Raw genomic sequence first — 71,752 nt, 5'->3', positions numbered from 1 at the left:
ACATATATATATAGAGAGATATATATATATATATATATATATATATATATATATATATATATATATATATATATATATATATATATATATATATATATATATATATATATATATATATATATATATATATATATATATATATATATATATATATATATATATATATATATATATATATATATATATATATATATATATATATGCAGTTGTTTAGGAAAGTCACAGCATTTCCTGAATGTGTGTATGGGTTTTGTGGCCGAGTGGTTAGCGTGTCCATCTACTACTCCCACGACCCGAGTTCGAATCCTGCAGCTTCTGCGGGTTCATCCGAGTAGCTAACCCAGTCGTCCTTCCTTTCGGGATTGGTAAATGGGTAGACGACGCATGTTGGCCGGCGAGATGGCTTAGTGGTTCAAATGCTCGTTGAGTCAAACATCCCAATGAAAAGAAAAACCATTGATAACTAATACAAAGTGTTGAAAGTCAATGGTTGCCATTGTCTTAAAAATATATACATATATACATATATCTCAATCCCAAAAGCGTAATCACATACACACTATATCTATTATCGAAATATATTTTAATAAATATATCTATTATCGAAATATGTTTTAAGCAGACGGTTATAAATTTGCTCATGTTTAAATATTATCCATATTACAGGAACTTTCCATGCTCTAACATTCAAAACACATTTTGTTCAAAATGAAAATTTATGAGTTCACTTTAACAAGTGAGTAGCTTTTTAATACAAATTCATTGCTCAGAGCAACGACTTTGTTGTTTTTATTTAATCGGTTACAAAAATGGGTTCCATATTATTTTCTTAATATTTGAAACAAAACATGACACCTCAAGTATGTACAGTTCAATTGTACAAAATGAACGCTCACATTAGCACATAAAACATACGAAAACCTGCAGCTCTCTTTTTAACAAACATTAATTGAATTTAATTAAAAATCTGAAAATATCAATGTCTGTATGAATATTATCGTGAATTTAGAAAAATCACATCTGCTCTAAGGGAGTTTCTAAGATAAACTCTGCCCTGACATCTGCAATTTGTTATAATATATATAGATGTCACATTTTTAGTTTTTATTTAATACAAATATTCATTTGTTATTTAATAATTTAATACAAATATTTATTTGTTATTATTAAATTTATAAGACTAACTCAATTTTTTTTAAATTATCATGAAGAAGTTTGAAAACGTACGAAAAAATATTTGGACATTTATAGTTCTGTATTTAGTTTTTAGCTTCACGCATGAAATTTAAAACAGTTACACGGCTTCTATTTTAGCTACACTAGAAAAAAATTTCAACCTGCCAGGTTCGCTGTCCAGTATTGTCATAAACATTGAAAGTCTAGGCTGTATGTGCAGCGCCATTTTAGTATCCTATTTACTGACTCCAGGTCATCACGTTCTATTATTTGCGGTTTGCATGCTAGCAACTGCATGTTGTGGTTTCTTATATACGTTGCCGCATTTCGTTTTCAAAGACAATCTGAACAAAGATAAGATTGCGATGACGAAAGATTCAGGACAAACAAATCAACATTACGAGACAACAATGTGCAACGCATCGCTCGGCGTTGTCGAAAGTTCCGTAGATTTGTGTATGAATGATCAGGAAGAAGAGACGGACGTAGGTCCAAACTATGTGGCTCTTACGATGTTCATCGTGTCAGAATTTATGGTTGGTGCGGATGGAGCGTGTTTATGGACGGTTGGTATGTCTTTCTTGGACGACAACATGTCCATTCATGTCGTCTCCAAGTTAATAGGTTGCAAAAAATATTTTCAAAATGCATGAAATTCAAATTTTCAACGTATAACAGCAAACCTTCATACTTGCATAAGTGTGGCGTTCTCAGCCAGATTCCTCTCACCCGTCATTGCTTCTGCTCTCGCCAGTATTTTCCTAACTTTGCCGATAAACCTGACAAGTTAATATTTCAGATGTTGTTAGCTTATTGAAAATTAGTAAACATTTGTTTTTCAAAAGATCAGTTAAGATAAAATGCAATTTTTTTGTCAGAAACTTCCTTGACGCCCAACCATCCGAGATGGATACGAGCTTGGTGGCTTGGTTATCTAATTTGTTTCATCATAAACACCATTATAGCAATCCCTACATTTTCTTACCTAAAAGATTTGAAGTAGCCAACACAAATGAAATCAAGCTGGATTTCATGGACGATCGGACAAATATAAAAGAAAAATCAAAATTTAATGAAAATGTCGTCAACAATACGAAATTAAAAAGTTTACACCAATTGAATAATTTTCAAGTTTTACATTGTTGCTCTGTATAAAAAAATAAATATTTAACATTTTCATTTTAATAATAATAAAAGTAAATTTATTATTGTTTCCAGACTTTTGCCTAGCCTTCAGCAGGTTGATGAGCAATCCAATTTTTTTCCTGATGACGGTGGGAAGTTGTTTTGACACTTACTCCCTTCCTTTCTACAACTACCTGCCCAAATACGTTGAAGTTCATTTCCAGCTGACAGCTTCGATGGCGAGTATTATTGGAGGTCAGAAACTTTTTTCTCTTAAAGCACTAATGAATTAAAAAAATTTCGTCAATTTTTCAGTGATGATTCTTTCGGTCGCTGGTGGAATATTTTCATACGTTGGTGGAGTTATAAGTGGTAGGTTCAAACCATCTGTAGACAACGGAGTAGCCAAAAACATGACTTTTGTGTGTGTGGCGTCTCTAGCAAATTTAATAGTTTTGGTAGCTCTCATGTTTCTTCAATGTCCCAACAGCAACTCCCCTTTACGGATATTCAGAACTAACAGAAAGGTTAACAATTTGAACAACTTCCTAAGCGGAGTCCAATTTTATAGTTTTACAAATTTAGCTGTAAGCTATCTCAGTCCTCAAATTATCTCAATTATTTAATATATTCGGTTCCAACAACAATAGAAGTTAATGCAGTAAACAACAAACGTTTGATGAATATTTTTTCAAAAAAATTTTTTTATTAAAAGATAAAAGATAAAATATTTATTCATATAAACAAAAATTTGAATAAAACTAATTTCTCTGAACAACAAAAAAAACCTTTTTGCAGATATCTCGGCATACAATAATCCATGTACGTAAATTTGAGCATGCTGATTTCAAATATGCAAACCGATTTTTTCTATCACGTCCCATTTTTGAAATAATTTCGTTTTAAATTTTGTATTTTAATTTATTATTATAACACATAAGGGATTTTTTTTATTCACACTAAATTTTTATTTCCAGAAAATTTTTACCCAATTTTTAAATATAAACATGAACACGGCTTTAAATACTAAAATAATAATACTTATTTAAAAAAAGATTCAATTGAAAGTTTAATTTAGGTAAAAATTTGTTAAACATGTTCATGGTGAATATTTCTTGACTGTGGAATTTTTCTTGTATTGAGGAGTTGATAAATCACGTTGAAAGGTTCAACAATAGTCTGCCAACATCGCTGCATTCCATCGACCCTGATAGCGTGACTTCATCACTGAAATATCCTGGTGGAAGTGCTCGTCGTGTTCGTCACTGACCGCACCTAGATTTTCTGGAAAGAAGTCTAGATGGGAGTCGAGTAAATGTATTTTCAGAGACATATTTCAAGCAAGATCTTTGTAGGCACTAATGCATTTTTGTACAATATCCACGAAATGCTGCATTCTATCTCTGCTGTCCCATTCGCATAGGAAGCAGCAGTATTTTGTGTATCTTGTCTGCAATCCGTCGGAATAGCTGCTACTTTTAAGTCACAGCATATACTCAAATTGTATTCACGATAACGTATTTTTGGCAGAAGTAATGACATGTTTTCGTAAGTTTCTTTCATATGGGTAGAATAGTCTACTGGTATTGATGCATACCTATTTCTGTTGTGCAACAATACTGCCTTCAAACAAGTTTTTGACGTGTCGATGAACAGTCGCCATTCTTCAACAATATGTTTAATCCCAAGACTCGACATAAGACCATCCACATCTGTACAGTAGCAAATATTATCACTCATTTCAAAATATTGAACAAGAATTTTATGCCTGTGACGAAAATTCGCTGTTGCTGTATAAGGTGCAAGTAAGTTAAATTCATTCAAACGTGAACCAAGCAGCTCTGCTTGCGCTTTTTTTGTCAGTGCTAGATCTCTTACAAGATCACAAAGTTCAGCATAATTAATCAAATGATGTTCTTCTGTGGCAACATTGTAGTCAGAGTCATTTGCAGAGAACGAAATATCACTTTTTTCATGTCTATCTTCATCAACTGTAAATGATGCAGGCGTTTGTGGTATTGGGCAAGCTACAGGATCATTTATATATATTTATATATTAATATATTTATATAGAAAAATGTTATATAATTTATATATACATATATAGGGGTTACAGAAATACACTAATAACAATAAATAAAACTGTTAATAAATTGACCATGTATTGGTCCACAATCTTCTTCTTCACGCAAACTAAATATATAAATTTGACAATATCTCAGCAGTTTGACGTGATAGAGCAAAACGGTTTTCAAATTTGAAATCAGCGTAAAAAAGTGCTACAGAAACAGTCAATTTCATATAAGATATCTACAACTTGTTTTTTAGTGATTTGAGAAAGACCTTTAAAAGACTTGATAAACTTAAATTCATCAGCTGCGCGTTTTTATATGACAACCAAGCTAGTTATTCTTAACTGAATGGTTTATAAAAATTAACCGTGACACAAAGTGTGCTTGTCTGTAAATTTCGACACATTTTTTAATTAAAAATTTCAATTTTTGATTTTAAAAATTCTACTCAATATCTCTTTCATCTCAACTGTTTTTGTGCCATGTACTTTGCATCAATTATTAAACATCGTTCAAATTGTAATGCATCTTCATCTTTACTGCAAAGACAAACACAATTTTTTTAAACTTTTCCTTTTAATTGATGAAATATGAATTGAAGCAGTGATAATTTCTATAGCTCTTAGCAACAACATTATTTTTAAAAATTGAATGATAATACAATTGATTCTTTAGAGTTAACCGTATGTTCTTTAAACTTTTCTGCCATAAAAATCGTAAGTAGTTTTAAAAGTGGAAAATATTTTGGAACAATCAATTCACGTGAATTTGTCATGTAAACAATGCAAAAATATTAATAAAAACCCTTGTTGATGATTTTCCGTTAATAGATACTTATTTTTAACAGATAATTAAAATTTATTATTAACGGATAATTACAATTTATTTTTAACGGATAATTACAATTTTTTTTTAAACGCAGTGTTAATCTTACGCAAGCGTGCAATGAGAACTGTTCGTGTCCTCCAGGTAAGTTCGATCCAGTTTGTGGGGATGACAACGTGTGGTACTCTTCTCCGTGCCATGCTGGGTGCACCACCTACACAAAGGACAAATGATCGATGGTTCGGCATTGTTGTTTATCAAATCAAAACGTGATTATGAAATAAATTTAATTTTAAACACAAAGATATATTCCAATTGCTCATGCGTAAATAGCCCACGACAAACAGCTGAGCCTGGATATTGCGACATTTCCTGCTTTTATGTTCTCGTTCCATACACGATTGGATTGATTTTTTTCTCCATCACGGCCAACATATATCAAGTTTCTAGCACGAATGTCATCCTCAAGTAAATTATTCATTTCTTCATTCATCCATTCATTCATTCATTCATCTTTAACGTTGTTACTTTTAACTAAATTCAAAATATTCCATAGATGTGTTGGTGATGAAGACAAACTATTGGCATTAAGCGTTCAAATCATTATGATTTGCATAGCAGGTTAAAGTTAGGAATTTTACAAAATTTGAACACGTTTGAAACTGATAAATCAGTTTTTGTCAATTTCACATAAAAAGTGAAATAATTATTTATTCTGAGTGAAAAAGACAAAAATTTAACATGAGTAATGAATAAAAATTGTGCTTATTTTCAATTCCAGTGTTTCCTTACTCTCTGATATTCGGACAGATGATAGACTGGATTTGCATTTTATGGAAGACTTCCTCTTGCGGCGATGAAGTTGGCTCCTGCCTGGCGTACGATCATTCCAAGTTCGCCCTGGTCATGCATGCTGCCATGCATGACCAGGAAAAACATAAAAAAAAGTCATAAAAACTGTTTTTTTCTAGAAATGAAATGTAGGAATGATCTTAAATAGGAATAAATAATTTACAAAACTAAACGCAGATTGAAACAGAAAAAAAACATCTTCGTTGAATAAGTAAACGTTGCATGAATAACACGTGAATAACATTAAACCATGGCATTACTTAAAAAATGAAGCCACGAATTTTCAAATTTGTTGAATTTTTATGTAAACGAACGATTATTTTACCTTGATACCTGCAGATCTATATGTCGAAATGTAATTTTGTAAACAATGATAGCCCCCAAGCATAAATGCACACACACCATACTCACACAAACAACACAACAAAGTCACCAATACACACATATATTCATAAAAACCAACACGGATACACTTGTATTTACTTGCATAAATATATCCTCGAACATACATATACAAACATGGGTAGATACGTGGATGTATATATACATACATATGTAGATAGTATATACATAGATACATACATATGTAAAAGATACATACACGAATGCATGTATAATTGATAGTAAAATGCTACACACGTATGTAGAGATATACACAGATAATAAAATGGTTGCACGTATATATCAAAATATTGATTGCTTACCTTTTTAAGTTTTTAAACTGCGACTCATCATAATTGCACTCGTCAGCAACCTCGCGAGACCTGCTAGCGTTTAAAGGCGAGTTAATAATAATTAAGGTGCACCCAAATCGTCAGGTAAGTAGCAAGTTGAAGGAAGCTAACTCTTAGCTAACTCTTTTCTCAGCATTGCAGCAGTAAAAGTTTCATTTTAACTAATCATGTTGATTAATAGCTTTTATTTTTATTAACAATCGTTTCCTAAAAGTTTACTCAATATTGAAAAGTATTTGCTGCTTTTTGGTTTCTTATAACAAAATTTATTTTTTTTCAATATACTAATTTAGCGAGTTTATTTGCTGGAGTACTTGTAATTCATTCTAATATCTTTAGATTATTTTTATTTTTACTTTTGTAATTTTTAACTTGAAAGTTTAGGTAAGAGCATGGTTGAATTTTTAGAAAATTGATTGATTGATTGATTGATTGATTGATTGATTGATTGATTGATTGATTGATTGGCTGGTTGATTGAATGATTGACTGACTGACTGACTGATTGATTGACTGACTGATTGATTGATTAATTGATTGATTCGTTGATTGATTCATTGATTTATTCATTCATTCGTTCGTTTGTCTGTTCATTCGTTCATTCAATGAGTCATTCATTCATTCACTGAACATCTAAATAATTGAAAAATAATTCACTAAATTAAGAATATTCAAACTTAAACAAAATCCAAACTCACGCTCGATAAATATCTCGCCATTTAACATTTAAACCACCAGTCGATATTTTGAATCACTCTGAACGCACACCAACCACGGCAAACAGATGCACCAACGTGACATGTAAACAAACTACAACACACACACACACACCACACACACACTTTGGTTTTTTGATATTCACTTGTATTTTTGGTGTAGATGTTTTGCAGCGCGTTCATGCTGCCCTACGAAATGGTGGGCCTGCGTTTGACAGCAGATGAGGTTGACAATTATGGTCTTAAATAAATTTATTTTCAGCTGTTTCCGACCATTTCATCGGCAAATCTTCGCGATAATATAACATTTGTGTTTTAATCTCTATACAGAAAGGTGTTTTTTCGATTTCGTTCATGTATTTCAGGTTAAGTAATAATTTGATACAACTTGTTTGTAAATATTAATTCATGCTGAGTTATATTTGCAATATTTTTATAAAAAGTTTCCAGTATTCATAATATCTTGCTATAGTTGCTTTGACATCATTTATAAATAATTTGGAATTGATGAATTTTCAAATGTCCGATGAATTATTCATTTACAGAGTTGACAAAAACGATAGAAACATTTGTTAAAAGGTTGAAACGATTGTTTGGTGAGGGATTGACTTTCGCGGTGGGGCATTTTAATCATTCGTTTTATAATCAGAGTGCAATTTCGCTACTGGTCCCTTTATCCGCTGTTAGTTGTTAAAACATATAACGTGTCATTTTAAAACAAAAACTTATCTAATAATACCATACAAAAATAACTGAATGCAATCATTCAATGCTTAACCGGCTAAAAATACTAAATAAAGCTTGCTGAATACATTTTGGCTTCATTCCTGATGATTCGGTCCAAATAAGTGATTGATCCGATAAATCGGCAATCCGACTTTTAACTGTGTATGACATAGATGTAGGGTCCTTATGCTTCAAATGTGAACGTCGAATATTTGTTTCAGCAAATTTCAAAAATTGTCCCCTATATTTAGGAATTAAAATCTTTAAACGACTTAACTAAATTTATCCGTTGGTCACTTACTCTGACTTTATCATTAAGAATGGTACAGTTATATTTTATTCTGAGTCAATTTCATTTGCTTTTGAATTAGTTGAAGTTGTTTGAAAATATTTAAAAATAATTTGGATGAGTTATCCAAATTATTTGGTTTGTCATTTTGCTTTTGTTAAATTAAAGATTATTTTAACACGAGTTTGGATGCATAAGAAAGTTTACGCATTTGATTTATTCAATGAAAGTCCATAATATAAAGTCATTTTGTTTTGTATCTTTCGGATTCAGACGTTTGTTTGAAATCAAATATCGACAACACCGAGGTCAAATCTCTTCTTTGATTCAAACTGTGTCGATTATGTAAAATTCAATACAAATTTTTAAATGGTTTATTTTAGACCAAATTTTTTTAAATGCCAAAACTTAAAACAATGTTTAATATTTTAATAACAATAAAATAAATCCAATTTATTAAATAGAAAATGGAAAATTTAAAAATTGGAAGTTTAATTTATTATAAAATAATTAAAATTAGCTTAAAAAATGCATAAATTAATTTTTGTGATCATTTAAACTTACGAATACGTTTAAAAAAAATTGTTAGCATTTTTTTAATCTTTTAGAAATAATTTAAAAAAGTACATTAGTTTAAATTCTTTAAAAAAATCAAAAAACAATTTTTAGAGATGGATTATATTCGAAATAATGATGAACATCAACAAGCCACATTTTGTCAAAGAGTCACCGTAATGCTCAGAAGTTTTCGAAGAAATATATGGAGTTTTATCATCCTCTACTTAATCTTCAGTTTCACTCATGGCGTTCAAGGAAATTATATCGCTTCTGTTTTGACGACACTGGAAAATAACTATAACCTGTCTAGTTCGCTGAGCAGCATTGTAGTTACTATTGTAAATGTTGGTTACATGGGCAGCGCCATTTTGGTATCGTTTTTTATAACTCCCAACCACCACGTTCGTTTATTTGCAATTTGCATGCTGCTAACTGGATGCTGTGGTTTTCTACACACGTTACCACATTTTATTTATCAAGATAGTGCCAACAACGAGGAAATTGCTGCAATAAATAATGTTGAACAAAATGGTCAACGTTATGAAATGCATATGTGCACGGTATCATCGCTTGCAAATAAAAGTTTAGTTGGTTTCTGTTCTAGTGATAACGAAGATGTAATGGATGTCAGTCCAAACTACGTGGCTCTCGTGATGTTCATCGTGCCTGAAGTTTTGCATGGCGCAGCTGGAGCATGCTTGTGGACCGTTGGATTTTCTTTCCTCGACGACAACCTGCCTGTCCACACTGCTTCCAAAATAATAGGTTCCGTAATTTTAAACATTTGGTTCTTCTAGCTAACAAATATTTATTATTAACATCTACATCCAGGCTGCATGTTTTTGTTGAGGTTCTTGTCGCCCATCATATCGTCTGCCATAGGAAGCTATTTTCTGACTCTGCACACCAGTTTGACAAGTTAAAATATTACATTTATTGTTTTAACTTTAAATCTCACTTATAAATAAAATATAAAAATTAAACTGTTTTTAACAGACACTTCCTTGACACCAAGTCATCCAAAGTGGATCGGAGCATGGTGGCTCGGATACGTCATTTGTTTCATCATCAACATTATAATATCTATTCCGTCATTTTTTCTGCCTCAATCATTCGATAATTTCAAAGCGCAAAAAATTAATTTAGCAAACGAAAAAACGAATGTGTGTCTGAACGGCCTATCGGAATCCACTAAACCAGACGCACCAAAATATCACAAAAAAGATCTGAAGAGTTTGTTAATTTTTAAGTCATGAAAATTTTGTGCAATCAATAAAAATCGTTATCACCATTTTCTTCAGATTTTTTTATGGCTCTAAAAAGACTAGTTTGCAATCCAGTTTATGTTTTGGCAACACTGGGAATGTCTTTTGATTTGTATCTCCTAACATTTTACGCTTATTTGCCAAAATACGTTGAAGAATATTTTCATCTGACGGCGTGGATGGCAAGTCTCATTGGAGGTCCAATTAATTTTAAATTTGTAATAACTTTTTTTTTCAAATTTACTCTTTGTAAAATAATTATTATTGCAGTCATGATCCCCTCTCTTGTCTGTGGAATAGTTTCATATATCGGAGGTATCATAAGCGGCAGGTTGAAACCTTCCGTCGATTCTGGAGTTACCAAAAACTTGTCATTTGTATGTGTAGCTTCTGTTGCTAATTTGTTCATAATGCTGGCTATCATGTTGCTCCAATGTCCCAATGAAGTATTTCCACATGGCTACTCCGATTTCACAAATAGGTTACAAATTTGAAAATTTATTTGGCGTAGACTTGTTTTTTTAGAATTTGGTTCTAGCCCGAACTCATTACTTATTTATAATGTCTTCAGATACATTGGCTATTACAAGTACGTAAAGTACATTTTCTCCTAACCTCGGCCAAAGGGGCATTTTTGGGAAAACCTAACCTGTTTTTAACTTGGACGTGTTCGGTCCCTTGTGAGACTCATTAATAGCCAGGGTTAGAGTAAAAGTTTAGTGCAATTCTTATCTAATTAGATAAAGTAGCAAACTAATGTGTTTTTTTGGTAATTCAAAAAAACTTATTTTAGTCGCTAGGGAATCTGGTAAAAAAAGTGAAAAATGAAAAAGTATGAGTGAAAATAGCCTTTACCTAATTAGATAAAAATTGCACTAAGCTGTTTTTTTTAACTTGTGCTACTAATGAGTTTCACAAGGGACGAAAAGATTCTAGTCTAAAACGACTTAGGTGTTCACAAAAATATACCTTTGGTAGTGGTTGGGAGATGGTGTACTTTAGGTACTCGTACTGGCTGATGTATCTGATGACAGATCAACTATTTTCACTCATACTTCATACTCATTTTTTCAACATAATTATGTATATATTTTATATATATATATATATATATATATATATATATATATATATATATGTTGATATATATATATATATATATATATATATATGTTGGTAATAGACCATAATTTTTACAATATTCTATAAATTCTACAGAATGTTTGGCGTTAATATGTTTGTAGTTCGTTTTTTTCGATTTTTCTCACTAAAGTTTTTTGGTGAACATTTAGTTTATTAAAATTCAAAATAAACTTATTTTTCGAATTCATGCTGCAAATAAGGCCATATTTCGATTCCGAATGAATCATCATCAGTGCTCCTTGCTGTATATATAGGGAAATATTGAATTTGTCAAGATGAACTTTGACGTTTTAAAAATTAAATTTGGTGTTATAAAATTGAACTTTGATGCGAATTAGGTATCAGGTTTCTTTATTGGCTGGTCATCTTCTTTGGTCTCCTTTTCTTCATCGATAGCATCATATTCTTCTTTGAATAGTGAATAGTAAATAGTGACAAAGAAGAATATGTGTGTGTGTGTGTGTGTGTGTGTGTGTGTGTGTGTGTGTGTGTGTGTGTGTGTGTGTGTGTGTGTGTGTGTGTGTGTCGATGGTCTTTTACTTTATTCGTCAAAAGTTTTTTCTTTCCATTCCTACCTTTTGAAAATGATCGCTCTTAGTTGACATCCTGACTGATTAATAATAAAATAATTCGAGTGGTTGTTATGATGAATTTTTTAAAAAACGGAAATTGTTTCTGCTGTAAAGAAAGTGTTTATTTCCAAAGGAAAATGTTGTAACGTTGTGCTAATTGATTGAATTTTTCAGTTTTATCGCAATGCGCTCATCAAATGAAAGTCACTTTGCTGTAATAAAAAGTAATTAATATCTAAGTTCGATGAAAAATTTTCGTGATGATTTATAATAAATCTAGAGGTTTTGTTCATTGTAGTTTTAGTCTTACCGAAACATGCAATGAAAACTGTTCGTGCCCCTTGAATTCATTTGATCCCGTATGTGGCAGTGACAATGTCTGGTATATATCTCCGTGCCATGCCGGATGCACGAACCACGCAAACAACGGATCATCGGTTAGCATGTTTATCCATTTTTTTTTAATTAATATATAATTAAATGAATATAAAATATTAACTTTCTGATCAAATTTTTAATTATGAAAAAATAGATATACAGTAATTGTTCGTGCGTAAGTAATGAACCACAAACCGCTGAGACTGGATATTGTGACAACTCCTGCAATCTCATTCTCATCTTGTATACCATCGGTTTGGTTTGCTTTTTTGCGGTCAATAACATATACAGTGTTTCCGCTACAAACGCAGTTCTCAAGTAATATTTTGTCATTTAATTTATTATTTAAAATTTGTTTTATTTCAGCATATATTGCCTCCAAACCATGCTGGTTAAATTGTTATCAGGTGAAAAGACTGGCCTTGCACGAGCCTCCAAATTGTCAATACTTTGACTTTATTATTCGGGTAAATTTCCATACTCGATTTGATGGTAACATCAAGCTTTTTATTCTATTCTATCGTCGGATATTTTGTTGTTGTCTTGTTTATGTATTAAGTTATATTGAAATTTTTGTCTCCTGCCCGTTCCATTGTCTTGGAAGAAAAGCGTTTGTCTGTTTTGAAACGATTGGGATGAATATTATTTAGCTGAACTTGTTCTCAGCTTTCTTATTCTTGAGGCACCTGACTATCATCTTGATGTAGCTATGACTATATCTATTTATTACAAGTCGTGGTCAACAGTAGACTAAGTTGTTTCATTTCATTCATTGTATAACATTGAATGTCGTTCGTACTGTCTCGTTCACTAAGCAACATAATGCTGAATACAAGTCAGTTAAAAAGTATAACAAATTTGAAATAAAATATAAAATAATGCTTCCTTTGTTGTTGATGCTCGAAAGCATTTTCTAGTAAGTTAAATATATCAGTGCCAAAGGTTATACAAAAAATTCCATAAAAAATTACGAAAAGTAATCAACTGCATCTTATATAGAGACTCAAAAAATGGTCTATTAAAATTTCCCAACAAGACTGACATTTAAATTTATTTGTTTTCAAGATTGAATCATTTAAAGTATCAGTTAATCACACATAATTTGCTTTTGTGAATATACAAGTGACAATTTACGGAAAATTATAATTGAATTTTCCTCAAATTGAATTGCACAAAAAAGGTTTTATAATCCAACTTGACTTAACCATTCTTCTTCACGTATTCAGTCTATTTCAATAAAAAATAACATTCCAGGTCACGTTCAACTAATCTAATTTTAGACACTAACAACCCATCCAATAACCGTCCGATTTTAAGTTTATATTTATGTCCAAAGTCAATGAAAGAGTTGTTAGTATTTAATTACATGACGTCTTGTTTAATAATTTTTTTAAACAACGCCAGCCAGGATATAAGACATTGTCGTCTACTAGAACATTCTATGTCAATTTGTACTTCATCTGAACTTTGGAAGTGTGTAATAAAACTTTAACTTTTATTTATAACAAATAGGTTTTGGCGTACAAGAGCCATTGTTAAGATTGTTAAAGTTTATTATGTTTAGCATCAGCTTGTGAGACACAATTTTAGTTGCCACGATTTTGCTGATGATATCCAACTACTTATATTCCTAATCCATAAATTTACTTGTCCTACAAATGTTTAATAAGCAGCGCTTTTTGAAATGTTATTAAATGGGCGCCCAACAAAATTTTTTATACTGCTACTACTAATATTAAATTTTTTTTATACTATTACTACTACTACTGCTACTATTACTACTACTACTAATAATAATAATAAATAGGTGCGTGGATGAAAAAGACAAATCTTTAGCATTAGGCGTGCAACTGGTTTCAATTTCTATAGCAAGTTAGTAAATAATCTTTGGTTTCAACATTTTTTCAATTTGGTCACCATCAACATAATACTGGTATTACGGTTAAAACCTGTTAAAGCCTTAAAAAAACTACATGTTTCCAAATTAAAATTCCTTTCAAAATAACAGAATTAAATTTTAAAATAAAATTTGTTTCAGTCACTCCTTCTCCGTTGTTATATGGACAACTGATAGATTGGGCATGCATCTTGTGGCAAACATCATCGTGCAGTGATGCCGTTGGTTCCTGCCTGGCGTACGACAACTCAAAATACAGACTGGTTATGCACGGAATCACAATGCTTTGGCAAATAATTTCAGTCATATTTTATTCCGCAAGTTTATATATCTCGTGGAAAAAATTAAAAAAACTGAGAACCGAAAAAATGGTAAACGTTGCATCCCCTAGTAAAATTGAAACCTAAAGGCATATTTTATTCCTTAATGTAGTGCCTGTATGTTTATTTTAATAAGAAAATGTATGTAATGTTTGTATAAAAGTAAACTTTGAATACAACGTATTCTCATTTTCTAACCCCAGCACCTAGATGCAGGTGTTGGTCATAAAAGCTGATTCGTTGAGTAGTTACCTTTAGTTTTAGGTAAATTCTATCTATTAATTTGTTTCTAAACAGTCATTTAAATAAACATTTTTCAAAGCCATCTTAATCAGAAAATATCAGAAAAAACCTCTGGTCTTATAAATGGCGCTATACATATACTCAAATAATAATAATAATTATTATTATATAATATTATTATAATAATAATAATACATTGTTTTAATATCTGCTTGTTTTGTTTTTCAGTTTTTTATCATCATATTCATTGTTTGTCTGTTTGTTGTATTTACATTTGGGTGGTGGGATTTGGTTTTTATTATAATTCTTGGGATTTTTTTCTCTACATATAATTAACTCGAAAATTTGTGAACAAATTACAAACTTAACAAAAACGTTTAAAATTTTTTTCAATCCATTTCTTTTTTTCTTTTAAACAAATGGTTTGAAAATTGTCATGAGTCTTAATTTATACAACGTAGCGTCTAATTAGCGGTGAAAATGGTTGTTGCAAACCAGTTGGAGGTCGTACATTTTATGGTACTTGAGTAGCACGCTTGATAAGTGAAACTGCTTAAATTTGAATACTGAACAATTACGTTAATTTAATAGAAAAAAACGCATTGATAAGGCGGCTACCCATTGAAGTTCAATATTAATATTTATTTTCAGCTATATCAAATTTAGTGTTTAAGAGCAGATGAAAATCGTCGTTGTGCAATGAATTGCATTGCGTTTTATTGTATGTATGTGTGTGTGTGTGTGTGTGTGTGTGTATGTGTGTGTGTGTGTGTGTTTGTATACATACGTACGTAACAACTCCAATTAAAAATATCTCAAATGTTTAAAAGAAATAGAAACAAAAGTTCTTAAAAGAGACAGGCAAGATGTTTATAACTGTTGGTCCTGTCACATCATCATTAGAGGAACCTGTGTGCAGGCACGAAGCTGGAACCAGCAGCAAATTCACACTTTATGACCTCAAATTTGTTCCAGATGGAGGTGATTGCTTTTTAAAACTTTTGTACTGTGTGCGTATGCAAGGCCAAATTTGGAGTTGTGGAAACCCTAAGGCAAGATGGAGTGGAGGACCCTACTCACTTAATTTACAATTTTTATGACAAGATTCATATGATGAACGGTTTAAAAAATTGACACATTTTGTTTGCTTGCTCGTTCGGCATATTTTTAAAACTGCTTTATATTGAAATCATTGCCCCCCCTCTAGATCGCCACCTCAAAAATTGGCTATGTAAATTCAAAAAACGTTATGTTTGCTGTTTGTGGAGACCTCATTTTGGAGGCCATGGGGCAGTAGTCCTGCTTCTCCTGCCCTAAAGGTCACGTAAGCCGTTAGTCGAATGTCGGCATGTATGAATGTGTGTAAATATTTGATGTGAAGAAAATATTTTCGGCTGATTGAAGTTTAAAAAATTTTCAGATGAAATGATGCGAGTGATTGAATGATCATTAATTTCCAGATGAACTTAACATCTGCCAGTTGGTAAAACAAATATTTCATATTGTTTTTGAGACATCACATCTTTCCTTATTGAAACGCATCTTTAATTTCAACGCATCGGTTTAAATACATATGTTCAAAAAGTTTTCTGAAGAATTGTAAATTCTATCATTTGCATTTCACACACTTAACACACAAAGACACACACACCTCCACACACACGCACGTAAAAAGTTAAATATGCATATTTATGCCAAATATTAAAACAAACATTTCACATATTAAATATTTTTAATTCTAGAAAAAGATGACCACAAACAAAGTAAAAAATGTATCGACTAATTTATTTATGTACCTACGTGTTTAATAGCTGGCGTATTTGCAGTTTTATTTGATGATTAATGAAATTTTAACGGAGAGTGGTGTCTCTTATACATATCAATTTATTTGTATCCTCGTTCAAACGTATAACCAGCTTTAATTAGTTGAATATATCTTCACAGCTCTATTATGTTGTTTCAAATGTATATAATGGTATATTTATTTATTCATATTTTATATAAATATGTTCCTTTTACATTTGTATCTAAGTAATCTTATATTTATATATTTTTAAATAGACATTTTTCGATTGAAATAAATTATCTTCAGTGCAGATGATGTCTATGTAATTAGTTTGAATAAGGAGGAAAGTAGCTTTGTATATTGAAGTTTTTTAGTGTTTATTCTTCGTTCTCATCGATGCTCTTTGCTGGGGTTAGTAGTTATGCATCGAGTTAGAAGTGATGTTAACATCTTTTGTGATATGTTAATTGTTGGTTTCTTGATGTCAATGTTTCTGAAGACGGCTTCTACAATTTCGAGATGTGTGAAGTTGGTGTTTTAAAACATTATTTTGGGTTGCCATTGAGGATTTTACCAGTTGTCATCAATTGAGTGCGTGTGTGTTTGTTTGTGTGTGCATGTGTGCATATGTGTGTGTGTGTGCATATGTGTGTGTGTGCATATGTGTGTGTAGGGGAGATGTGTTTTGATATTTGTTTTGTCGTATGATTCGTTATGTAGAGCGTTTCAAACAAAAATAACAAAGACACCTCCCGAGTTGATACTCCACTGTTAGTCTGGCTCTGGACAGCAGGTGATGTCGACAATTACGATCATTAACATTTTTACTTCAGCTGTTTCCAATCGTTTTATTTACGCACCTGCGTGACGATGACATATGTGTTTTAACTTCTTCAGCGAAAGGTTGCGTTAATTCTATTTTGTATTTTATTCTGAACGTTTAAAAATCTATGAAAATATTTAAAAGAAAAAGGCTTTGCTCCAATTTTTTGTAATCGCTTAAAATCAATAAAGAATAAGTCTTGAAATTTTGGATGTCTTAAAAAGTACGAAAAGAGGCTATAAAAATTGTTGAAAATTTATTTGGTTTATTCAAAATTTTAAAAATCTTTGGTCGCATACTTTGATTTTTAATGTATATTAAAGATTGAACTTAAAATAAAGAATGAACAAATGTTTCAAACATTGCAGTTTTAAACATTCGATGACGAATTCTGTATCATTATCAATTTGTTAAACATATTTTAGGAATGGATAACATTCGAAATAATGTTAGACATCAACCAATGACATTTTGTCAAAGAGTCATCGTAATGCTCAAAAGTTTCCGAAAGAATATATGGAGCTTCATTATTCTCTACTTAATCTTCAGCTTCACTCATAGCTTTCAAGGAAATTATATTGCTTCTGTTTTGACGACACTGGAAAATAACTATAACCTGTCTAGCTGACTGAGCAGCATTGTAGTTACTATTGCCAGTCTTGGTTACGTGAGCAGCGCCATTTCAGTATCGTTTTTTATAACTCCCAACCACCACGTTCGTTTATTTGCAATTTGCATGCTGCTAACTGGATGCTGTGGTTTTCTATACACGTTGCCACATTTTATTTATGAAGACAGTGTTAACAACGAGGAAATTGCTGCAATAAATAATGTTGAACAAAATGATCAACGTTATGAAATGCATATGTGCACGGTATCATCGCTTGCAAATAAAAGTTTAGTTGGTTTCTGCTCTAGTGATAACGAAGATGTAATGGATGTCAGTCCAAACTACGTGGCTCTCGTGATGTTCATCGTGCCTGAAGTGTTGCATGGCGCAGCTGGAGCATGCTTGTGGACCGTTGGATTTTCTTTCCTCGACGACAACCTGCCTGTCCACACTGCTTCCAAAATAATAGGTTCCGTAATTTTAAACATTTGGTTCTTCTAGCTAACAAATATTTATTATTAACATCTACATCCAGGCTGCATGTTTTTGTTGAGGTTCTTGTCGCCCATCATATCGTCTGCCATAGGAAGCTATTTTCTGACTCTGCACACCAGTTTGACAAGTTAAAATATTACATTTATTGTTTTAACTTTAAATCTCACTTATAAATAAAATATAAAAATTAAACTGTTTTTAACAGACACTTCCTTGACACCAAGTCATCCAAAGTGGATCGGAGCATGGTGGCTCGGATACGTCATTTGTTTCATCATCAACATTATAATATCTATTCCGTCATTTTTTCTGCCTCAATCATTCGATAATTTCAAAGCGCAAAAAATTAATTTAGCAAACGAAAAAACGAATGTGTGTCTGAACGGCCTATCGGAATCCACTAAACCAGACGCACCAAAATATCACAAAAAAGATTTGAAAGGTTTTTTAATTTTTATGATTAAAATTTTTGTCAACGTCATCTTCAGATTTTTCCAAAGCGCGAAAAATTAATTTAGCAAATGAAGAAACGAATGCATGTCTGAACGACCAATCTGAATCCACCAAACAAGGCGCGCCAAAATATCACAAAAAAGACTTTAAAGGTTTGCCAATTTTAATTTATTGAAATTTTACTCTTTACGATTAAAATTGTTGTCAACATTATCTCCAGATTTGCATGCAGCACTAGGAAGACTGATTCGCAATCCAATTTATGTGCTGACCACAGTTGGAAGTTCTTTTGATTGCTACGTCGTAACATTTTACGCTTACTTGCCAAAATACGTTGAGGAATATTTTCATCTGACTGCGTTGAGGTCCAATAAAATTTTTAACTACAATAACTTTTTCACTTCAAATTTACACTTCAAATAATAATTATTGCAGTCATGATCCCCTCTCTTGCCTGTGGAATAGTTTCATATATCGGAGGTATCATAAGCGGCAGGTTGAAACCTTCCGTCGATTCTGGAGTTACCAAAAACTTGTCATTTGTATGTGTAGCTTCTGTTGCTAATTTGTTCATAATGCTGGCTATCATGTTGCTCCAATGTCCCAATGAAGTGTTTCCACATGGCTACTCCGATTTCACAAATAGGTTATAATTTTGAAAATGTATTTGGCGCGCACTCGTGCTGTCAGATATTTCTTATTAGGAGCTTATTAATTTAATATTAACACAAGCGTTTGATGTTTTTCTGTACTTGAAAAAGTAAAAAAATGAAAATTCAAAAAAATATCGATTATATTAAAAGTTATAACTTAAAACCAAACTGAAAATAACTTTTTTTATCAAAACTCCAAAAACATTTTCGTATCTATTGATGAAAATATTTACTTTCATTATTTCATTAATTTTAAAATCCATTCAATATTAATTACAACATGTTTTTAATCTTCATTACACCAATTAATACATTTTTTAATATAAGTTTCAACTCTTAATAGAGAGTGCCGGATTTAGGCTGGGGTAACATGGCCGAAAACCAGGGCCTCTTTTTAAAAGAGACTTTTAAATTTTCTACATAATTTTTAGCGCGTTTTTAAATGTGATGATATCTTATAAGCGGTTTTGTCTGGCAATTGCAAGATACACTAATGTGTGACGACAAAACCGCGCTAATCAAAGCTTTACTCAGGTAACTCATATTACAATTAAATTACAACTAAATATAACTAGTTTAAATTTTTTTAACTTTTTATATTTGTTTGATTAATTTTATAAGAAAAAATGTTACTTAAACACATCTAAAAGATAGTTTTTGATCATTTAAAAGTAACATTTGCACTAGGAAGCGTTTGAAAAGATAAAAATTATCTACGTAATTTCTATGGTTGCCCGTTAACATTACTAAACAGACGCTATTTTATCTGTTAGCAGTGCACATAAGAAGAAGGCCCATAGGGCAATAAAGAAAAAAACAATAAAGAAATTGATGTTTAAAATATTGTTGGTAAATGCCAGAAACTACATATCTTTTCAAGTTTCAACTTTTGCTGGTAATAGTGTTTTTCATCAGTGCGCTGGCAATGCTTCCACATCATCAAGTATGCTGTCATCTCAATTTCAGGTTGCCGTCAATCTCTTAGAGTTTTCTGATGCTGACAAATACCATCTCGACAACGTTTTCCACTCAGGCTTAGGTCTGTCAATCCGAAACAGATAATCAAGTTTTTGCACACAGTACTGAGTATCCTTTCGATTGGACTGTCTCCTATGAGCTACGACAACATTTTGTGCAGCGTCTACCAGTTGAAACCATTAATGATTCTAACTTTTCACTTTATCAGGGTCTGTTTAAATGTATAGTGATCATCAACGCTATTGTTCCAAAAAAATGTTTTACCGCATATTACCAAACGAGTGAGAAAAACGGGATTGGCCGAAGTACTCCAAATCTGCGGCTTCTCTTTTTTGTTATATCTATCAAATGTTTTGGAAGTGTTGAATACCAAACATTTATGCTAGCATACATAAACAGAACTCGAATGCTCGGAGCAAATGACTCACAACAACATGAAACAAATGTCAATATTGGAGGATTCCACTGTGTACTTGCACAGCTTTTTTGAGTTTGGGTTGCTAAAAAATGGCACTGTCAGTAGACATCGTGAACAATTGTGGATTAATTTGAGCGGGCGCTGCGATGGTTCCTTAGAATTTCATAATAATTTGGTATGAAGAACTTTTTAATTTCAAACAAAGAAGGCTCTAACATTTTGTGCTCATTAGATGAGTTTATAACTCTATTGAAAGTTAGTGTGGGTATCCATCATTAATGATGTTATCATGATGCATTAAAATTCTTTTTTCTCTATTTCACTGGTTTCATTTGTGCCGGCATCGTTTTTAAACAATAATCATCTTTTTTAATAAAAAAAACTAATTTTCATAAGATGTTTAAATATACATGGAGCGTAATGGCTTATTAAATAAAAAAAGTTTATCCAAATTTTGTAATGATGTATAGAAAAGCTGAACATTTGTATTTGTTGAAGCGTTAGTCTTACCGAAAAATGCAATGAAAACTGTTCGTGTCCCTTGGATTCATTTGATCCCGTATGTGGCAGTGACAATGTCTGGTATATATCTCCGTGCCATGCCGGATGCACGAACTACGCAAACAACGGATCATCGGTTAGCATGTTTATCCATTTGTTTTTAATTAATATATAAATAAATGAATACGAAATAATAATTTTCTGATCTAATTATAAATGATGAAACAATAGATATACAGTAATTGTTCGTGTGTAAGCAATGAACCACATACAGCTGAAACTGGATATTGTAACAACTCCTGCAATCTCATTCTCATCTTGTATTCTATCGGTTTGGTTTGCTTTTTTGCCGTCAATAACATATACTCTGTTACCTTCACAAACATAGTTCTCAAGTAAGTCATTAGATTTAATGTTAATCTTTTCCAATAATAAAATTTGTTATATTTGAATATTTTCTTGATCTTAACAATGTTGATTTATTAAATTTTCTCAATAAAAGTTACAAGGCTTAACCTGTAGTTTTTTTTGGATAGCACTGAAATTCTGTGGATTTTGGGAATAATTTTTAGTTAGTTTGAACCTTTTTGCAGAGACGCACGCAACAAGCGTTTTTAATGATTTATTGTCGGATAATGAGCCGATTGATTTTGGCGGCCCACAAGAAATCGTAGTTTCTACCCTTATTATTTGTTATATAGATGGCTGTTTGTGAGCACAACTCTATTTAGCATAGAATTCGCTGGTGATATCCAACTACATAATTCATATCCTTACTTCATAAACTTGTCTGTTTTTTCCATGCTAATTTCTAAATGTCATGGATTCAACAGAAGTTGAGTCAATGCAAACATAGATTTCAGCTATTGCTAACGGCTCAAAATTATTAACAGAGTTTAGTTTAAGATTGCTGTTCCGATGTTCAAACGTAACAGTATGACTCATTCATGTTTGATCAAATAGTGTAAAATGATGTACCCGCGTGGGTACATACGCTCCATGAAAAATGATTATTTATTAGTTCCCATACAAAGTTAACAGCTGGATTGAAAAATTTTCATGCAACCATTTTGAAACAGTCCACTGTCGCAACTACAAATGCCGTGTTGCTCTTTATTACGTGTGTGAAAATCGAAAATTTTATTTGTTTACGTGTACAAATGCTTCAATAGCTATTTTGTTCATGTTTGTCTCTTCTTTATAAGCAGTGTTTTTTGGACGAAGGCTATTAAAAAAGCGCCCTAGAAGTTTTTTTTAGTAACAGGTGCGTGGATGGCATTAGGAGTCCAGCTGATTTTAATTTGTTTAGCAAGTCAGTGACAGTTCATTCCTAAATCTCCTTATATTCAACTAAAATTATTAAAACATTTGTTTACTATTTTGTTCAAAATATATAATGTTGCATTTAATATTTTGGTATGACGGTTTAAACCTGTAAAACTTATAAAATCTCAACTGAGGTCATTTTAAAACACATCCATGCTTGTCCAAAACACAGAATTTAATTTTAAAATAAAATTTGTTTCAGTCACTCCTTCTCCGTTGTTAGATTCAACTGATAGATTGGGCATGCATCTTGTGGCAAACATCATCGTGCAGTGACGCCGTTGGTTCCTGCTTGGCGTACGACAACTCAAAATACAGACTGGGTATGCACGGAATCACAATGCTTTGGAGAATACTTGCAGCCATATTTTATTCCGCAAGTTTCTATATCTCGTGGAGAAAATGTGAAAGACTGAAAACTGAAAATAATGTAAAGGTTGCTTCACCAGAAAACCACATTGATTTTCCAGTTGAGACCTGAATGCATGTGTTTTTCATCTTGTAAGTGGTGTGAAATTTGAATAAGTATGTAATTTAAGTAGTGTAAAACCTGGAATAAGTATGCAATGTAAGTAGTGTAAAATTTGAATAAGTGTAATGTGAGTAACAATGTAACAAACTGACGATTCATCCGGTAAGGAAAACTTGAATAACGATGTAACAAAATCTTGAAGAATCGTTAAATCAGATAAACACATTTATATTGAAGTCATTTTACTTACCAATTAGAAAAATGTTTAAATTTGATGGTTTGAGAGTTTCCACGTAAAACAATCATCACAATTATCCGATAATGAACAAAAATTTGGCAAAATAATGTCTTTGTTTTTTTTAAGTTGTTTTATCACAACACACACCAACACACACCACGCCTTTTTTTCTCTCTCTCCTTTTCCCCCCTCTCTCTCTCTCTCACTTCCTCATATTAGCAATGTGACTCAGACAGTTCTTGTTCTTGACCAAAATTTTTTAAATATGCTGTATTTACATTTAAGCAGTGGGATTGGATTTTTCTATTATAAATTGCATTTTCATGTAACTAAATTTAATTTAACCACATATTACCAACTTTATTTTATTTAAATTACATTATATATTTCAATGGACAACGTTTACTCAATGGTTTTTCTCCTTACATTTAATTTTATTAGAACATTTTTTACTATGTTCCAATTTAACAACATCAAATAACGGTTGAAATAATATTTTCTTTTTTTCTTTTCCTTTTATCAGTTTCATTTGGTCCAACTTAATGCTCTAGTAAATTCAAAATGGGTCTTGTAGGCACCCAAAAAAAAGCTGTTAGAGGTCATTAAATTTGATTGATACTCACTTGGATGGCAGGCTTACGTAATAATTGTTCATCGTTGAGTATTTAAAAATACTACTCAATAATTTAGAAAAGAAACTAACTGAACTTTCTCAGAAGCAAACAATAGACGGCTACGATGGTTCCTTAAGTGATTACACAAAATTATTGTTAAAATTCTTGTGTCTCCTTTTCAAGTTTGACTGCAATTATAACATAAATTGCAAAAATTGTATCTTGTAGCAATTTTAAAATTAAGAAATTCAAATGTTGAGGTTCCGTGGTACGATGGCGCATGCTTGCTGTACGCGGTTGTTTCATTTTAGATTTGAAACAGATTTATCGTGTTAAAATGTTAATACGTTGTGCGTGTCTGCATTTGCATTTTATTTTTTAGGATGCACGAAACCATCACGACGTTTTCCTTATTTAAATCATTTTGTCAAACGTTGCAGTTAAATAATTTGTATTGATCAAAATTTTTAAAAGACCATGAAAGTCTGTTCCCGTTTTCAACTTGAATATTTCAAATTTTGCAATAATATAACTTTATTAACTTTAAGTCGATGTATAAAAAACAGCACACCAATAAATTTTGACTACCCTGTTTTATGACGTAATTGTTCTATTAAAACTTTGTTAAATAAAACAGTTGACACGTCAAAACAAGATCTTGTGATTGGGGTGTTGCTCGCGTGCACCTTGATACCGAAGCACAAATTTTTCTGTTTTTATTTCTTCAGACAACCCGGCAATAACAATATTGAAAACTAATAAATCATTTGACGACAAATTTTTTCTACGAAATAATAAGAGCAAACTTCAAATTTAGTTGATTTTTTGCAAAGTTAAATTTGTTAAAATGGATGGCGTTCAAAATGCTGAACATGTAGCGTCGCGGTCTGCTGGTGGAAGAATTGTCGTCATCTTAACAAGCCTCCGAAAGAATATATGGAGTTTTATAGTTTTCTACTTGATCTTCAGCTTCACTCATGGCATACATGGAAGTTATACGGCGTCCATTCTGGCGACACTGGAAAAAAATTTTAACCTGCCAAGTTCACTGAGCAGCATTGTCGTAACTATAGCCTGTCTTGGTTACATGAGCAGCGCCATTTCCGTATCGTTTTTTATAACACCCAACTATCACGTTCGTTTATTTGCAATTTGCATGCTAGTAACTGGATGCTGTGGTTTTCTATACTCACTGACTCATTTTATTTTTAAAGAAAATGTAAACTACGATGCAATTGGCATGATTCAAAATATTGAACGTAATGTTTCGATTCATAAAACCGTTCTATGCAACGTATCACTGAACCCTGATGAAGGTGTTACAAGTATTTGTGAAGTTGATAGCAAAAATAAAATGGATGTCAGTCCGAACTACGTGGCTCTCGTGATGTTCATCGTGGCTGAAGTGTTTCATGGCGCAGCTGGAGCATGCTTGTGGACCGTTGGATTTTCTTTCATCGATGACAACCTGCCTGTCAACACTGCTTCCAAGATAATGGGTTGAAATTAAATTTTATTTCTTATTTAATCAAAAGCAAATTTCAAGCAAGATGTCATTTATGTGCAGTTGTTGAATTTATTTAGGTATTATGTTCTCTGTGCGGTTCCTATCTCCTGTCATTTCTTCCGCCATAGGCAGTTTGTTTTTGTCTCTGCACACCAGTCTGACAAGTATGTATTTTATTACAGCTCACTCTGTCAGCATCTAATGTATTTTAAAAATATTGTGCTCACACATTCAACAGAAACTTCATTAACACCAAGACATCCGAGATGGATAGGAGCATGGTGGCTCGGCTACGTTGTTTCTTTCATCATAAATATTTTCATATCCATTCCTACATTTTTTTTACCAAAAAAATTTGACAACGCCAAAGTTCACGAATTTCAATTAGCGGGAGATGGAAGTGAAAATGAAAGTAAATCCAAACCCAATAACACCGCAGTCAAAATGTACCGCGACAAAAATATTAAAAGTTTGGTTTATCTAATTTTCTTACAAGAAATAGTAAATAAGTAATTAGATTTTTTTATTCAGATTTTGTCGTTGCCTTGGTTAGGTTAATTCGCAATCCGATTTTTGTATTCGCAATGGTAGGAGTTTGCTTTGACTGTTACGTTCTGGCATTTTATGCCTACCTGCCGAAGTATGTGGAGGTGTATTTTCAGATGACTGCCTGGATGGCAAGTGTTATAGGAAGTTAATAAATTTTTATATCTACCATATATTACATTTAATAAAATATTCCTTCTAAATAAAAATGTGATAAAAGTGCTGATCAAAATAAAACTATTCATAATCGCAGTGATGGTTCCTTCTGCGGCTAGCGGGTTAACGTCGTACGTTGGAGGAGTTGTAAGCGGAAAACTGAAGCCTTCCTTAGATTTCGCGGTTACCAAAAATATGATGATTACAAGTGTTGGATCTATCGTTAATATATTTGTACTGCTAGCCATCATGTTCATTCAGTGCCCTGCCAACAATTTTCCACATGGATATTCGGAATCAACAAAAAGGTTCTTCAACTATTTTATTTGGCGAAGTAGTTTTAATGGCAACATTTACTATGAAAATAATCACCAAAAAATATAAATATCTGAATTAAAAATTATTTAATTATTTCGTTTTTACACAAAAACTAATACTCTGAAATAAATTAATTAAATCTCTATCGTTAAAGTAATAAAAGTTAGCTGTGTTAGAAATTAAGAAGGCTGAGTGCTTTCGCTGGAAAACGAAGATAAAAATCCTTCGTGCTTTTACTTTTAACAAAGTTTGGCTTTGTAAAAAAATCGATAAGCAATAAAATTTAGTTCATTATGAAACTTAACGGAAAGATCGCCCATTTTTTTTAATAATCGATCAATATATTCTTTTTTGTTTTGAATTTTTATGAAAATTGAAAATAATTTAATTATTTTAAAATGTTTAGCTGTCACAAACCTGTCTGAAAAATATCGTACATGATAATTTTTCCAGTGTTAATCTCACTTCAGCCTGCAACAAAAACTGTTCGTGTTTGGTTGATTCATTTGATCCGGTTTGTGGCGTCGACAACGTGTGGTATCTCTCCCCGTGCCACGCTGGATGTTCTGCACATTTCAGTAATAGTAATGGATCAATGGTTGTTTGATATTTTTGAAAAATGTTTGTGAATTTAAAATTTGTGTTGAGTGTGAACAGAGATGAAATCGTCTGAATTCGAACAGATGTTCAGCAACTGTTCTTGTATAAACGGCGAGCAACAAACTGCAGAAGCAGGATATTGTGACAATTCTTGTACCTTTTTTCTTATTCTATATATAATTGGTTTGACGTTATTTTGTTCAGTCAGCAATTTGTACAATGTGCCCATCACCAATGTAATTCTCAAGTGAGTTTCCATTCAAATTTGTAATATTTTTTTAAGATATCAACTTTTATAACAGATGCGTGGATGAAGAAGATAAATCCTTAGCGTTAGGCATACAGCTGATTCTAATTTGCTTAGCAAGTAAGATCGCAAACTAAATCGAAAATTTTACTAACAATGTTTAATACATACATATTCACTAGTTATTACTTAACTACAAATCAATTCCCGTACTAAGTTTATCCAATGTAATAATGACATGCTTGCTTAAAGTAATTTTCATGGCTTAAAATAATTTTTATTCCAGTGCTTCCTTCTCCGTTGATATATGGACAGCTGATCGATTGGACCTGCATTTTGTGGAAGACATCTTCATGCAGTGACGCAAGGGGTTCCTGCTTGGCATACGACAACTCCATGCTCAGGCTGGTCATGCATGGAAACACTCTCTTCTGGCGCTTCATGGCAGCAGTCTTTTATACCATAAGTTTTTTACTTTCTTGGAGAAAATTTAAAAAATTGGAACTGAAAAATGTCGATAATTCTAACGACACTAAAGGAAAACATGTTAAAAATTAATATCAAGGTCATTCGTAATTATTTTTAAACATTATCGTTTTATCGATTTCATTTCTGTTATTTATGATATTTTTACATTTGTTTTAAAAATTTTAAGTTGATTTTCTACAAGATTCTGCTTAGATTTAATACATAATGCTTTTTTTTGAATACACAATTTTTTTATCCTTATTTGAAGTGTGACCAAAAAAGATAAACTCGTAGATAGCCACCCTTAACTAAAAAAAAAATCCAACTATAAATGTAACAGAAATGTCAAATAAAAACATATACTCACGCTCACACACACTTACAAATATGCACCATACTATAATTCATATCATAATACTGTTATATTTTCAAAAGGTAACAATATAGGGTAATCACAACTGAGACTGAAAATTCACTCACAAAAAACACACATAGTGTAAAATTATTAAAATTAAGTGATTTTTCTAATTAAAAATGTTTTTTATAACTTGTATTTAAATAAGTATAATGAGTTTATCGCTTTTATTTCGTTTAGCAATACAGTATTCCATACAAATACAAAAATTGATGTGAAGTAGATGTGCAATTTTTTAATTGGTAAAATGGTGAGTGACGAATGATAAGCATTGGTTATGTGAGTACGCAGTGGAAATGTAAATATTAGTCTTATAAACCGGTTTTGACATTTTTGAAGATAATTTAGATGGTTTTCTGGACTTCCGCCCCATAAAAGATTGCAATAAATTGAATGTGGATACATCAGGGTATAGTAAAGTTCAATCATGATGTCGTAGTTCATTTTTGATTTAATTTTATATAAAATACCTAACATTTTATTGATCTTGTTGAAATTGATTTTATATGTGGTTCCCATGAAAGATTATCATCTAGGTAAAGCCAAAGTGTTAATTCTTATATCAAGGTTGCTTATTGTGTTGGTAATTATTGTGGGGCCGAATAATACATATGAACATTTTGTTAAATTAATTGCCAATTTATGGTGAGTAAACCAATCTACGAATTTTTGTAATTCTTGGTTTATGCGGTCACTATTCATAGTAAAAATCTTTGAAGTAAAAAATATGCTAGTATCGTCCGCATATAATAACATATTTGCCGAATCAGTCGCATTGACAATATAATCAATATACAAGACAAACAAAATTGGTCCGAAAATTGAACCCTGTAGAACCCCACTGTTAATGTTCAAACATTTTGATTTGAATCCTTCTAACGCAGCATATTGCTTTCTATCCCTGAAATAGCTTTCACACCACGAGTAGGCTACACCTCTTATCCCGTACATATATAATTTTTTCAAGAGTAAATTGTGGTTTATGACGTCAAATCTTTTTGACAAATCTATAAAATTTCCTAAAGTGAGATTTCTATCGTCTAAAGTCTTGAAGACTTTATGAATCAATTCAAGCACAGCTAATTCGGTCGAATGCTTAGGCCTATACCCATATTGACAATTACATATTACATTATTTGCAGTTACAAACGATTGTAAACGAGTATGCATTATTCTTTCAAGTATCTTCAAAAGGGGTGAAAGAAGAGAAATTGGCCGGTAATTGCAAGTATCCTCTGGGTCGCCTTTTTCCTCGTAGTTATATCAATTTGGTAGGTTATTTAGTACCAGCATTTAATGTTAAAAAGAAACTTAACAAACTTGCATTAAATTAGAAAATGTTTTATTATGTAAAATGTTTTTCATTCAAACTGCAGTCCCAGTGATAGTAAGCTTGTTGTTGAGCGTTGTATTTGACATCCCAAATTCGTTCTTCACTGAACGAACGACAACTATTTAATAACGTCTCTATAGGGGGAACACCAACTATTAAATGTATCTGGGAATTTGGACAGGAAACGTGAATTACGCAAAAAATTAAGAGGGAATAGATAACAAATCCCAATTCCTGCACACCTCTACTCAGCGTTTCACATAGGTACAGCTTATATAAGTTTCTAAACCATTGGCTTTAAAAAAAGGTAGTGCTGTTGCCCTGTGAGCTATAATGCTGTACATATAATAAATATACCTGTGCTATATAATGGTGGTGGTGATGTTGATGATAATGGTGGTATGCATAAATATTCTTAAGTGTTGGTATTTATTACTTATTTAGTTAATTTACAAAATTTTTTTTTCAAGTGATTATAAAAAGAACACAAAACAAGGCAACTTTCTCTTAAGCTGTTTATTATTGGCGGTAGTTTACAATGTTCAATGTTTAGCAGGACGATAAATTTAATTGTTTGATCTTATGTAAATAATTTTGAAAATATTTCAACGACTTGAGACTTCTCAAACTTAGTAGCAAACCCTTCATTAAATGTTTTGTGCTTAAACGTTGCGCGTGTGCATGTGTACTTGTAGTAATACGAATGCTACAATATAAGCCAAGTCATCTACTGAAGAAAATATAAAAATTTTAGTTGTTTAAATCTGATATAAGATTCAAAAATTTACTTGTTATATTTCAACAACGCGTAATTGTTTGCAAACAATTGAACTTTTTAAAATGGCTGATGTCCAAAATGATGATCCACCCCAGCAATTGCCGGCTTGTACAAGAATCATCAGAATGTTCAAAGGCCTTCGAAGAAATAAATGGAGTTTCATAATTTTGTTCTTAACCTTCAGTTTTACCCAGGAAGTTCAAGGGACTTACACAGCATCTATATTAACCACACTGGAAAAAAATTTCAACCTGCCAAGTTCACTATCCAGTATTATAGTAACTATATCTACTCTCGGTTATATAAGCAGCGCTATTTCGGTATCATTTTTTATTAAACCCAACCATTACATTCGATTATTTGCAATTTGCATGCTAGTAACTGGTTTTTGTAGTTTTTTATACGTATTGCCGCGTTTCATCTTCAAAGAAATTTCAAGCTACGATGAGAATAATAACTCAAACGATTGGCACCATAAAGCAGCAATTTGTAACGTATCGTATAATTTTAATAGAAGCGAAGGTCAGTGTACGAGTGACAACGAAAATAAAATGAAAGTTGGTCCAAATTATGCGGCTCTAGTGATGTTTATCATATCAGAAATAGTATATGGAGCTGCCGGAGCTTGCCTGTGGACTGTAGGGTTAACCTTCATTGACGAAAATATGTCCGGTCCTCTGGCTTCTAAATTAATTGGTTTATACTTTTAAATATTTATCTATAAGATTGGTGAATACAGATTATATTCTATATTTAGGTGTCGTGTTCTCAATGAAGTATTTTTCACCAGTTGTGTCATCTGCCCTTGGAAGTTATTTTTTGTCCTTGCACACAAGTATGAAAGGTAAGGCAATTTGAAATACATTATTCTTTATCCTGAAAGTATAAACAATTTACAATTTCAACCTGAGAAATAAAAACTTTCGATTTTTGACAGAAACTTCCCTAACTCCCAGTCATCCAAAATGGATAGGAGCCTGGTGGCTCGGATATATTATCTGTTTTATTATTAATATCGCTATATCCGTCCCGACATTTTTCTTGCCAAAAGAATTTGATGACGATGAAGTGCATGAGCCTCAGTTAGCAGACGATGGTGCAACAAACATGACCGAAAAATCAACAGATACAGCCAAAAAGTTATACCGCGATAAAAATATGAAAAGTCCTTCTGATTTACCGAATTTATATTTTTCATGTAAAAAAAAGTTTAATTATAGATTTATCATTTTCAGATTTCTTTGTGGCATTGCGTAGGTTGGCACGCAATCCGATTTTTGTTCTAACATCTCTAGGAGTTTGTTTCGATTGTTACATTCTTGCTTTTTATGCATACCTGCCAAAATATATTGAAGTTCACTTCCAATTGACTGCATGGATGGCAAGTCTTCTTGGAGGTTGAACTATATCATTGTTACAAAATTTATTTTGTTCATTATAGAAAAAACTTCATATTTTCAGTAATGATTCCCTCTATCGCCGGTGGAATAGTTTCCTACGTTGGAGGTGTTATAAGTGGGAAGTTAAAACCTACTTTAGATTCTGGAGTGACAAGGAATATGATTTTTGTATTAACAGCATCGTTAATAAATGTATTTGTGCTTATAGCTATCATGTTTCTTCAATGCCCTTCTAACAGCTTTCCACACGGCTTTTCGAAATCAACAAGGTTTGTTGCATAAATTATCAGCCAGTTTAATATAATTTAACCCGCTTTTGAATTATTTTTATGATAAATGTTGGTGTGGTTTGAGGCTCAAGCTAAGATAAGAAAACTTTAACCCTAGTCGAATCGGATCGTCGGTCAAAGACCAAGCTTGTTTGTCCAAGCTTACCAAGTCAAGCCAAACCATGTTGCAAATGAAGCTATGTAAATACCTAACCAAACTTATGAAATAAAACCAGTAGTGATTTTTATTCTCAAAATATTTTTTTTCAATGTTTAAAAAATGTTATTATTTATCAACATCAATCCGAAAATAAAATGGACAAAGGAAATTTCGCAACCAACGATAAAATAAATCTCGTTTTTGAAAATAAATTAATTAGTTGACTTTCGGCACCATCTGGCCGCGAATTCAACCCCAAGCTGAACTAAATTGACTCTATCGTTTCAGCTTGATTCTTCGACTTTTTTTAACTCAACAACACTAATTATGATATGAATTGCATTAATCAATTTTGGAAGTTGACCTGATAGTCGAATAGAATTAAAACATTTTTTATTCCGTGTGAACAAATACAGAATAAAAACTGTACCCTTCATATGGTATAGGTACAAATTTAAGGTTTTAAATAGCATTCATCAACCATGAATTTTGAAAAATTGTCAGCGTTGGTTTTCAACAAACATGCAATGAAAACTGTTCGTGTCCCTTGAATTCATTTGATCCCGTATGTGGCAGTGACAATGTCTGGTATATATCTCCTTGCCATGCTGGATGCACAAGCTACGCAAACAACGGATCATCAGTAAGCATGTTCTACCGTTGTTATTATGATCCAAGATTATGTGAATATGAAATATTAACTTTCTATCAAATTATTAATGATGAAACAATAGATATACCGTGACTGTTCGTGCGTAAGTAACGAACCACAAACAGCAAAGATCGGATACTGTGATAGCTCATGTACTCTCATTCTTTCCTTATATTCGATTGGTTTGGTTTGCTTTTTTGCAATTAATATCATATACAACGTTCCTGTGACCAATGTCGTTCTTAAGTTAGTATATCAATCAACTTATTTTTTCAGTAGAAAAATAATATTTTTTAATTTTACAAATATTTAAAAGGTGCGTAGACGAAGAAGACAAATCATTAGCGTTAGGATTGCAACTGATTTTAGTTTGTTTAGCAAGTAATATTTTATGACATTATTTGTTTTATTTACCCATATATAAATATATATTTACATGTATGTATTTGATAAAATTTGGCATAGGAATTTTACTCAAGTACCTGTACTTAACGTTCAATCAATCAATTTCAATTTAAAGCACAATTTTGGCAATGTTCAACAGTGCCCTTCATGGAATCTTGAGATCCGCTATGAACTTCGTGAGTGATGAAGAAGTAGTTGGAGGAGGAAAAGAGCTCCTGAGAAAAGGTCCAAAAAAACCAAAAGCAGATTTAGCATGTGTTTAATAGGAATTAAGAAAAGTAGACCGCGGCATTTAGGTTTAGTTAAAATATCTGATTAAGACTTGAACATTAATAAACAAATTGAAAAATATTCCATATTTTATAGTTAACCATTGCAAGAGAACAGGATATGATGTTATATGAGAAGATAGGGGAACGAGTATTTTAATTTTTAAGGTATAAAATGGCCAAAAATTATGTAAGAAAATCTACAAGATGCTCAACTTATGATGGTGAAAGTTTGAAAAAAGCATTGGATGCTCTAACCAATGGCCAGTTACTTAGTAAAGTTATCAGAGAATATGGAGTTCCTGCAAGAACTTTAAGAAGACATCAAAAAGCCATGACAACATCTCCGGAAACTATAAAGCTTAGTCGGTTGTCAAGCGATCTAAAGATTTGACTCCTTGTGGGACATGTTCACAAATTTTTTGTAATGATTTCACAGGATTTCAATGAATAAAATGCCAAACATGTAACATTTGGCATCATACTTCCTGTATAGGGCTGGAAGAAGACCATCGTAGAACTTTTATTTGTATCAATTGGGACAATAATTAACAACAAAAATAAAATTTTTATTTTCTTTTTATACAATTTTTATTTTATGTACAATAAAACTGTTAAAATTCTTTTACATTTTAGGATTTGAAACTATTTTTAAGGCTTATTTTGATAGTTTTTCTACACAGTCCTTTTGCCCCATGCATGGGACAAAAAGCCCATTTTATAGAGGTCTACGGTTTGTGTTATAAAACATAGGAAACCTATGTTTGAACAATTTAATTTGTAAAATTAGATAAAGGACATATCAATCTAGTAAAATAATCACTAATGTTGTAGAAATATTCCATTTTTTAGATGTAGTCACTCATCAAAGTCTCAACTACGGCTTCTTGCCCTAAGTTTTTCATTCAGATGAAAATAAAAACTTAGCAACACTATTAATCTAAGAAGAAACATGCAAGAATCAAAAACAAAAAACTACGAAACGTATGAAAAATATAAAAAATACAAAAAATTTGGAAATTAGCTTGGCCTGGAATCATTTGATTCCTTGTACAATAAATGAGAACCGATCCTTGTACAATAAATGAGAACCGAGTGACGTCAATGATGCCACTATTGACTTTTTACAAGTGAAGCTTATCTTGAATACAAAAAGATAGAGCAAGCAATTCTAGTCTAAAATTTCAAAATTCGCATTAGTTTTAACAAGATGCTGCGCAATGATAGGGAAAAGCACATTGAAATTGTATAATATATGGGTGATGACTATACTAAAATCAGTGCAGAAATGTTTTACATCAAAAATCTTTAATTTAATATTAATATAATCCTTTGTTTTTAGTGTTGCCATCTCCGTTAATATATGGGCAGCTGATAGATTGGGCATGCATTTTGTGGCAAACTTCTTCATGTAGTGACTCTGTGGGCTCCTGTTTGGTATATGATAATTCCAATTACAGATTAGCGATGCACGGAAACACTCTTTTTTGGCGCCTTCTGGCAGCCATCCTTTACGGCGCTAGTTATATTTTTTGTCGGAGAGAATATAACAAAAAGAAATTAAAAGAATTGGAAATTGTCGTGAATAAGGACGAATGCTTCATTAAATTCTGACTTAATACTGTTTTTGCAAATGTCAAAATGGCTATTAATTTTTCCTGCATCTTGTACTAACATTATTTTTTCATTTATGATTTGTAAGCTTGATTTTTTTCGTTGAAACTCAACTAGCTAGGTTAACGTTAAATACCTACATGTAAAATTATAATATTGTATGGCCTGTTTGATTATATGAATTGTTTTATATTTATATTCATTGATACTAACTCCCAACAGATTTAATTGCCCGTGAAATATATGTCAGTACTACTAATCTTAAATATATCTTATTAATTAAATATAATATAAGCTAGCATATATTCAACCCATGTTGATTTTTCTTTAACTATGAAAAACATTCTTTCAGAACGACCGTTAGAATCGCAGTTAAAAATCGACATTTTCAAACTTAATTTCATGACTATTAAATATTTAATAATAAACTTTAAAAACTTTTAAGATAATTATGCCAATAAAGAGCAAAGAACACAAAAGAAAGAGACATGAAAAATTTTATTTATAACCATCTTAGCGAATGTTAGGAGGACACATCATATGCTTCAAAGCATGTGATAGAGATAAACTTGCCCTTCAAATCAAAACAAGAATTGAAGCGCAAAGCATTAAGTTGTAACTGTTCAGCCGTGCTAAATATTTAGAATGTGTAAACAAATTTGTTTATCTGGCTAGGTAATTTCATTTCACTTTGGCCTTGTTTTTGGGCTCTATGCGTTGTTTAAGTTTGCATCTCTAAGCTTAAAAGGTTCACTGGTTGTTTCGCTGAAAGTCGGATTTCCTTCGTTTTTATTTCAGATGACAACCTAGGTTCCCATTGAAAAGATCCTAGAAATCATTTCCGTTTGACATCCTATTTCCTCCCTGATTTTATCAAAAATCTTTTGCGTATCTACAAGACTGTAGAAATTTGTTATATTATATTAAGTAACAAATTTTAGTATTGATAAGAAATATTAGTAACAGGTTTGCTAAAGAGAAAGAACCGAAAGACAGATTTTTTTACGACAGGTATGACAATAAATTTTTATAAGGAGTAAAAAATTTGGAAGTAGAAAAAGTTAGATTAACAAGTTCATGTATAAAAAATTGAAACACAAAAAACTCTTCAACTGAATTTGTACAAAGCGGACCAATGTCATTAGAAATACCGATGTCGTCAGTGTCAGGGGCATGATTAGAAAAGAGAAATATAGTTAAGTTTAAAAAAAAGACCAACCATTACATTTTTCAACTATAACATAATTTATTATTTCTTATTGAAATCATCAGATAATAATAAAGACAAAGCTGTTAAAAACTTTACACTTAAGTCTCAAATTAAAACCTAGAAACTTTTGGAAATAAAAATATTGATTGTCATAATAGACAATTCTAATTAATGAGCTGTAGTGCATCAATCGTACATAATTTTCATAAGAAAAAACTTGATGTTAATTGAACAAAAACTAAAAAAAAGTTTTAATTCTCAAAACTCAGGATTGTTTTTTCAAAGCAACTGTCTTTCAGGATAAGTGCAAATACACTGACATTTTTAGAAGGAAAATTTCACGTACATTATTAATAAACAATGACCTAGGAAACCTTATGAGAAGATAGTATTATAGCCTTACAAGAACACTATTCACAGTGTGAACATGCATAAACTGATTTGCAATCACTGCATAATACAGTTGACTCATCACATAAATTTATACTCATATAAACAAAAAACAAAAAATATAAAATATTAATTCATAATCAAAAATAATCAAAATGTTATACAATAAAAAGATGTAATACATTAGAAACATACAGGAAATCATGAGTTGAAATCAGTAATTTATGATATATATATATATATATATATATATAAGGAAAGAAAGAAAGCACATTTAGAACAAAATTTCTAAAACTTTACTGAACATCATAATAATGATTTCTCGATCATAATTTCTTCATAGCCATCAGGAGGTTCATGAACAAAACGACTAAAAATCATGTCAATTATTGCTCCATCATCGACTATATTCAAAGCAAAAAAATTATTGGACAATTTCATATCACAGAAAAAAAATTTTTGACCAACCATATACAAGTGGATAAACAGTTCCTTTAATACCACTAAAAGATAAGTTTGTCGGCTTACCATTCAGGAAAATTTTCAAATCTACGTGGTCATATGTGAAACCCTGTAGGGATATTTAACACATTTTAAACATCATTTATAAAAAAAAATGTAATTGATCTTGCATTATACATTGATAACATTCACTCACCAAGACATCACCCTCTTGAGGCAGCTGTTCACTCAACTTCCCCCTTTCTTCATTTTTGTGATAAATTTTTCCATCCTGTCGAAGCACCCAACTGTTTTGGTCTGCACCTTGTAAAGAACTTTGCAAATTGCAGTTTCTGTTTGCCAATCCTAGACCCCATACACCTAATTGTAATTATGGAAATTACTTTTTTTCTGTAATGGTCACAATGATAAAAAAAAGCAGTTATATAAAAAAGTTGTTTCTATTGAGTCATTTAATTTGAAAATCTTCTTGACCAAATCAAGGAGGTAACTTTTACACGTGCAATTTAATGTAGAACATGTAACAGATTAAGCAAATGAGGAATTTTTTGTCATAAGCTGTCAAAAGATAATTTTTTATTTACCCTCTTGCAATTTAGATCTTTTTAAATGACTTGAAGGAAGCAAGTCAGATAAAAAAAATTTGTATCAACTTGACAGCAAAACACAATGAAGAAACAAATTTTTAAATAAAATCCAGTAAAAACTTCTTCTTAAAATCAATAATTTTCATTATGAATTTGTAAAATAAGTGAATAGAGCAGCACCTGCTGATTGTAACTTGGCCTCAAAATATGCTTTGTTTTGTTGAATTGGGGTGTTAGCTAAGGCAGATCCAGAGCCACAAATCCTGGTGCTATTCTTAACTAAAACAACACCTTGTCCTGTTAAATAAAAAACTTATTTTAAATTTATTAAAATGTTGATGTCAACCAGTTTTTTGACACATCAGCAACTTAACTATTTTTTTGTTTACTTCCCACTAGAGGTTAAACAACTACAATATTAATATTATTTATTTCATATTTATATGTTATTACTATTATTTTAATTAAATTAGAGTATTAAATCATTATTTATTATTTTCTATGATTAGGTAAGGAAGAATCATCATATAAAGTATTTGAAATATCAATGTGTCGAAGAGTTTGTAATTATTTCTGAAGAATTTAAAAGATAGTTTATGAAGAGTTTAAAATATTGTTGAAGAGAAAATTGTTTCTGAAGAGTTTGAAAAATAGTTGAGACACTACAGTAGCTAATATAAAATTGCTAACATTATGATTATTTTATATATTCTTCAACTCTAACTGCTAAGTAACAAACATGAAGTTCTGTGTTTTATTATAATAATTTATATTACACTATATTATAATATTATATATATATATAATATATATATTATTTATATATATATTATATATATATATTATAATATAGTGTAATATAAATTATAAATTATTAAAATGATTTGAAAATGCTTCAAAAAATTTTCAAAATTTATTTCTTTCGAGAGTTTTAATTAATTATAATCAATAATTTAATTTTATAGATTATTTATTATTTAATTAATAATTAAGAAAATTAATTAAACATTATTAAACCAGTTCTATTAGTGTCCAACTGAACAGAAGGCAAATCTGTTAACCGAACTCTGCCAATTTTTGAATCTGAATCAGCGTACGGCCACCGCGAGCAACAGAAACAGCTCATTATTTTCGCTTTTCTCCGGCTCGATGTTCAGAGCTCACAAATTCTTGTAATATCGTCTTCAGGTAGACGTCGATTTAAGGTACAAAGACATTTTAAAAACTTCATTTATAAAATTATGTTTACTATGCATACACTTGGAATCAACATATTTATTCCGCACGTATATATAGAGTATATACATATGATATGTTCTACATACATGATTCGGCTGCTTAAAATCACAAGTTTATTTTATTATTTTAGTTTATTACAATTTTGTTCTATATATACGGTCACAAGTTTTATGACTTAAATTATATACAGAGCAAATGACATTTAAACAGCTTTTAAGCTTTAAAAGTCAAATATTAAATTATAAAGTCAAATTCATTGATTCATTGGTATAGAATACATTTATTAAATCAAATTTGACTAACAATTTTAGTATCATACTACATTTTTTGTTTTTCAAATATATAAATGTATATTTGCCGCATCATTAGCAGAGTTTTCATATCCCATCCCCGGACAACGTTGGTAATAATGGCAACAAGGAAAATGGTTCAACAAGTTGCAGAAATAGGTGCAGCAGCTACTAACCAAAAAAATAACTGCCAGGCAAAAAAAAAGATAATCTAACAACCAAATTACATCAGAAAGTAGTGAGATTGAAAGAGAAAGATAAGAAAATAGAAAAAGAGAGTGAAAAAGATAGTGAGAGAGAGAAAGAGAAGAAAGTTGAAGAGAAGAAGGAAACTTGGAAATAAAGACAGATAATCATAGATATCATTAGATATCATTAATGCAGATAATAAAAAATTCCAAAAACAAAAAAAATCCTTTCCATAAACAAATAATTACCCTGCTTCTATTGGTATTATTATGCATTACTCTAATGCATTACTTTAATATTAGGTATGTTGTCCGTTTATTGCAAGTATGGTGTCTTTTCTTTTGGCTTCTAAGTGCGTCAAACGGTTACAATTACAACTGGTTACACAAGCAACATCTTGTGGCTAAACAACTTAGTCCATAACATTTTTCTTCTCTAAATATAATTATAGAAACTGTTAATAACATAAGTTCCGTGCCAAAATGAGCAAATTTTCAAACAGTTGTGGGAAACAAATATATTACACATACATAATTTTAAAAAATATTTATTAATGTTAAGAGTTTAATTTATTTTTTGTTTGCGTTCGCCTGTTCTTCTTTCGGCAATTATGACATTTTATTGATAAACTCTTATACAAAATCACTCTTTTAATGCTTCTTGCAATGCTTTCGTGCAGTCGATCCATCACTTCCTTATTATGAAATTATTATAAAAAAGATCTCATTGAGTAATTATAAATTAATGAGGTCCGCTAACTAAAAGCTTTGTTGGCAAGTTTCCACTTATTGACCATGGTCAGCGTTTAGCGACATCAAACGGTATTTGACCAAGACGACGCCAGTGCAGAAAAATCTTTCAAAACATTTTTTTATTTTGAATGATGAAAATAATGATGTTTGTTGGTAATAATGACAATGTTTTTTGGTGACAACGACGTTGTTCCTCAAGTCTTTTGATGCTTGTTGGTGTTGACAATTGCTTAAAATACATCTTGCAAGCATTCCTCTAACCTTGTCTAAGGTACAATTTTTAAATTAATTAACAAAAACCGTCGAGACGAAGACTAACGGGCAATTAATGAAAAACACTGATATATCTATTCTATTAATAACAACTCGGGCAATGATACAAATTAAATTAATATCACATATCAAATCATAGTCAGAAACGGTCAAATAAACAATAATTAACAATGAAATACTCAATAAATCTTAGAAAGAGCATAATGCATTTTAAAAAGAATAGATAAATTCACAAAGTATAGGACTCATTTCCAAAACTCAAAATTTAAAAACATTTTTAAATACCCTACAATAACAATAGGTAACTAAACATATGAACATATCGCCATTGACGAAGTAAAAGCTGGGTGAAGTGGAAGAACATCAATAAGAACAGATTTTACGTGAGCAAATTTACAAGAGGAGATTCCAGCTTTGGTCGCAAAATTTGTGATCGAAATAATTTTTACTTTGCTTCAAATTTTATATTTTGAATGATTAAAAATAAATTTAAAAATGAAAAATAACGTACACGTACCTAACTAATAGCATTTAAACATTCAACTCCTTATAAAAATTCAACTAATAACTTTTTTAAAAATGGCTGTTAAACGTGGAAATGCTTTTCTCAAGTTTCTGTAGAATTTCTTCTGTCGTGTAGGAGCTGGGCTGGGGATCGTATTTTTGTTTGAGCAACAAGTTGTCGGCAGGAGACAGGCTTTAGTATCAAAAGGAGAAATTACATACCTCATGACTTGATCAATCAAGATTGTATGTAGATGAATTAATTTACAAGGCTGATAAATAATGAAAGTCTACTTGAGGCTTTGTTTAACATTTGATTTGCTATCTAAAGAAATATAACTAATGCCAAAAAAACTTGTTCAACGATATTTTGTATTATGCATTTTCGTGTATAATTAAAATTTTGAAAGATTCAAAAGGAAAATAACCTCTTTTCATTATTCATATTCAATCTACTTCTTAAAAGATTTTCAGAAATTTTCAAACTTTCAAGGCACGCCCTTAATTCATCAGATTTTGAAAATAAATCTGAGTCTTTCGGGGCAGCAAGATCGGACTGTTGAATCTGAAATGCTTTCTAATATAATTATAATTCATAGAATAAAATGGAAAATTAAAAAAACTGAATTAGTAGAATAAAATAGCAGAAAATAAAATGATCACGCAATAACTCGATATCACACTACAAAACAAATTATAAAAAAAAATATTCAATTAGATAAATAGTAGTTGTATAAATTGCAATTATCAAAACAATCTGCGCCCACTTTAGATGCAATAAAAATAGACTGAACGAACATCATTCAATGGATCTGAGTTGAACTTGGTGAAGTTTTGTTTCAACCAGTTGATGTTGTTAAGCCTCATTCTTTCGTTTTGTTGCCTCACGATGAACTGCTGCTCGAGAAAGTTGTTCACCTGGTTGAGTTTTTGCATGAACTCTGCCTGCGTTCTCCTCTCTATCTCCTTCTTCACCGATTCAACTTCCCTCTTTATTTCGTAATCCACGGCGTAATCCTACGACGTTTTGTCAATCAATCACAAAAACTTTGCGGAAAATAAAAAATGTTTAGATAAATTGAATTATTATACCAAATAACTTTTCAGTTGAAACTTTACATTTTTTCAACAATAACTAAACACCTTAGTTTTTCATAAACAATTTAACTGTTAAATTATGTTAAATTTTAACATATCAATAAATAAAAACGTGCTTAATTAATGCATATAATTAAACGTACGAAATCGTCTATAGATGAAAGTCGATCGTTAAGCCAGTCAATAAAAAATAATTACTTTGTGTAGTGGAGATGAGTTTTGTTTTAGATATTTTCTTGTACTGTTGACAAAATATTTCGGATTGTTTGCTTGAAACTGTAAAAAAACAACAATGAAAAAAAATTCATATACACAGTTACCTACATAGAATTTAATTTTTTGAGCTCTTGTAAAAACAAAGGATTGAATAACTTTTTTTTTCTTCGTCGTCTTCATGTGCTGCTTCATTTCATTCAGCTTTTGACTCAACACTTCTGATCTATCGATGCATCGTTTGGGGTTAGTGTGCGAATTATTATAAAAACCATCATTCACACACGGTTCAAATCGAATGTGTCCTTCTCAAACACATTTCAACTTTGTGTCAAATATAAAATCTTAGAAACAATTGAAAGAAATTCATGTAATAAATAAATTTTGAAGCAACTGAGTTGTAAAATGCCAAACTTTTCTCGTTCCATCTGAAGTTCAGTACCCACCAGCTCTTTCTTCTCCAACGACTTTTTCAACTTCAACTGCTCCTACGTCAATTAAATTGAATGTGTGTCTCATTGAAAACCAAACAAAAACAAATTAAGTTTTGAAAAATAACTTTTTGAAGGAAAATTAAAACAAACAACAAACGTTAATTTAAACCTGCGTTAATTTATTCAACAAATTTCTATTTTCCAAATCAAGGTGATAGAGCTGACGGATGTGAAAAATAAGTAAGCAAGTGATGTAAAAAATGATTATAAACAATTTTGAATGTATTTTAAACAGAAATTATTTTTAATTTATTCTAAAAATGTGAATAATATTAATAAACACGCATGGACTAAACGTTGCTATGAAAAAAATAACATAGATGGGCCCAAGCAGACAGCTAAGTCTTCAAAACTAACTCTCAACCCCAGTTTCGATTTGGACTTCACTTCGTTCTCCCACAGTTCCCTGTTACTCTCTGCCTCCATGTTTCTTTCTTTCTGAGAACTCGATAAGTCCTTCATGGTTTTTTTTAATTCAAATTTTAATTTTCCTATCAATGTTGTAGTTACATGAGTAACGCAACACAAGTTTAGTCTGTTATACACATTAATACAGACAATGACGTGAAAATATTTCTTTGTTTAAAATCACAAATAGGAACGCATAATTTCATAATAATTTTCAACTGCAGTGAGACATGGAGGGAGATGTATAAGAGGATCCTCCAACCCATTCGTAGGAATAAAGTTTAATTTCATGAACACCGCAACGTGACGAGCATATTTTGAGACTAACTTGTATCTTGTGCTGAAGTTTCATGATCATCTTCTTACCGTGGGTATAAACTTTTTGCAACTCGGTGAATTTCTACATTAATATATGTGAAAGCAACTGATCTGAATTGAAAACGTTCAAAGTGGTGATAAATGTGAACAAATTATAAAAATGAAATAACCGTAGTGAAAAGCGCATATCAAGCAGAAAAGTGCTGACGAAATTAACAAAACGTTGGACGCCACTTTTGAAAAATTCCTATAAATTACTTTTTTAAGATCATTCAATTCCTCCAAAAGTCTTTTGTTTGTCTGCTTTTCCATGGCCAGGTTGGCATCCAGCTTGACGTTCTCTAACTCTTGCTCGTGCAACTGTCTCTTTAGAGAACTGTTTTCAAATTCTTTCGAGGCTACTACGTCCATGTTTTGTGATAGTTTCTGCTCCACACTTGACGCTTGTTGTTTGTTGGAAGTATTATTTAAATCAATTGGTAAAACTTACTTGCAGTTTAAATTGTTCATTGGCAAAGTTATATTCATCATTATATTAATTTCATATGAGCAGAATTCAAATTTTCGGATTCAATATTTAAGCAACATTCTTCAGAAAAAACGCCGATAAAATAAAGTTATTAAAACGTGCTCACCTTACATAAATATAAACGAATTAAAATGAGAATATATTGTTTAAAGACTCCAAAAAACCATTATGTTTAGAGGATTCAATCTTATCTTTCATGGAGACCATCTGCAGCTCGAGGTCCTGCTTCTTTTTTTGCTCGTCAGCAAGTTTCAACTTCAGTGAGATCACATCCTTCTTCACGTCATTCAACTCTGACTCTACGAAGGATTTCGACTAAAAATTGTAAGATAATATCGTAAGACATTTATGAGAAAACCAGATCGAGTTTGTTATTTTTAAACAAAGAATTCAAATATTATAAGAAGCAACTTATCAAACAAAGAGTACATATTGAAATGCAATTAAATGTTCAAACAGCTCCAATCTAGTGAAATAATGGTAACAGTAAGTAAGTGCATACAATGCTTTCCTTCTGGTGCTCAGTTTGAGAGTTGATGAGTTTGTTGAAGAGGTCATCTCTCTCCGCCCTCAACGTTTTCAGTTCCTCATTGAATCGCATCCTCTCGTCAATGGATTCTTCTCGAAGTTTTTTCACGCTGTCACTCAAACTTGTATTCATTGTCTCCAAGAGAGAAACCTTCTGAGAAATAATTCATATTTTGCTCTTTTGCTGTAATATCGTCAGTTAAATTTTTTAAAAATTCTGTAAAACTTATAATAAAAATGACAAAAACTCCTCACAAAGCCAACCTCGAAGCTATGCCAATAAAATAATTATTAATAATAAAATTAAAATGGCAGCAGAACTCACTGTTCCTATCCCATTAACATCCTCGGTGAAAACATCAACATCAACCTCGTTACACTAACTTGTTCCCATTCCATTTTAACGTTTAGACTGGCAGTTGCAGACGTCGATTCGTTCGCCACCTTCATCATCATCATCTCCTTCTCCACTTTAAGCAGGCTATATCAAGTTACAAAGCGCAATCAATCGATCAACGGTGGCATTTCAAACGCAGAACATCAAACAGAACGGCCATTGTTATAAATAATAAGAAAAACGAAAAAATAACTTCAGTTTAAATTACCGTTTAAAACATCAAAAATAAAATTTTACAAATGAAATAATAAATGGCAACTTAAATACAAACTTCATTTGCACAGTGTCTTTGTCACTTGTCAGTTTCGCGTTTGTCTCCTGGTAGAACGATGATTTGTACGAAAAAATTATTGATCCCATTTTGAAAACACTATATATAGATATATATATATATATATATTATTTATTTATTTATTATTATTATTTTATATAGCGCCCTTTAATATTACCCAAAGGCGCTTCTGGAGCTTAGTGAAATTGTTGCATGAAGAAAAACGTTTTCAGTTCCTTGCGAAAATGTTAGAAACTTGGAACAATTTAAACACGTCTAACAATTCAATAGTATTCACCTCTTGCAATATTTCAATATGAATATTGAAGTCTCCAGCCAGTAACTATAAATCTACATGTACAGAGATAGGCCCAAAAATCATAGAAAGTTCGCTGAAACACAAAGATGTAACAGAAACAGACCCAGGTCGATAAATGGATAACAAAATAACTTTTGATTTATTGAAAACAAAACTAACAGATATAGCTTCAAACGTTTGAATTAAAGGAATTTCTACTTTTTTCGCTTTGAGAAAACATTTAAAAAAATTATGATACCTCCATGATTAGAATCATTTGATCTTATATAATCGAAATAATCGAAATACGGTGGCATGGCCAAACAAACCATGTCCGCACTCAACGAACCGTGCCAAGATTCAGTGATAACAAAAATGTCCAAATCATCTGAAAAAAATTATAAACAGTGTCTTATTTAGACGCAATAATTCTAATGTTGAGCAATCCCAATTTAATATCTAAGTGGTGGGCTTTTTAAGGAACGAAACAACATTCCAACGACCTACGGGACCCCTGACTCTGAATTAAAAATTTTCGTTGCATGCAGATTTTTTGGATTAGGCTTCCTGTAAGCATTTTAATCTTCAATCTTGCATTAAAAAAGGTAGGTAGGTAGGTAGGTAGGTAGGTAGGTAGGTAGGTAGGTAGGTAGGTAGGTAGGTAGGTAGGTAGGTAGGTAGGTAGGTAGGTAGGTAGGTAGGTAGGTAGGTAGGTAGGTAGGTAGGTAGGTAGGTAGGTAGGTAGGTAGGTAGGTAGGTAGGTAGGTAGGTAGGTAGGTAGGTAGGTAGGTAGGTAGGTAGGTAGGTAGGTAGGTAGGTAGGTAGGTAGGTAGGTAGGTAGGTAGGTAGGTAGGTAGGTAGGTAGGTAGGTAGGTAGGTAGGTAGGTAGGTAGGTAGGTAGGTAGGTAGGTAGGTAGGTAGGTAGGTAGGTAGGTAGGTAGGTAGGTAGTTAGGTAGATAGATAGATAATAATGATGACAATAATAGTGACAATAGTGATGACGATGATGAAAACAACGATGTTGTATAACTCAGAAATTACCTTTTCTATCAGCAATTCATTTGTCCTCTCTTCAATCACTTTCTTCATTCTTTCAAGCTCCGTCTTCAAGAAGGCAAGTTCATTTGCACTGCTTGCTGATCTCTTACTCAAACTTTCGTTCTGAAAAATTTTAATTTCAACAAATTCAACAAACATGAAGAAAAGTTAGATTTTATCAAATTAATGTGAAAAAACATTCTCAAGTATTCTGAAAAACAATAGTTATAAAACTGGTAAACAGCTAATAAAATTAGGAAAGATGAGTTTACTTCTAATTGGAGTTTTGTGATGGTTGTCGTCTGTTCAGCTAGCTGGTTGATGTGCGCCTTTATGGGAATTAATTTAGAATGAACACAAATTTTAAAGTTTGATGGACAAATTTCGAATTGAAATAAAGTTTTAAAAAGTACAAGAAAGTTTCAGTGTTCCAGGCAAGATGAGCAAAATAAACCTCAAAGTCTTAATAAGTGATGAAAGACAAAATAAATTGCTAGTGGTTGAGAAAAATTGACGTCAGTGCGAATATAATCTGTCTTGTCCTTAAGCTGCTGAATTGTTAGCTGATGAATAAATTAAATTAAGTGTAATCATACATAGTATTGTAGTAAATGTTTAAAAATCACAGCTAAAGAAATTGGCTGGTGGCAAACATGAATAAATGAAAATGGCAGTTTCACGTTAGCCAGATGTCCGCTTTGACGACAACTTCCACGCATTATTCGATTTGTAATAAATTTCTTACTTGAAATACATTTCGCTATTAGTATTCTGTTGCCTGTTATTACATACTTTTCAGAACAACGTGTATAAATAAATAACTTATCATTAAAAATTATTACGATCGTTAAAAATATGTTAATCTATAGACTTATCTAACATTCATTTTATAGATTTATCCTTCGATATACAAAGCAGGTAATCTTATCTACAAAGAGTTTTTATTAATTTTTAAAACATTCTGACCAATTGTGGTGAATGTAGAACGACTAATGACTAATGAAAAAAAAGAAGAAACCTGACAACTTTCTGTCTGGGACTTGAGGATCAGATCCAACTTTTCGACTTCATTCTTCATCATTGCACCGGCCCCGCCAGCATAAAAACCATTATTTAGTTTTCGTTTACCATCATCGTCGTCATCATCGTCGTCATCATCGTCGTCATCATCGTCGTTATCCTCACCATCCTTTCTAACGCGCGTTTTCAACTTTTCGTTTACTTTGTTTTGTAGCTGTCTATTCAACTGTTCGGATGTTTCAAGTTCTTTCGCCTGGACGTTCAACTTATTCTTCAAGTCAGTCGTCTGAAATTACCGCATTTTTAAAATGATACTTTCAAATCTAATTATAATAACAAACTGCTCATAAAAATGTGTTATAAGTTACAGATTCAAAGCCGGTCACTAAACAAGTTAAACAAAGTAAATTTTGGTTACTCCAACAATTGAAGGTGCAAAGATGGTGAAGGGTGTACTTCAATCAAAATAAGTTAGCAACAGTCTGGAGCAATGCTTTCTTAGATAAAAAAAATAAGAGTGCTTCTTTAGCTAAAAATTATTAAACTAAAGTTCATCTTTAAAATGATATATTGAAATCTGATATAAAAACATCTGCTGCTCAAATATTTTGATTCTTATAATAAGTAAGGATCTTAACGGACGTAATGTAAAAAAAATGAACGCTGATTTATCAAATAAACAAATTTAAAATAGAACAATCACACAAACGAAACCTCATGAAGATATTTTGCCAATTCACTTTCTTTAAGCATCATCTTGGTCGTCACATCCTCGAGACTGGATCTCAGCAGGGAAAGTTCCTCGGCATGTTTCATCTTAAAATCTCCTACTTCACTCTCTTTCAATGCCTTCACATTTAAAAAATAAATTTAATGATATATACAACGGGAATAATGAGATAACACAAAGCTGTAATTAAGATTATTTATCATATAACTATAAATATTTAAAAAAAAACATGAAAAAACTTTACAATTTTTTTAAATATAATTAATAAAAACTCATTAGGAACCAACCAGCTTATTTTTCAGATCCTTGTTCTCTTTATTCATGTCATTATTTTCAATGAACAGCTTCTCATTCCTTTCTTCCAGCAATTTCAACTGTTTATTGTTGATGTTCATGTCATCATGAATTTAAACATTAGTTCAACAACTAACAAACACTTGAACATTTTTGAAAGTAAGATTTTACGATACATTACATGTGAATAATGAAATTGTACATTCAACAAATAATTCAAACCTTCTCCTCAAAATGGCTCTCTCCTTCGTGTGAACTGAAAACAAATTAGAAATAAATGTATGAAGTTTGTTGGCATGTGAAAATGAAAATAATTTCAACCGTTTTGCATCGGCAAGTTGCCTTTCTAGATCAATTTTCATGGACGCAAGTTCCTTCTTTTCTGACAATATTTTGTCATTCTCGCTAAAATAAATAAAATGAAAATAAAATAATGGTACTGCAGGTAACGGTTCGAGGAAAAAACAGCTTCTGACATTCTCAAAATCACATCAACAAATGTCACAAGCAAAACAAATGAGTGACATAATAACATGAGCATATAATACACATGTACTTATATATAATTATTAACATACGTATTTAAATTTTTTGTCGAAAAAATCTCCTTAAATCAAAAATGTTGAATATATATCCGGTACGAGAAAATATGACGTAAATTATAAATTTCTGTTAATGAACAGAATAATAAAACCAAAAAACCTTTTCAGTGTCATAATTTCATTTTTTAAGAGTTTTTCTTGCGCCCGAACATCTTGGAGTTGTTTGGTCAATTCATCAATTTTCTCGCGCGCTTCTTCCAACTGCCTCTCCATCTCGTCATGATCGTTTCTAGCACTATCTAGTTCCGCTGCGTTGTTAATGATGAAAAAAGTATTGGAAACTTTTGTCGTTCAACTCAATAAGCTGAAACTCTTTGTGCGAGATGATAACGGAAATACCTTTCAAAGCGATATCCTGAGCAGAATTCATTGGTGAGACCGATGAAGACTTTCTTCTGCGACTGCTTAAAATTAATGTGAAGTATGAAGAAAAGACTCATGAAAAAAATTATCGTATAGCAATTTCATCGTTCATAAAAAGAGTTCTGTCGACGACAATCACGTGACGTGACGTGCCACAATATTGATAACAACGGAACGAAATAAAATAAAGACTGTCAAGAAAGGCACATACAGAGCGGATGAGGTTTGATTGATGATTGACGGAAGAAAGCTCGAACTCATCTTTCTTTTTTCTGTGACTGCAATTGCTGATGTTGCCTGAAAAGGCTGGAAAATGTGGTTCGTTTGAAATTTTTGACATTTTATTCAAAAATTCCATTGATACGTTCCAATAAAAATTCTTTTAAAACTTTTATCTAAAGAAATACAAAATAACAACATATAATTACCGTTCAACTCTATGTTCAACCATTTTTATTTATTACAAACAAGGTTTGAAAAGAATTATCAACAATCATTGATAACACGAGGGAACAATAAATGCAATTGAAGTAAGCATGCATGAAATAGAGTAGAATATAACAGGATGCAACCAGACAACGAAACATACCTCCTTAGTTGTTTGTGGTGGAGCAGCCGTTGAGGTCAGTTCGTCACTGCTGCTATCCCAGGACTCAATCTTTAAAAATTAACCATGTCACATGTCAGCATACATTGTCAAAAATATTAATAATTACTTTATTAATAAACTTCCCGCTTTTATAAATTTTCAAAGTTTTAAGATTTTAAACGCCTGGAACAAGTCGCCTTAAGAAACATTGGAAATCGATAGCATGATGACGAACTATGAAATGAAGAACTATAAAACGATGCTGAACTACGAAATGATCAATGAATGAATGAAATTTTACCATCATTGACTGCTTCCTGCAACCATTGCTGTCCTTGTGATCCACCGAATTGGCTGATTGTATTGCTAATCAATAAATTGAAACTTGTTGTTTGATGTATGCAAATATTAAAGGTTACTATAAACACAAAATAAAGTAAAATAATGAAGAACTGTTAGAAATAAAATCAGTTGAATGATTAAAACGTTTTTAATAAATAGGAATCATGGAGAGCTCAATATGAGTAACGATTGATTGGATAGTTAGTTGGTTAGTTTTAAATCAATGCGGGTGGCATGTGAGGGAGCCGTTTGTGACGGAGGTTGAGAAAATTTTCACTCCAACAACACTAATAACATTGAACAATAAATGCGCAGTGTAACTTGAAAAGCAACTTTCAAAAAGTAGCAAGTAAACGGTTCATCTTACATCCAATCTGGTTCTCGATCAATGAAGGCCTCCTGCTTCTAATGTCCAGCTGCTGCTGCTGCTGCTGTCCAGCTTGAAAAACTTTTTGCTGGTCGGAGCAAGTGAGCATAAGATTTTTCAATATGAAATGTTTTTGAATTATAAGGAATCGTGGTATGATGTTAAATTAATTATACCGTCAACATTAATCTGGTTTGCTTGTTAATGTTGTAAAATATGTAACAATGGAACAATACAAGTAATATATTATTTACTAAAAAGGTGGAAACTGAGCAGCAGGTAAACTAACAACCTTCAAGAGAGGAACCTTAGAGACGTCATCGTCTTCACCTTCTGAACTGTCAAACGGGGAAACGCTCTGCATGGAAATTTATATTTTGTGTTCATTCCAAATGAAAATGTTGGCAACATCCGTAGTAAAAATATTCTTCTTGTTACTTTGTAACGAATAATATACAGGCATTTGAATAATGACAACATCAGACCAGATATAAAGTTGGGTGAACCAAGACGAAACAATAAAAGTTGTTAAGCAAACTAGCTGAAACCGTCTCACAAATTGGAAACAATGCATGGCGACTTAGTTCATATATTTACCTTAGTATATAATGCGATATTGGTATCAGTATATTAAATTTGCATGCAATATCTAGTTGAATCTGAATGTACAGCGTGTTGTTTGATGCATTCATGCTTTTGATGAATTTTTCTATAATCAAATTAAACCCAAGCAGAACATGGTACTCTTAGTAGCTGAACACTGAATTATGTGTTGTTACGAAGCACACAATAAATCAAATACTACAGTTGGAAAATTGTTTAAGAGCATTTATAATCAATCTAACCTTCGAAGCACCTCGCGGTTGAGTGGCTGGTTTGAGCAGATCTGTTTTGGCAGTTGTCAGTCTGAGAGACTGTTGAAATGAAGTTGATTGTTGAACTTGCTCCTGTTGTTTGCTGTTGTTGCCGATCACGTTTTTGTCGTCATCAATGTCGTCGTACCTCTAAAGAATTGCAATAAAAACACGCATTATGTCAAGCTATGACGCGAGAATAGTCTAATTTAAATTATGCATTTTTAAAAGAGAGCCAAACCAAGTTGCCAATTAGGACTAAATATATTTAAATAACTGGTTGTTATGTATACAATTGCGCGTTGTAATAAGGGAATGTTTGTGTGTGTGTGTGTAACACAAGGTTACATGTATTGTAATAACGGCTATGAAGTGCTCAAATAAATAACGGTTAATTCGGAATATAAACATGAAGATAAAGCCCCTATCAAACAGCAAAACTTGTCAACGGTAAGCCACGCATCAGTAATCACTACGGCGAAAATTCAGTTGTAAAATTTCAAGTCATTCCGTCCAACTTTTTCCATCTTTGTCGATCTTGCTTTCAAAACGATTTCAAACAAACAGCTGCGTCTATGCCTCAAGTTGTCACCACCCTCAATTCATTTTGAATGTCTGCATTTCAACATACTTCTTAGCATTTTTCAACTTTAAGCCATGCGGTGCTGCCGAACCGACCTGCGTTCTGCGTAGATCTGCGTTTCAAGAGGTCCTTGTTGTCTCTTTTGACAGCTAACTTAACAATAACAATAACGACAATAATAATAATAATAATATAAACGATAATAGATTTAGTAACAAGCGAACCATCTGTGTGACATCAAGTTGTTTGAACATGTCATTGATGACAGGGTACTGCATTTCAGATATGGACAGCATGCCGTTGTTCCAATGTGTCGGCGCATTTCCTGCTGTTTGGTTCAAAGGTAAACATACTAATTTAATAATATTCTATAAAATTAGGAATGACATTTTACGAAAACATTAGCAATCAGAGAAAAATTACGCTACTCTGCTGCACTGCACGGTCTGTTTCGGTCGCATCAATAAAAGAAAATGAAAATAATTCAACCGAAATTGAGCGTGCAGCAAAAGCTTAATTTGAATCATCATTATCAAAACCATTTTTCACAACTAAACTTTAAAAAAATTAGAAATATTGCGATTTATTTCAAATCTAACGAATATTTTGTTTAGCAGGCACTTCCTTTGAACCCTGTGGTAAACAAGTTGAAAACTTATTTTTATTACAATTTTTAATTGTACGTTGGCCAACAATAATAAGGAATAAATCTAAAACCGCAGAACCTTTTTTAATGAAAATTGAGGTTTTAGTCATTTGAGAAACCGTTAAAAAAACAAAACTAAATTGAAAAAAAAGTATGTACGAACGTTTCTATTCAATCCACTATGATCCTCACTGTTTGAATCCCAGGAATCCTCCTTGGTCACATGTGAGTGTGTGTGTGTTGTGTGTGTGTATGTGTGTGTGTGTGTGTGTGTGTGTGTGTGTGTGTGTGTGTGTGTGTGTGTGCGTATGTGTGTTAACACTATGGAAGAAAATGAACAGCGTATGTGTGTTAACACTATGGAAGAAAATGAACAATAAAAAACGCCATTCAAATCAAGCATGAACAAATAAAAATATCACAAAAAATAAAAAAGAATAAGATTACATTTGAAGCTATTACATTACTGAGCTCACTTCAACTATTTCATCCTCCTTGCTCCTGGATTTCTTGTAGGCATTAAGGTTTTCGTTTTCAAATTTTGCGTTGTTTAGCGAAGCTGGTGATTTTCAATTATTACTCACAATGAATTAAGCTGGATAGTGTATACACAACTCAGCGATTAAAATAGTTTGAGGTCACAAAATGCCATAAGCAATGTTACTCAAAAATCCTTAATTTGAATGAGAATCTAAAATAAACAACCTAGAAAATAATAACTCTATTGAACTATTAAAATGAATTAAATCTCTGGCATGTCCAACCGCTTGTTTGCTCGTCTGAATGGCCACCAGCTTTTACGTTCGTCGTCACATCCTTTATCAATAATATTAAATTATAAAAGAAAATCACTCGACACAAAACGTAATGTTTACCATTGAACATTTTATAAGAAAACCATTTCATGATGTATAGTTTGAGGTCTTAAAACATTGAAACATTACAATCACTCACTCACAAAAACCAAACACACACACACACACACACTCATACAAGCACAGAAGTGCCAGTAGAAAAACTGAAAATAACATTCAACCAGATTAATTTAAACACGATGCATTTTCAAAGCCTTTTTCCATAACTTTTTCCATGATATTTTTAAAAAAAGCACTTAATTAATATTTATAAACCTCGTCCCCCGGTGCCTCAAATCTCTCCACATTGTTAGTGTTGATTGAATGTTTGGAGTTGGACTGTTGGACTAATGACGATGATGTCTTTATTTTGCCAAATACATTTTTTGCATCCTCACCATCATCATCATCATCATCTTTATCATTATTTTCAATGTCATCATCGTTGTCTTCATCATCAAACTGGTCGGTTTTATCATCAGAAGAATTTTTCTCCACTGAGAAAGTTGGTCCTTTTGGTGCTGCCATCAAATAAATTCGGTTATAACGTACTTAACATAATTATTTATACGTTCGTAATTGAACTTTAAAAACTTATTGAAATCATTGAAAATCTTCAAATATGGAGAGAAGGACATTTAAAAGCTAACCATGAACAATGTTTTCCCCTTTGTTGCTTCTATTTGGCGTGCGTGATTTTTGCTTCAAATGAAATTAAACAAAGAGATCAAAAACGCATTATTCATACATAACTACAATAACATAAATGAACGTAAAAAAAAATCTTCCTACAAAGTTTTTTCAATTTTTAACGACCAATCATTATTTAGCTCATTTTCAAGACAATCCATTGATATCCAACAAACACACATACACACACGCACGCGCGCACACACACACACACACACACAATAGCATCAATTAATTGATAAGTCGACAAACAAGCTGAATTACCAAACTGAATTGTATATCATCTGGTTCATCCCACGAGTCATTTAAATTTCCAACTTGGCTGACATCTTTAGGCTGGTTTTCGTTACTCGTGTTCACCGTAGATTCTTTAATTTGGTCTTTTTTATTAACATCACCATTGAAATAATTAGTATCATCATCATCATCACCCTTATCATCACTATTATCACTACCATCATCATCGTCGTCTTCTTCGTCACCATCTGTCTTTGTTTCACTACCAGGTATCAACTTTGTTAACTGTGTCCCACCATCAAAATTGTTGCTGGTTGACTGGCCTACCAACATGTATCATTTAATCATTCATTCATTCATTCATTCATTCGTTCGTTCGTTTGTTCGTTCGTTCGTTCGTTCGTTCGTTCGTTAATTCATTAATTTACTCATTCATCAAATTGTTTTCATGTTAATTCTGCCCCCAGAGCATTTCGTTCATTTCATATCGCCAACATCACCCTGTAGCATTAAGTTCTTTCCTTTTTATTCATGGAGAGTGAATGAACTTTTATTTAGAATGAAAAAGTGGCTAAGAGAAGAGAGATTTGCAGATGTTGAAACTACAAACAAAAATCAAAAAAAACAACCGTCAGGGGAATTTGAATGGACCCTGCCATTCCTACTGCCCCCGATCGTCGTGCCATTATCAACGTCATTGTCTTCAGCCACTTTGTCATCATCAATTTCCATCGTTGAATCTTCATATTCAGTTTCTTTGGTTACGGCACGGTTGCTATCCCCATCACCGCCATCATCATTTCCATCATTATCACCACCCCCATCTTCATTTCTTTGGTCATCATCGTTCTCTCCGTCATCATTCTCTAAAAATGATTGAATTTCTTCTAAACACTCCCCGTGCCCCATCTTCTTGGCAACATCTGATGCTGTCAGACCTTAAAAATTGAATGGCCGATGTTATAGGCGGCGTGCAGAAAACAATTTGTGAATCACAGCATTGCAAGCATCACACTTTAAACATTAAAACAACAGAAAATAACTTCATATAACCATTCAACCAACCATCAGGGTTTTTGTAACTGACATTAGCATCGTAGGTCAGTAGTAACGAAACGATATCAGAAGAGCCAACTTTGCAGGCCAGCATCAAGGGCGTCCACGAGCTGCTGTCCAACAAATTCACGTCTGCTCTTTTTCTCAAAAGCATTTCCACTGAACTTTTATTCATTTGTTCTATGGCTACATGCAAACTGGTTTTCCCAATCTGCAAACATTTAACCAAATTGTATTAGTTTAAAATTCAAATTAAAATACTTAATTAAACATATGACAGTGTATGTTTTATAATGGAATTGCCCTAAACAGAAGCAAGTTTACCTTATTTTTTCTATCGATATCCTGTATGGTTAACTTTGGTAGGACCATTGGAAGGAGGGAGACAGCATTGTGTTTGCACAAATAATGTAGGCAGGAATTGCCTTCTTTGTCCACAACTTTGAAATCTACTTTGGCTTGTTGAATCAACAGCCTTGCACAGTTTTCATTCCCACTTTCTATTGCCTAATACCAAATGTTAAAAACTATTTGAAATACATCTATTGCAACTAAAAGTTTTTTGAGAAAAAAAAAATTATAATGAAAGTGTTGTTGGAAATTTTTAAAAATTCTGTCTGACTTTGAAAAGTGGGGTTTTATTTTCACGATCGGGAACATTGATGAGAGCTTTCCAAGACAACAACTTTTCAACAAGTATTGCACTGCCTAGAGCACAAGCCAAATGTAAAGGTGTTCTGTCAGGATAACAATAAAGTAATTGTTGTTAATCTTTAATGCAAACCATAATTAATAAATAATTATAATGGTTTATAACTAAATCAAGACTTAGGCAATTAACTCAATTTAATTAATTAAAGTTATTGATGTAAGAAAAATAAGTTTCAATGATAGTGAAATATACTATAAAGTGTAATTTGCATTTTAATAAAAATTGTGAAAAATTTCAAAAAAAAATTTCAAATTTTAAAGTCAGATTGTAAAATAATCATAAATAATGACAATCATTATTTTTAAATAAGATCAAAACTAGATGAAATTTTTTTATATTATAACATAATAAAATAACAGTTCTCCAAATAAAAATAAAGTAAAATAAACTCCCAACCAACCAACCTATCTTTTTTGTCCCTTGCATTGACGAATTTGGGAGCCAGTTGATCAACTTTGGCTTCATCATTACTTAAAACTGCCTTGTGAATTTTATCAAGATCCTTCAGCTTCACGTCGTACTGCAGTGGCGATCCGAACAACGAAGTGACACTTCCATGTTTACCACCACCTCCTCCCAGGCTGCCACGAAAACTCGACGTATCCGAACCACTTTTCTTTCCGGAAAATATTTTTTTTAATTTTTTCATGTCGAGCGCAGACGATGTTTATGTTGTTATAAAAAAAAATCGAAAGTTTATAAACAACGACATCAGCTTTGTAGTGCGAATTATGATGGCCTGTTGCTAGGGACTCACACCTGCAGTCAACATAGATTTGTTTAAAAATGACTATAAATAAGATAAGGTAACTCAAGAGTTTTGCAGTTTGATCCTTGGATCTAAATTATTATTAATAAGTAAATTATTATATTATATTATTATATTCTTTTTTATACATATTATTCTATTTGTTCATATACTTATAATTCGATCACTTTTGACAAACTAGTAGATTGAAAAGAAACTATTTTACTTACCCAAACCGCCTCTGCTCTACTTTGTTGATTCCTTATTTGTTTAGAGTGAATATAACTAGTTTTACAAACATCAACATCGTTGAATGTAACACTTTTACGTGCTTTCATTATCTATGATTCCTCTGTTTCTAATCGTAAATTATAATGGTTGTTATTGTAATGTAAGATTTCAACATTGTGATCCAAGATTTGTCTAGTAATTTTAGTTTAGTGTTTCTCTTTCGTGTGATTCTTTATAGCGCCAGTTTGTACTTGCATCGTGAGTCTTCACGATGACTTGGTCGTCTTCATACCAATATATTCAAAATTATGGTGCCCACACTCATCAATATTACATTTGAACAAATATATTAGATGGCTCTGATCCATTATCAATTCTGGATGACGTTCTTTGGCTGTAGTAGTATATTTGTAGTTTAATACTATCGTTTTCGTTGGTTGCTTGGACGTTTTTTTTAATGATTCTTTCCATAATTTTTTCATTCTGTTAAAAGCTGTTGACATGTAATTTTTATAATATATTACTATGTTACTTTTGTTACAATTGTTGGTTGCATTGTTGTTGTTGCTGATTTTTTGTTCTTTGTGTTCTATTATTTTCTGGATATGGAATTTTTATATCCATTATTTATGAGTAGTTTAGTTTACTTAACTGCTCATTAATAATGGATATAAAAAGACAAATGCGTTGATGTCTAATTTTTATTTGTGTTTAATGGGATGATGATGCTATAAGTCGGTAGTCGGACCGATGATGTTGTGCAAGTTTTCGACAAACAGTTCTTGACACACACACACACACACCCCACACACACACACCACACACACACTTCAAACACAGACAAACACATATACACACATACACACGCACGCGCACGCACGCATACAAAATATTTATAGGTAATATAATGACAAAGGTTTGTCCAAAACGAGAAGGTACTTCCTGCAAATTTTTCAAAATGCTTAAGAATTTTCTTATTTACAGAGATCCAGTGAAGCAAGAAATTAAATATTTGGCTATATTAGACAACGTGTATAATGTTTTTTAAAATTTTTCTTACAATATTGCTACAGTTTTCAATGGGAAAAAATCGAATTTATTTGATTGATTGATTTATTGATTAGTTAATCAATTAATTTTATTTAATTATTAGAATTAATTGAGCACAAATGAATGCTGGGCAATAATTATAGTTGATCGTACAATGTTTACCTTTAATGTTTGAATGTGAAAGCCTTTTGGAGAACTCACTGAAAATATTTATTTAAATAAAGGCAGAGTTTTTCAAGTGTATGAAATCAATAAAATATGTATTTTAATTTTTTTTTCTTGTTTTTATTAATATATTTGTTCTATTTTGCATACATACGATTTGAACTTATTAAATCCTCAAAGTTCGAAAGTTAATACATCCTTTCATTATTCTATATAAAAATGATTTACAATTAAACTACTCTGAAATGATTTAGTTTGATTTATTATTAAAAACACCATCAGAATATTCTTGCGTTTGTGCGTTAAAGTGTTATCACATGGAAACAATTGAAAAGCAATGCAATGGTAATATGTATAGAAAATATTACAACTGCAGTTGGTACATTAAATTTCGTGTAGCTATAACTACGATCGAATTATATATATATATATAGAATATTACTCTCTATATATATGGAGCAAATATTTAAGATATATGGCAAGTTTCTAATAAAAGCAATCTTACTATTAATATTTCTACTTGATAAATTCACAGTCCATTTTCTCACCTATCTCAGTAGATTCCACTTTCGTGCATTATTTTAAAAGCAACTCCTACCCGCACTGTATCAAAATTTTACCATACTTCCTACTATTACCAAAAAATTAATTGCTTCAAACATATGGTGAAATATATCATTTATATGTTTTATGTTTTATCTTGTTAAATAAAAAAGGTAAGGAACATTGAGATATAACTTTACGATTTGTTTTCACTTCTAAAAATAAGGAATGTTTTTTCGACACTAAATATTCGACCCATTGACTGCCCGTAACAGCAGCATGTTATTAGCATACACAACGCCAACAAATACGAATTCAGAAAATTACAAAGTTAAAATATTTCTCCAAAAATTTATTAACGCACATTTTAATTGAATAAAACTTCAACGTCGTCAATTTTAAATTTTTTAAATTAAATAATTTCTTCTTACCTAAATAGTGCGAATATAACACGCAGACATAACAAGCAGCCTTTCATTTTTGGCCTTAACAAACTAACTAAATTATTCAACACCGTTGTGCCAAGCAAATTTTGAATAGGTTTGATAAGAATGTTCTAGAATATCTATTGAACTTTGTAACCAATTAACAATCAATCATCTTGCTATTGTTATCTTTTATCATTATTGTTATTATTTTGGGAAATTTATTAAACAGTTTTTGTTATTATTGAATTAATAATGAAGTGTTGTTATTATTTTTGATAGTACGTAGTCTATCATACCCCTCATATAATATCTACTCTACATACCTCACTTACAGGCCACGATGGCCGGCTACCAAACAGGAAACGTTGTCGATTATATAGGTACTTTCATTCAAAATAGTTCATTGTCGTCTATATATTTGTCATATTAGATGGGTTTCATAAAATAAATCAAAAATAAATAAAAAATGTTAAATAAAATGGAAATATTCCTTAACACCAGCAACAATTATTATTAGATCAAGGAAATAATAAATAACGCCAAGGTTTAACTTGTTAGTGTGTACCGCATAACTTTTGTCATCTGCTTCGGCCTGGTTAACTTTCATTGAAATTGATTTATCAAAGTTTAAATCAAAAAATTTTTGTTTCTGTAAATTATTCTTTTAAAGTTTTGATCGAAAAGTTAGGTCAGAATTAGGTCGAAATGGTAGTTAGGCCGATTGCAATTTGTTCGCTTATTTGTTTCTGGATTGGATCATTCCTGGCAAATTCGACTAATGGTAGCACAACAGAAACAACCCCAACAACACTGCCAACAACACTGCTAACAACATTAGTACTAGAAAATACAACAACACTGCTAACAACATTAGTACTAGAAAATACAACAACTGTACCAACTACTACTTATACTACCACTATTACTTGTACAACTATTACTACTACTGCTACTACTACTACAGCAGAAACAACACCAGCAACAACAACACTGTCAACAACACTGCCAACAACACTGCCAACAACATCAGTATCAGCAAATACAACAACTACAACAGCATCAACAACAACTGTACCAACTACTACTAATACTACCACTACTATTACTACTGTTACCACTACTACTACAGCAGCAACAACACCAGCAAAAACAACTACAACAGCAACACAAGATTTGACGCAAACAGAGATACCAGGTATTTTATTCAGTTAAAAAACTAATCGTTGCAAGTTAGTATTTTTTTCAAAATTCAAATTAAAGCTCACAGAGTAGTTTGTTAACTTTAAAAAATAAATTAACAAATTAACAATTATTTTTTCAAATGATACTAAATAGTTTAATGTACATTTGAGGTTAAAAACAAGAAAATGTTTTATTGTTAGTGAATCAACAATAAAATTGAAAATGTAATAAAGGGTGCAGATAGGAAAAAAAAATTAAAACATGGACAGACATTAAATTGGTATTCGAATAATTTATTTATTTGGAGTTGCTTCATTCACAGGTGCTGTGGGTACATCATCGGTCGCCATCACTTTTATTATCATCTGCTCTCTTGTCATCCTTGCCATCCTATCCGTCAACGTTTACTTTGCGTGCTTTAACAAGAGGTTAAGTAATTTTCTCATAGTTTTTAATATCGAGGTATTGTTCTTGTTATTGCCGATATTTTATTGGTGATACTTTTCAGTGCTGGCTGTGGGACCGGCAATACTTTGGGTGTATCGAATATTTCGAGTATCGAAATTGATATGCCGAAACTTTAGGCATAAAAATCGAAAAATTGATACCAATACTTATGAAGGTCAACCGGAGATACTGTTATTAACGGTTTATTCAGTTACCAAAGTTAAGCCTTTTTAAATTGATAAATTTGTAATTTAATTAGGTTTTTTGTCGTTAAGGACTATCAATAATGGATGTTAAAATTTAACTGCGTTTTTTGACACTACCACTTCCCTTGTCACGAGATGTCACAGATGTTTAACCCCCCACCCCATTTAGCCCTCTAAAAGCCACTATTAACTTGCTAACATTTTGCATGCAATTTATCAATGCCAAAGTAAAATGAATGGCGAATGAAAATTAACCAAATCTAACGGCATTGAATCTAAACAAACATGTACCGCATACAAACCGAAAAATAGGCAAATAATAATAATCACCAAAGAGGTCCATTTATTTGATGTTCACTTAACACACATAAAATTTATCAACTTTTTTGATCGAACAATTTTACCAAAGTTTTTATTAATCTATGATACAAATTTTAAAAAAATTAAAACGGCATGTCACACAAGACTTAACCCCCACCACAAATGTCACAAATTTATTTTACCCCCTCCATCACCCCCCCCCCCCTAACAAAGCGGGACATCCTTTACTTCACATACAACCCCTTAGCCTGGTAACATCTTCAGTTTTGTTTAGCTTCGTGCTGCGCGCTATCTATCGTATGCTGCTGAAAATTTATTACCGTTGTTAAAAAGAACAATTTGTTTTCTATTTAAAAAGGATGATCTGGCTATTGAGTTTCGAATTCTCTCCGTCTGCTAAATAATTTTTAGTTGCTTGGATCGGATCGCTATGAACACCCATTTAACCTAAAAATTCATCCCAACTTCTAGATTAATTCATCCCACATAGAAATATATTACATTTTTTAGTTCCTTCGGCGTTTTAACCTTTACGTTTCCTAAAAATAAATCAAAAATTTCCGCATTTATTTCTTGTTATAAAATGTTCTTTAATATTATTGAAACAAAATCGGTTATTGCGTTTTACCCTCTCTTCAGCAGCTAATCTTATCATGCTTACACTTACAACAACCTCAATTCTTTTAATCAAATTTGATGATTCATAATGTTGAACAATTTTTCTCTACGAAAGTATTGGTATTGTGGTGTTGTGGAATTACCGGCAAATCTTTATTGGCATCGGCAACACATTTTCAAACTGGTATCAGTATCGGCGATACGATTGTTCAGTGTATTAAGAACCATGAATTTTTTTATAATGAGGCTGTGTTCATTGAATCAAACAAAGATACAATATATATGTGCTACTTGTGAACATCGCTACACCGTCTAAACATCGTTTGGATTACCGGCGAAATAAGTTTTTAATTTAATTTTATTTGAACTTTAGCATACATATTTCTTACCACATTTCAAGGTAGCAGCAAACTGTGCAGAGCGTTATACAACGTTGAGCATATGCTAAACTTTTCAATACTAGTAAGTACTTTTTCGAGTGCTTACTTATAAGATATATGCCGTACCTACAATGTGTTTGTTACATATCATTAAAAAAATCATAAAATATCATAGAAAAAACTCGTCATAATTTTGCAACAAGCAACTAGACAGCAGCCAAATGAGTGTCAACCTGTAAAACAATATTAAAATCGAGGCTTTTAATTTGGTGCAATTATAATACTATACGATGATTTATTATGTGTCTACCTTAGTTTATGCGGTATATGTGCATATATATCTCATGCGAAATCATATCACACATGTACAACACATTTTTTGGCTTTCCCGTTGAAATAAATAAATAAAAAACAAATATCAAAATTTGTAATGAGCGTTGTACATGGAAGATTTTATTTTCTTTACTGAATGATCATTTGGCAGCCCCTTAAATTTGGCCACTCCCGTACGGTGCACTATCTTGCCCCCGCTAGAATCGATCCTTGCAATAATAATAATAAAAATAATAATAATAATAAAAGCGAATAAGGGAAAAGTATTTTTTACACGAAGATAGTATCAATGATGCCGTTGGCAGCGAGGGTAGTTTATGATGAATTGGAAATTTTTTCCAGTAAAAATTGCGTGCGGCGTAATTTTTCCGTTATTAATCTGCTACTGATAAGAATTACATAGAATAAATTTGTTTGGTTTTCTTCAAAAACTCGCTAATAGTTAACGGAGTTTATGCTCGCGTTGATGTTTGAAGCTGTTTGGTGAACATTATGAAGCCATAAACATTTCACCCAATCTCGTACCAACTAATTATCCTACATATTCTTTTTCAATTTTATATTGCGCGGTGGTAACCAATTTTTTATACTAATTAATAAGGTATTAAAATGTTTTTTTAAAAATTTATATGATTTTTAGATAATAAAAATGTTGAAGGTATCAATACATATCATCGATACATTCATTGCAGTCCCAGCACTGAGGTCTTCCCTTCGATGCGATACGGCGCAGATAGCAACATGGAATACCAGTACTGAAGACGGCAGGCACCAGTTAGTTAGCAGGAAGACATCTGGAGTCGATTGCAAGAAATAAATGATTCGTCATTTCCGATTGTCTGATTGTAAAGAACAATTAATGAAGCGCTCAACTCGGCGTGCATGTTCTGTGTTAAGTTACGTACGCCGTCGTGTCATTTTACGTTATTTTATGCTACGTTGTGTTACTTAGTTCTTATGATCTCTTGTGCATAGGAAGTAAACTTTATTACAAACACGTCCCAAACAAAGTTCACAGACAATAAACAAACAACAGTCTGATCAAATTTGCACAACTCATAATTTACTGTCTGCCTGTTAGAATGTTTTTGGTGCTCTGATGATTAATTTATGCTTCTTATCGCTAGGAAGTTATGATGCAAAATGACTCATACACACATACACGCGCACACACACACACACACACACACACACACACACAACACACACATCCAGGGTATTTATAAATGTTTCATCCAGTTGGAGCTGGTGTTGTCAGCTCAAAAATATCATCTTGCTTGGTTTACTTAGTTTACTTTTTATTCAATTGAATTACGTGTGTATGTGTGTGCGTGTGCATGTGTGTGTGTGCATGTGTGTGTGTGTGTGCATGTGTGTATTTGTGTAGTTGCTTGATTATTTTTTGATGAATGCGTAGATTGTTACATTAACCATTAGCAAATTACGTACATACTACGTTTTTAAAGTTGAAAGTTTCACAACACGATTGTAAAATTTTATAATAAATAAATAAATTAGAAAAGTAACGAAATTATAAGGTTCATCAACTGATTTCAACTAATGAATTAAGATTACTTTTTAAATTTAAAAAAGTTTTTGAATCAGAAACGTTTAAAAAAAAATTCCTGTCTAGAATGAATAATGACGGTGGGAAAGGCAGCACAAGGTGAAAAATGACTTGGCATTTATATTTGAAAATCAGCAGATTGTTTATTAAATAAATTTGATGATGGTGTTGTTATAATGGGAAAGCAATTAAGAGAGGCCATTAAAATGTGTCGGAAATAATTTAAAAGATTCCCATCCAACCCTACAAATGCAACAATTCACGCCGTACATACATCTATAAAAACACACACACACACATTAAAAAACAAACATAAATACGCCTACATTTATACACACACAAACACACATTTACGAGCACATAAACATGCATTTAAAAACAAACAAACACACAAACACACGCACATACATACACATAAAGATCAATTATATGTTAATAAACACACACAAACACACATAAAGATAAATATAACATTCAAAGAAACAACCAATTATATAGGTAATATAGAAAATTTTGTAATTTCATTTTGTTCACAGGCGATGATAATAAAACAAAACTCATCAGAAATTTTCTCAGACACGCCTCTTTCATGACTGGGTAGTAGATGGCATGCCCTGGCAATGCAGCCCTTTGTATGTATGTGTGTTTGTGGGTGTATGTCTATGTATGCATGTTATGTGCGAGCCCATGGTTAAAAACAATAGCCATAAAAACTATCATTTTGCCTCTGCTCAACAGATAATATTAGTGTACAGGGTCTCGCACAGAAGGGCACTCAGCAATGTTCTCTAAAATACAAAAGAATTAAACTTTTACAACAACAACGATATATTTTGTATGTATGTATGTATGTGTGTGTGTGTATGTATGTATGTGTGCGTGCGTGTGTATGTATGTATGTATGTGTGTGTGTGTGTATGTATGCATGCATGCATTCATGTATGTATGTATGTGTGTGTGTTTGTATGCATATGAGAAGAAAAAGACTTTTTTTACAAATGCATCGGAAGCATATTTAACTAGCTACATGTTGGATGTGAAGTCTGAATCCTCGCCATTGATTTAGATATTTCAAAAATAAAATTTTTAGTAATATTCACACACTTTCCATAATAGATAAAATTATATTTACTTGCTCGTGTAGTTTTTTAAATCATCAGCATCATGTTTCTGAAAGAGCGTCATCTTCAAATACACAAATTTTATTTTGGTTCACCAAAAACCATCACAATGTTTTCATGTTCAAAGACTCTGCGAATGATTTACTGCTATTTTATATCATAATGAATGACATTCTTACGTTTGAAAGAAATTTCAATTAGTACTGTGCGTCTTTCATGTGCTGATGGCATTTAAAATTCACTTTCACTAAACAACAGTATACTTTAATTAAAATTATAAAATGGTTATCATCAACTGGCACTTTGTATTAACAGTTGAGAATAATTGAAAAATGTAACATAAATGTAAGACTGTTTGTGTGTTTGTTCCGCGCGCGCACGTGCCTGTGTGTGTTTGTGTGTTTTATGTGTTTTATTCTTTGAAATGTCTGAGTTCTTTGCAAATCATCAACATAACCAGAGATATTGATGAGTGCTGACAAGTTGGAGAGTAACGCTTGTGCTTCAAAGACATTACAGAATTAAACCTCGCATGTTATTTACGTTGTACGATATTTCATTGCACGACAAATTATTTCAAATGATTTCAAAACAAAAAATTGCAAATTGGCAGAACTTTACAACAATGATTTTGAGCAAAGGTTAAATATAAAAAAAAAACCTCCTGTTGATGCTATTCTAAATCAGAAACTTTTTAAAATGCGTTCCATTATGTACTTATATTTATATACATACATGTGTGTGTGTGTGTGTGAGTGAGAAATGCAATATACATATGTGTATATATACATATGTGTATATATGCATATATATATGTAAGTATATTGAGAGAGAAATAATATATGAAAAAAGGTTAAAAGTGCTTTTTTAATGGTAAGAATGTTAAGGAATGAAAAAATGGAGTTGATGCTAACAAGGACGACGACGATGAGAAGCGGGTGAACCAACTACAACTGCATCTGCTTTCTATCTCCTCCAAGAACAGCAAAAACTACATACTTCAGATAAGACATTCGTTCAGTCTGCATAGCACAATATATTGTTAAGTCGTTACAATATAATTAATTTGATAGCTGGCATAATCCTTTTTTCTTTTAAATACAATTTCATTGCCAATAATGCAAAGTTAATAAATGCAGTGAATATATACAACTTAAGGCGGCGCATCAATCAATCAATAAATAACTCAATCAGTTTCAATCAATCAATCAATCAATCAATTTGTAAACGGTGTATACAAGGAACTTTTATTTGAGGGACTTTCAAATGAAATTTAGTGGTTTATAGTTCTTTATATTGTAGTTATTTTTTAATACGGAACAAACAAAATTGTAAGTCTAGCGAAACCCCTTCTGTAGGGACCAAATTTCTTAAACTCTCAATCACGGCATTACGAACAAAACTTAAAAACTGAAGGTTGCCGTCTGAAGCTATTCCTAAAATTGTAACATGTGTTTACGTACAATATATAAATATATACGGCACCACTTTTCAAAAGATTTCAGAAGCGCTAGTAATCATTCAGACGTTTATTGAAAACAATTCGACTTGCGCTGCTAATAAAGCAAAAAACCTCTTTTTTTAAAAAGCAAAAAATTTAAATTGTTCAAGCAGGAGGCCACCATTATTAAAGAATATCAGTTGATTCCGGTTTTTTCAAATAATTTGGGACGTCACCGTTTTAACAAATTTGAAAACAACTCTTTTTTGGCATGCGCAGCAAGTGTAGTTAATCTCTGATGTAAGTTGAGATAAAATCGAATTTCTAATAACCTGCGACTAGCCTAACCTAACTGATGCGTTTAATATAGGCTAAATATTGTTATGAAATTATAACTTTTTCCTATTTTTATCGCATTGTGGTATTGATAATTGACTTTTTGCAGAAAAAACTGCATATAAGTTTTCTGTTGTCTCAGTGAGATACCAACTAATTGTTTTTATTTTGGTTAGTTGCGAGGCTTACCTGAAAACGATCAAAATTTGGTTTACTCTAAGATTTGTTGCTGGATTTCTGAAGCCATCTGTGTGAACAAGATCATGCGATTTTCCCAGCCACACGTGCTGCCGATGCTGAGCTACCCTACAGTCACTTTCAGGTTTGAGCCTATGCACATATGTTGTTACTAGAAATAGCTCATGGTCTAATTATTTACGAGTAAGCGAATGGACATTCATCAGCAGTAATCGATAGAAGTGATCTAGTTTTATCAGCCGCCTGCCAAAAAAGAATGACTATTTTCAAGAAAGCAATAGTTGTGGCATCAGGGCAACTTCTGCAAAACTTGGATGAAAAAAGTCTTTTGCCGTGCTTTCAATCGGGGTTTGGAAAGTATTGCTCATAAAAAACTGCGCTACTAAAATTGTTGTCAACCTTATTTTATGCGTCAGAATCACAGCAGGTGTCATTGTTGGCTTTACTTGATATGAGCGCGGCACTCGATTGCGTCGGTTACGATATACTCATTGAAAGAATGTCAGCAGGCTATGGAATCAGAGACACTGCGTTGGGATTTTTCAGATCGTATTTGAGCAACAGATCACGTGTGTGTGTCTGTGTGAGCACACATCTCCGTTTACGTGTGTACAAAATGTTTTTTAAAAATGAATATAAAATGATACCTTAGTATAAGGTTGCATCAGGAAGTTATATGAATGATAGATGCACAGACACGAGACTGTATGTGAATGCACAAGCGCAATATAGTATAAATAGCGATGCGGTTACGAACAATTTAATTTGCAGTGAAATTTTCATCGTTTTAATTTTCCAGTAGAAGTTTTTATATTCTGGTTGGTAGTAGAAGATTTGGAACGAAGAATCAGTCATAGTAAGTTCCATTATCATTATACTGTAATTTAAGTCTATATAAAATTTAAATTTAAGTTTTCACGTGATTTCAATCTTGCAACTACATTGCAGTAATAATACTTCAAGTAAACAATTCAGTTTGCATTCAGTCTGCTTAATTGTTCAACACCCTAAGAATTTTTCCTACTGTATCAAGTAGATAACACCATTAAATTGTTTATGTTAGCTCAAGCCCAAGTCATTGTAAGGCAAGTGATATCTATGGCATTCAACACACATACATAATGAAATCAATACACCGATGTATATCTGCATAGGTAGGTAGGCTGGTAGGTAGGTATTGTAGGTACGTGAGTGAAATAGATTATGATACTTGCTTACGCTCCGCCATATAATTTTATCGAAAAACTGGCAAAATTTTAATGAAAATGATAGTGGGAGGTAGATAGGCAGCAAAATTTCTTGTTGATCAATTTTTATAACTGGTTATAAATGTTTATTGATGTCTAATACATAGCTTCGTATAATATACTTACATATATAACTTATGCAACAAATGCCTAATACAATAACCACTGTTGGCCTATTTACACAGTTTTGGTTAGTCGATGTTTAAACATGCTGTCTAACACGAATTTTTTTATTCTTTTTGTCAAAATTTTTTTGAACCATATTTTGAAATGGTGTAAAACATTTTTAAGAAATAATTCAAAAAATCGCTATCAGAGCATCGCAAAAGAAAAGTTGTATTTATAAGAATCAAACAAGCAAAGCATGCGTTCTCTCATCAGAGCACAACAAACACAACACATACATGTGAGCTGTCTGTCCATCATCTTTGCACCCTGGCCCATCAACAACAAACAACAGAACATGTCAGTGTTTCAGATTGTTAACATGCGTTCACATCATGGTAGTATGCTTGTGGTCGGATTATGTGGTTGGTTGATTGTGCGGTCGATTGTTGAGTGGATGATGTGTGTGGTGTGTGGCTGGTTTTTTGTGTGGCTAATGTGTATGCGATTGTTGTGTATGGTGTGTGTGGTTGTTTGGTCGATTTGTCAGTGGTGTGTGGTTAGTGTGTACGAAGTGTGTATCTGGTTGGTGTGTGTGATGTGCTTGCTATGGGCCAACCAACGTGTACTCTGTCAATATGCAATGAAAATTCTACAAATTTAATATAAAAAATATTTTTTAGAGTAGCAAAATAAACTCAAATCACTTTGATTTTGACGAGTCCACAACTTTTCATAACCAATGACTAAATTTCAGATGATTCTTCTGAAAAACTCATGAACAAATTTGAGCAAGTCCCCTACGTACTGCAACAATTGCCTTTAAAGTTTTGTGTGTGTTTGTATCTGTGTCTGCGTTTATGTGCATTTCCTTACCCTCTACGCTTTTTAACACATTTACATATAAAATTATTGCAAACGTGTTCACTTTTTTAAGAGCGCAATGTTTAACTGTTTTGTTGAACAGTCTGTAAAATTTAAAACTCCAAATGTGAACGTCTGGTGATGTGTTCTTGTGCATGCATGCAAAAATTACCATGTTACACCAACATATTATTTATATGCACACACACACACACACACACACACACACACACACACACACACACACACACACACGCATATGTTACATATATTACGTACATTTTTGCATTCATATACAGGCGCATACATACATGTTTACAGACCTCGCACATTTATAATACATGCGTATGCATACATATAAACAGATATAATCATAATGTAACAAGCAAGCAGATATGTTTTCATTAGAGTAAGAGTTGAAAGCACATCAGAAAGATAAATGCTATCACGCTCTTTCATTTGTTAGGGAAGGCAGATAATAACTTTTTCAAAATAAATCAGTTGCTATCTTTTACATATAAAAAAGTTTTTGCAATAAATTTTGTTACAATTTTTTGTTATTTGTTCTAATAAAAAATAATTTTGAAAAGACTTTTTAAACGTTATGAGAATTGAAAATATTACGCACAAACAGCCTGGAATCTTGTCCTAACATCTTTTTACCGGATTCAATTCTATAAAGTATGAACTTTTTTCAGGTTGATTATTTATTGTAAATATTAACAATTGCGTTTCTAAACAAATAAAAGCATTTTGTTTGAGGATTCATTTCAAATGTTTATTACTTCTGCGTCCAAAAACCAGCTCCGTTATAATAAATAATAATTTCACAACACAAAACACTTTCCTGTCTGTTGATAGTTCTCAATGCCAAGAAGAACAAACTTTCAAAATGTTCACGTCTTCACCCTAGCCATATACGTTGTTGTCTATATTACGCTGATAAAAAACCCTTAACAATCTTTTTGCAAGCGCTAAACTTTAAAGAAGCTAGCGACATATGTTTCTTCTATATCAAGTATTCAAGTTAAAGCAATTTTATAAACATGTAATAAATAGCGCATTTTATAGTAATATGTAATTAGATGAAATAGAGAAACATGATACGTTTAAAGTCCATCCCATCTCTTGCCTGCTGCTTATTTATTGTTGCAGATAAACATCAAGGCGGTAATTTTTCCTAAACAAACTTGACTTTTAACCTTTAAGTATAAGCAATAATTTTAAACAAAATGCTAAATTAGATTTACAACTCTTGCTGACTTATTGTTATTCCAAGAAAACTGAAACAAATTATATTATATTATTATATAATTACGTTAACATTATCATGGTAAAATTTTTCAACTTATTTTTATAATTTGAATATGTTTCTCAAAACATAATGCTTGCCAATATA

At 31.8% G+C, this 71,752-nt stretch overlaps 14 protein-coding genes across 14 annotated transcripts in view; 12 read left to right on the top strand and 2 right to left on the bottom strand.

Annotated features, from left to right (window-relative positions):
* HELRODRAFT_161326 (hypothetical protein) overlaps positions 1–335 on the top strand; it is a gene marked incomplete at both ends in the record, with an annotated part of 4,513 nt that extends 4,178 nt beyond the window's left edge. Inside the window, one exon of the mRNA XM_009021255.1 lies at positions 207–335. Within this exon, the coding sequence (XP_009019503.1) occupies positions 207–335 (129 nt within the window). The remainder of the gene's footprint in view (positions 1–206) is intronic.
* Positions 336–708: 373 nt separating this feature from the next.
* HELRODRAFT_161325 (hypothetical protein) lies at positions 709–2,927 on the top strand (the record flags this gene model as incomplete). The annotated part of the gene is made up of 6 exons (XM_009021254.1): positions 709–736; positions 1,345–1,746; positions 1,855–1,962; positions 2,027–2,281; positions 2,395–2,556; positions 2,617–2,927. 6 exons carry the CDS (start codon positions 709–711, stop codon positions 2,925–2,927), a joined length of 1,266 nt encoding a protein of 421 aa, XP_009019502.1.
* A 697-nt stretch (positions 2,928–3,624) lies between these two features.
* Positions 3,625–4,602, bottom strand: HELRODRAFT_161324 (hypothetical protein; the record flags this gene model as incomplete). The annotated part of the gene is made up of 2 exons (XM_009021253.1): positions 3,625–4,328; positions 4,533–4,602. 2 exons carry the CDS (start codon positions 4,600–4,602, stop codon positions 3,625–3,627), a joined length of 774 nt encoding a protein of 257 aa, XP_009019501.1.
* Positions 4,603–5,318: 716 nt separating this feature from the next.
* On the top strand, positions 5,319–6,152 carry HELRODRAFT_161323 (hypothetical protein; the record flags this gene model as incomplete). Its single annotated transcript, XM_009021252.1, has 4 exons — positions 5,319–5,342; positions 5,503–5,666; positions 5,755–5,819; positions 5,980–6,152. The coding sequence occupies 4 exons, from the start codon at positions 5,319–5,321 to the stop codon at positions 6,150–6,152; spliced, it is 426 nt and encodes a 141-aa protein (XP_009019500.1).
* Positions 6,153–12,312: 6,160 nt separating this feature from the next.
* HELRODRAFT_65959 (hypothetical protein) lies at positions 12,313–12,528 on the top strand (the record flags this gene model as incomplete). Its single annotated transcript, XM_009021251.1, has 1 exon — positions 12,313–12,528. One exon carries the CDS (start codon positions 12,313–12,315, stop codon positions 12,526–12,528), a length of 216 nt encoding a protein of 71 aa, XP_009019499.1.
* A 9,080-nt stretch (positions 12,529–21,608) lies between these two features.
* Positions 21,609–21,782, top strand: HELRODRAFT_65227 (hypothetical protein; the record flags this gene model as incomplete). Its single annotated transcript, XM_009021250.1, has 1 exon — positions 21,609–21,782. A coding segment is annotated over one exon (174 nt), but the record flags the coding sequence as incomplete, so codon positions are not given.
* Positions 21,783–25,104: 3,322 nt separating this feature from the next.
* On the top strand, positions 25,105–25,761 carry HELRODRAFT_161320 (hypothetical protein; the record flags this gene model as incomplete). The annotated part of the gene is made up of 1 exon (XM_009021249.1): positions 25,105–25,761. One exon carries the CDS (start codon positions 25,105–25,107, stop codon positions 25,759–25,761), a length of 657 nt encoding a protein of 218 aa, XP_009019497.1.
* An 804-nt stretch (positions 25,762–26,565) lies between these two features.
* HELRODRAFT_188571 (hypothetical protein) lies at positions 26,566–28,359 on the top strand (the record flags this gene model as incomplete). Its single annotated transcript, XM_009021248.1, has 5 exons — positions 26,566–26,774; positions 27,238–27,382; positions 27,468–27,631; positions 27,687–27,751; positions 27,918–28,359. 5 exons carry the CDS (start codon positions 26,566–26,568, stop codon positions 28,187–28,189), a joined length of 855 nt encoding a protein of 284 aa, XP_009019496.1. The 3' UTR covers positions 28,190–28,359.
* A 2,328-nt stretch (positions 28,360–30,687) lies between these two features.
* On the top strand, positions 30,688–31,335 carry HELRODRAFT_161318 (hypothetical protein; the record flags this gene model as incomplete). Its single annotated transcript, XM_009021247.1, has 1 exon — positions 30,688–31,335. One exon carries the CDS (start codon positions 30,688–30,690, stop codon positions 31,333–31,335), a length of 648 nt encoding a protein of 215 aa, XP_009019495.1.
* Positions 31,336–31,732: 397 nt separating this feature from the next.
* Positions 31,733–33,774, top strand: HELRODRAFT_161317 (hypothetical protein; the record flags this gene model as incomplete). The annotated part of the gene is made up of 6 exons (XM_009021246.1): positions 31,733–31,790; positions 31,861–32,022; positions 32,087–32,294; positions 32,959–33,097; positions 33,189–33,352; positions 33,627–33,774. 6 exons carry the CDS (start codon positions 31,733–31,735, stop codon positions 33,772–33,774), a joined length of 879 nt encoding a protein of 292 aa, XP_009019494.1.
* A 181-nt stretch (positions 33,775–33,955) lies between these two features.
* Positions 33,956–34,676, top strand: HELRODRAFT_161316 (hypothetical protein; the record flags this gene model as incomplete). The annotated part of the gene is made up of 3 exons (XM_009021245.1): positions 33,956–34,149; positions 34,437–34,513; positions 34,633–34,676. 3 exons carry the CDS (start codon positions 33,956–33,958, stop codon positions 34,674–34,676), a joined length of 315 nt encoding a protein of 104 aa, XP_009019493.1.
* Positions 34,677–37,300: 2,624 nt separating this feature from the next.
* Positions 37,301–39,169, bottom strand: HELRODRAFT_66074 (hypothetical protein; the record flags this gene model as incomplete). Its single annotated transcript, XM_009021244.1, has 5 exons — positions 37,301–37,398; positions 37,463–37,565; positions 37,653–37,816; positions 38,224–38,340; positions 39,061–39,169. 5 exons carry the CDS (start codon positions 39,167–39,169, stop codon positions 37,301–37,303), a joined length of 591 nt encoding a protein of 196 aa, XP_009019492.1.
* Positions 39,170–60,327: 21,158 nt separating this feature from the next.
* On the top strand, positions 60,328–64,291 carry HELRODRAFT_161312 (hypothetical protein; the record flags this gene model as incomplete). The annotated part of the gene is made up of 4 exons (XM_009021243.1): positions 60,328–60,367; positions 61,117–61,182; positions 63,162–63,223; positions 64,115–64,291. The coding sequence occupies 4 exons, from the start codon at positions 60,328–60,330 to the stop codon at positions 64,289–64,291; spliced, it is 345 nt and encodes a 114-aa protein (XP_009019491.1).
* Positions 64,292–70,758: 6,467 nt separating this feature from the next.
* Positions 70,759–71,752, top strand: part of HELRODRAFT_188570 (hypothetical protein) — a 2,427-nt gene continuing 1,433 nt past the window's right edge. Inside the window, exon 1 of the mRNA XM_009021242.1 lies at positions 70,759–71,051. Within this exon, the coding sequence (XP_009019490.1) occupies positions 71,037–71,051 (15 nt within the window). The 5' untranslated portion in view covers positions 70,759–71,036. The remainder of the gene's footprint in view (positions 71,052–71,752) is intronic.

Source organism: Helobdella robusta, assembly GCF_000326865.2.
Source record: "Helobdella robusta unplaced genomic scaffold HELROscaffold_3, whole genome shotgun sequence".
In the NCBI taxonomy this organism is placed as follows: domain Eukaryota; kingdom Metazoa; phylum Annelida; class Clitellata; order Rhynchobdellida; family Glossiphoniidae; genus Helobdella; species Helobdella robusta.
This window is presented reverse-complemented; position numbering and strand designations above follow the sequence as displayed.